The 57,150-nt window shown below is 40.4% G+C and overlaps 4 protein-coding genes across 19 annotated transcripts; 2 read left to right on the forward strand and 2 right to left on the reverse strand.

Annotated features, from left to right (window-relative positions):
- Positions 1 to 5,757: 5,757 nt before the first annotated feature.
- Positions 5,758 to 35,550, reverse strand: LOC116444759 (glycerol-3-phosphate acyltransferase 3-like). Of its 15 annotated transcripts, XM_032110436.1 has the most exons (16): positions 35,467 to 35,550; positions 35,012 to 35,072; positions 34,631 to 34,690; positions 26,382 to 26,557; positions 20,016 to 20,245; positions 13,012 to 13,084; positions 11,170 to 11,458; positions 10,715 to 10,789; positions 10,312 to 10,401; positions 9,924 to 10,017; positions 9,521 to 9,636; positions 8,777 to 8,832; positions 8,349 to 8,434; positions 7,571 to 7,699; positions 7,072 to 7,151; positions 5,758 to 6,623 (listed from the first exon to the last, which is right to left on the reverse strand). In XM_032110436.1, exons 5-16 carry the CDS (start codon positions 20,169 to 20,171, stop codon positions 6,509 to 6,511), a joined length of 1,359 nt encoding a protein of 452 aa, XP_031966327.1. In that variant the 5' UTR covers positions 20,172 to 20,245; positions 26,382 to 26,557; positions 34,631 to 34,690; positions 35,012 to 35,072; positions 35,467 to 35,550; the 3' UTR covers positions 5,758 to 6,508. The 15 variants fall into 15 exon arrangements, with proteins under 15 accessions (XP_031966327.1, XP_031966342.1, XP_031966329.1 ...); XM_032110451.1 differs by lacking the exon at positions 20,016 to 20,245 and having other exon boundaries at positions 11,170 to 11,440; XM_032110438.1 differs by lacking the exons at positions 26,382 to 26,557; positions 34,631 to 34,690; positions 35,012 to 35,072; positions 35,467 to 35,550 and adding exons at positions 14,357 to 16,871; positions 17,193 to 17,288 and having other exon boundaries at positions 19,662 to 22,503.
- Positions 27,826 to 34,651, forward strand: ABRAXAS1 (abraxas 1, BRCA1 A complex subunit). Its single transcript, XM_032110452.1, has 9 exons — positions 27,826 to 27,946; positions 29,058 to 29,148; positions 30,026 to 30,062; positions 30,596 to 30,662; positions 31,309 to 31,502; positions 32,095 to 32,214; positions 32,529 to 32,613; positions 33,098 to 33,206; positions 33,349 to 34,651. The coding sequence occupies exons 1-9, from the start codon at positions 27,860 to 27,862 to the stop codon at positions 33,774 to 33,776; spliced, it is 1,218 nt and encodes a 405-aa protein (XP_031966343.1). The 5' UTR covers positions 27,826 to 27,859; the 3' UTR covers positions 33,777 to 34,651.
- Positions 34,429 to 36,837, reverse strand: MRPS18C (mitochondrial ribosomal protein S18C). The gene is made up of 6 exons (XM_032110453.1): positions 36,730 to 36,837; positions 36,555 to 36,616; positions 35,467 to 35,550; positions 35,012 to 35,069; positions 34,631 to 34,690; positions 34,429 to 34,546 (listed from the first exon to the last, which is right to left on the reverse strand). The coding sequence occupies exons 1-6, from the start codon at positions 36,779 to 36,781 to the stop codon at positions 34,470 to 34,472; spliced, it is 393 nt and encodes a 130-aa protein (XP_031966344.1). The 5' UTR covers positions 36,782 to 36,837; the 3' UTR covers positions 34,429 to 34,469.
- A 97-nt stretch (positions 36,838 to 36,934) lies between these two features.
- Positions 36,935 to 51,024, forward strand: HELQ (helicase, POLQ like). Of its 2 annotated transcripts, XM_032110434.1 has the most exons (18): positions 36,935 to 37,191; positions 37,563 to 38,301; positions 38,655 to 38,833; positions 39,341 to 39,541; positions 40,605 to 40,677; positions 41,166 to 41,263; positions 41,825 to 41,923; positions 42,607 to 42,752; positions 43,646 to 43,885; positions 44,560 to 44,701; positions 44,988 to 45,092; positions 45,605 to 45,824; positions 46,550 to 46,707; positions 47,080 to 47,178; positions 47,471 to 47,644; positions 48,152 to 48,265; positions 49,217 to 49,351; positions 50,825 to 51,024. In XM_032110434.1, exons 1-18 carry the CDS (start codon positions 37,039 to 37,041, stop codon positions 50,909 to 50,911), a joined length of 3,162 nt encoding a protein of 1,053 aa, XP_031966325.1. In that variant the 5' UTR covers positions 36,935 to 37,038; the 3' UTR covers positions 50,912 to 51,024. The 2 variants fall into 2 exon arrangements, with proteins under 2 accessions (XP_031966325.1, XP_031966326.1); XM_032110435.1 differs by lacking the exons at positions 36,935 to 37,191; positions 38,655 to 38,833 and having other exon boundaries at positions 38,141 to 38,301.
- Positions 51,025 to 57,150: the final 6,126 nt, after the last annotated feature.

A 57,150-nucleotide genomic window follows, 5' to 3' on the forward strand; every position in this document is an offset into this window, starting at 1 on the left:
TTTTAAACCAACCTGGGAAGAGAGCCTGGACCTCATGTGGCAATCCCAGTCTCCCTTTGCTAAGTTATTGCATGTGTTATTGGCTTCTGGTAGGTCAGATCTAATAAAAAGTAGCATTTCATTTGTCTCCTGTCACTGGAGCTGGGCAGCTTCAGAATATCAAACGGTTTCATCTCATGTAAATATCTGTGCTTTATTGGAAGTAAATAGGGCCAGGGTGGCTATCCTAGTGCTCCCTTTTATCTTGTGCTGTTGAGGAATGGCAGGTAGCCAGCAAACCACTCGGGGGAATTCTGCACTCTCTCATCTGCCCTCTGGTTGCAGGCAGGTCATGCTTTCTCTCTACCACTGTATTTGCCATAACTCACTGTAAAAATTGATATCTTTTATACAAGGAGTCAGATGTTTTCAGCTTCACTTTGTATCCTGAGTGGAATTTTACTGTCTGCTGTCATGACTTCCAATTCTTATTGCACTGAAAATAAATAGAAGTAGTTTGACTTCCACTCAGCCTTCGAGCCTGGCAGTGTGCACTGAGAGAGCTGCAGCCTTGTGTGTTGTCTCTAGCAAGAACAAGGGCTTATAAGCTCCATGCACTTCATGAACACAGCACCCAGGCATGCCCCACCTCAAACAATTTAATTTCCATCATTTAGAAATTTAGGTTTCTAGGAATTCATCAATCCAGCTGCAATTAAAACCAACCAGCCCAGCAGATGTGCTGGAATTTGTGGCGCCAATACAAGGAGCAGGCCACAAGGATGGCACCTCCTTTGGCTGTCCACCATGACCTGGCAGCCTGGATTTCTACTGCATTTGGAGAGAGAAAACAGTGAAGGAAAAAATATGTAAGTATTATTCCAGAACTCCATGATCACATTAATGACTGAAACTTCCAGGGTAACTAAATTAACCACTTAAGAAGAAACTGTCTTTTTCCTTTCATGCCAGGATTTTAACGAATGACAAAACATGCTGATAGCTCGTAAATTAATTTACCTTTGCATCTTGGGTTTTTTTTTCTTGAGTGATATGAAAGCTTGCACTTCCCAAAAGAGCATTAGTAAGGTTCTAGTCCTCATGGCAGCTTAGACACACATACAGGGGTGCCACCTCCTGGTCCTGCCGCGCAGTGTAATCCTTGAGCTCGATGCACCCACCAGATCCCCGTGTCACACGGACTCTGCAACATGTAAAGAATAACTTAAAATATCTTAAGACAGCATCTGGATAGAAATCAGCCTCAGCTCAAACCTAACAAGAATGTAATTTTTATATTGATCTCTCTTCTTCTAATCCCTTTTAGGTGGACTTCAGAAAATTATATTAATAAAACACAAGACAGAGTGGTCATTTGAAGTATAACATACTTCAATTATTATTTCATTGAATGCATGTACATACATCTTATTTAAAGTTATAAATTATATGAGAAAAGGAGACTGCCCATAGCCCATATATGATGAGCATTTTAGAAAAAATAATCTATTATATAATTGATAAATGCAGTACTTAATATATGAACTACATACACTAAATTAAATCACGTGATTTAATGTGTGCTTACAAAATAGGCTGTTTAACAGATGTCTGTATAAACGTAAAACATAGTTATTAATAACTGTCCCTTGTAAAAAGAAATACACCTTTCCAAATTATCTAATAACCTACTTCTTAGAAGTTTGATATGCAAGGATATAGTACTTTTCCCAATATTACTCTGATTAATAACCACAGTTTAGATATTCCACCCCTTTCACCACATGCATCTTTCATACTGTCAAATAGAAATGCCAGGGGATATCAACTGATGTCAATAATCTACAACAGCACACAAATCATGACTACTGATTAGTAAAGCAATTATCATATTAAAAGAGTTCAACAGGGCTCAACATACTGTAAAATTAGAAATCAGTCAATACCACTGCCATTATATAGAATAGCATTGATTGGATGTAGTAAAGGCAAGACTTGATGACAATTGATCATGATGAACTCTGCTCACAGAGGAGTCTGGTACACTAATTGAGGAGCCATCCCTAAATAGAATAATAAATAGATGAGGAGGGGAAAGGGAAAATGTCTACACAACTAAGGTTCTGCGTATCTGTGCAACAAAACAATAAAAAAATAAAGAGCCAGGAAGGCCTCTGTCTGCTGGATGTCCACTAACTTCCAAGCCTCCTTTTCCAACACCAAATGAACCTGTGAACTCCTCACAGGTCATCTCCACAATCTATGCCACAGCTGGGAAACCTGCTCAAAAGAGTCTGAACCACACCTCAGCAGAAACATTTCCAAAAACAAATCCCACAAAGAGGCCAGAAATCCCAGAGGTCTCATCTGTGACCCCTGTGACCACTCTCCATTGGTCTGCCTGAAATCAGGCCTCAGACTGCTCATGTAACTGAAATATGTTCCTTAGAGTGAGGAGCTGCCCAGGCTGCTTTTCTTGGTTTTTTTCAGGGCAAGCTGCACATGGAAGAGTTTGAGTGAAATGCTGGGTTGTTAAATTCAACACTAACAGTTTGTAGTTCTCACTACAGCTCAAGGAAATGCATTATCCTGAAAACTTATTCTAAAAGCATCCCTAGCCCTAGATCAAGATCAAACAGAATCAAGATTCTGAAGACACTCATCCCAGCAAATGTAAATGTTGTATTGCCTCCAGGATCATCCCAGTTTTGTCACCTCTACTGAGTTTTAAAATAAAAAAAAAATAATAAAAAAAAAAGCTCAGGGGCTAGACCCCCTAGACCCCTACCTGATTTTGAATGAGCTAGAAGGACAGAAGTAGTTCTGATTTTGGTTTGTGACAGGGAAGAGATGGTCTGGAGTAACTCCACACAGCACAGGCTGCTCAAACTTCAAGCAAACACAAGTTTTGCCGGTAGTAAACCATGACGGATGTTCAAAAATCCGGTGTTCGGGGTATGCAACGTTATTTTTATGTTTTCGTTGCTTCCTGGCAATGGGAGAGCAGGCTGTGCAAGGCAGTTTGCTACCAATGACTGGTCGCCAGCAGATGGCCCCCTTTGCACATCTCTTCCTAATGCTCAGCGGTACAGGCACAGGAACGCACCCTGAACAGCCAGCCAGCGGGGAAAAATCGTAGATGAGCACTTAAATGTTCCCAAATGTAAGAGACAGCAGTAGAAAAAGACATTTGGAACCAAGGGAATAAAGGATTTTAGCTACATCAATCAGTCTTAACACGCAGGTATGTTACAGGGAAAGATTATTATAAAAATGAACACACTACCTGAGTTTTATTAAGGACATAAAGGAGGAGTTTTAAAAATATATCTGGTTTTCCATCCACAGAGCTCTTCAAACAGTGATGTCTTCAAGAGTTAGAAGCAGCAGATGTTTTGTTCTCTGCCTTACCCACATAGCGAGAAGGAGTGATTTTATTAATTCATTCCAACCTACATTTATTTTCAACTCATGGCTCATTTCCTTAGGCAGCTCAAGTTCGAGATGAATGCACCTGGGACTGCTGTGGTTGTTTCATTTTGCTGATGCATTAGTGCCACAGCAACAGGTAGCATCCCTTACATGCTTCATACATAGGTACCAGCCAGCAGCACCAAATTACAAAGCAAGGCTATGTTTTACAATGTAGGTCTTCCCTGCACTGATTCGCTGTATCATATTTAATTTGGACATGAGGTCATCCAGTCAATTCAAAGAACAAGGCTCCTTGAAGCAGAAGGGCAAATACATTAAATGGTGAACAACAGAGGAAATTTGTGCTCTGGAGGTAGACAGAGCTCACAAGCTTGTCCAAGATGATGATACATCTTGTCTATGTTGTTTGCACAGCTATCAGATAAATAAATTAAAACAAACAAACGAACAAAAAAACCACATTACTTACACTGACAGATTCTTTAATTTTTTTTTATTTGCTTTGTTTTGGGCATTGATTGCCTGATCCACCCAAATACTTCAGCCTATCATTTGGCACAAATGAGCATGAGATCATGCTGCATTTGATCCTGCAAAGTTACATGGTAAAAAGAGGAGCTCTAATACTTTAGAAGCCTGGTTCCTGCAAGACCGGTGAAAGATAAGCAAAGAGGAGGAGCAACATGTGTGCAAGATTCTTGATTGCATAAAATAAGCTGTTTGTCAGCTTCCCACTCAACATGTTGTCATAAGAACATGTTCTTTTTTACTGTTACCAAGGCCTCCTGCTGATATATTCTGTACTTCATTTGCATTTCAAGAGAAAAGACAGGAGGAGGTGGAAGGTGGGTTGAGAAAATAACACCAAAAATCAGAAACACTTCTTTAAAGCAGGGCAATACAAAGTAGTCTCTATTTCAAGTCAGATTGGCATTTCTACCAGCAGCTAACAAAGCACACTTCGCTTGTCATTGACAAGTTCATGGCTTCATCACTTGCTTTACACTTCCCCATTCTGTATGTAAGGACCCACTTCACAGAGTTTGCAGCTTCTTTTGCCAAGACAGACAAAAAATGTCTGAGAGAATACTGACAATCCCACCATCCTCTCACAGATGATATATAATGCTTACACATTCAGAGGTCTGAGCTTTACTTTTACACAACTTGGAGTCATAACCATAATGAGGGTCACACATTCCAAGGCTCCTCTTGATGAGCCAGAGAAGTGTTGCAGGACAGGGAAAAAAGGCACACCATTCTCCTAATTTCTTACAGAAGCAGAAAATTTCTCTTCCAACAGTTGTTCTTTATCTCCCCATATTTTTCCATGTCTGGCCCCTCTTTCTGCCTATTCAGTCTCCCATTTTACCTCTGAGCAGGAAAAAAGCACACAGTAGTGCGGGAAGGATGCTCTCAACAATTGTCTTATTGCAGTCTCTGTTCGCAACTCTCAGAAATCAGCCACACAGAAGGAAAATCTCCCAGTTTTAAAATCTGGCACACTGAAGACATTTGAGAGTTATCAGGTTTTTCAAACATTTCTTAAAATTTTTTATACCTAGAAAATAAATCAACAGCTTAAACAGCCATGGAAGCACATCTTATTACAGTTGGGAGCAAGTAGATCTGTTCCATAGCAGAAGAGCCTGAGGCAATTTTCCTTACTGCTGGCACTCTCCCTGCCTGGGTGGCTAAAAGCTGTGCAAAAGGGCAGATTCTCCTACTGCTTACCCATGACGCCAACACTTTGACTGGTCCACCAAAGGAATTCACATATCTGTAGCAATACCAGGCCTGGCCACAGAAGAGGAGAGCTCAGCTCCGTGCTACCTCTGTGCCACACAGCCTCAGGGCAATTATCACTTCTGTTAGCCCCTCCCCTGGATATTGTTTTTCTAGACTTTCCAGGGCTAGGCAGAGTTGTATCTGTGCATCTGTCCCTCTGCAGGATGTATTTGTGCTCACCAAGACTGATCCTCTGTCTTCTCTGAGACTTCAGCCAGCAGACAGCTCTCATGTAAACATTATTAACTGTTCTTACCACTGTCTGTGTTAAGAGCACCTTGGCCAAAGCAGCACCTATTTGTGTGTGTTTCATTAGGGACATTTAGACTGTTAAAGAAGCCAGATCTTTCCATAGGGGGCTACTTACCAGGAGAGCAAATATTTTATACCAATAAATACTATAAGAGATGGAAATATGCCCATTGCATACTCCTTAAGTATACTTGCTCTGTTCCTGGAGGATGGGCTTGTCAGAGGCTAAATCCTTAGCCTTCCCATCCAGTGGTAACACAAGCAGGGGGCTATCTAGAAATAACAGCAACAGAGGACAGTGGATGTCACATCATAGGTTTTCTTTAATTTGTGTAATGCATACAAACAGACACAGAAAGGGATCTAACAAAACCACAAGATATAATTTAAAAACACAGTATATTTTCTGTTACACCATCCTTGGCTGGTACTAATTTATCTCAGTTTCACACACCCAGGCATCAGGGACATGCTGCCCTGGACACTGTTCTGCTCTTTGTCACAGCAGAAAACTTTCTACAACGCCATCCCTGGTCTTGTGACATGGAGGAGAAAGTCAGCACCTGCTTTTTCCCTCTGACATCCAACACTTACTCTCCAACATGCAATTCAGAAAACATATTTTGGTGAACTGCTTCATGTCTTCTGACATCAGGAGATCTATCTAGAGCAACATGGTTACTGTGGCTCACAGTAACAATGCTAGTCCAAGTCCCTGAGAGAGTCTAGGAGTACAGAGGTGTTTTATTATGAGTAACCATTTAAGTCCTCAAAGTATTGTAAATATTTTTAAATTGTATTTTAATGAACATAACTAACTTTATTGTAGATTCTTTCAGCCTCAGGGAGAATTTAATTAGCATATTTTATGTTTTCCTATTTATAAAATTATAGTATTTTGCTTTAAATAAGGATATCTCTTTATGGTTTCCCTGCTGTGTCACATGCAAAATATCTTACAGGGACAGAAGGAAAACATGTTGGGTTTAATATAAAACCAGTCCATTTTCTGGTAGAGATACGTAATGGAAAAATGAGATAAAATAAATAGCATTTAACAAACATTTCCGTTTCCCACAGATCCATTTTCTATTACTATCTGACAATATTTTTTCTGTTGCTCTTCCTTGAAAGACTCTTTGACCTTTTTCCTTTTCAGTCCCCCGTCCCTGAAAGATACAGAAAAGAAACAGTCTTAAACACACTTCAGGGTCAAGGCAGGAAAACATTACTATATTTAGACTATGTAGTCAAAGCAGTTCCTACTCTTAATGTTGACTTTTGTAAGACAATGCTAAGTGATTTATTACTGCCAACTTACCACACAACAGTGTCCTTCTTTTAACTCAGCATTTGACAGGAAAGTAATTAATTTTCACCTAATACTGCCTGCTGTCTAGATCCACCTGTCAGCTGTTTCTCTCTACCTACTATATTATTCTAATTATTCTAATGGAATTATTCAAGTAATAAAGTAATATTTTCTGAATCAGAGTCAGTAAGGGTGATGGACTACAGTGCAAACAAAGCAAGTTTTAAAGGATTCCATGCTAATGTTTCAGAATACAGAACACCTAAATATGCTTTAAACCCAATTCCAGAGATGTTGCTTCTTACCAAGGAAGCACAGACATTCCTGCCCGAGCAGCGATGACAGCCTTGACTCTGTCAGCAAAGTGAACAGCATCTTCTTCTTCCTGAAAAAAAAATTAATTAATTGCTTTACAACATAGACATTTTCTCTGTGCCTCACCTAAAGAGATAGATTTTGTCAGACAGCAGGCACAGGAGTTTGTACAAGACCCACAGGCCAAATATGACCTGCAGGGCAGTTCCAGCTGATCCTGGTTTGCCACTACTTGGTGGCAAAAAGAACTAAATGGAGGCTCTTTGGTTTCTGGGGCAATCTCAAACAACACACAGCCTGAGGTCCCAGGTCTGGGCAGAGTAGGGGATGCATCCCACATAAATCCATGCTTACTTAAGACTATAGCGTTGCTTCCTGTTCTTTGTCCATTAAGTTATCAACAAAGATTCACAAACACCTTGTGCAGTAACACAGACATCCTTCCAGACACTGCACAAGCACTTTCAAAGCATACAAAAGCGTAAGAACCTCTTTGACCATTGGTGGCAGGTACCACACATTGCAGACGATAGCCCAGCTGGTCAACACATTAAAAGCATAGGTCATCATGGAATGCTTTGTGCTGTTCCAGAAGGCATCTCCAAAGCGGGGGTCATACTGGAAGACAAGAAGAATAAGCTGCCTTGGTTTAAATCACATGAGCTGCTTTTTTTTTTTAGCCACAAAGTCACAGTGCAACTTATTAAATAAGGGGCAAATCTAATCACACCTCCTGAAAGTATCAGTAAATTCAGAGTAAAGTTCCAACATTCATTACAAGTTTCTAACAGTTAACTTTTACAAGCAATGCAGGACCCTAAACTATGAAAGACCTGTTGAAACACAACTATAGCAAAAGATTTATTCAAAAGGTAAAAACTTGTCATCTACAGATACGCTGACCACAAAGGTTTCCTTGAAAATGCTCATACCAGTTTTAACAACTTCGGGCAAAGTTATAGTGCCAGAAAAAGTAACTAATGTTTCCAGATCTGGAGTGACCTGGCTGAAGGTACCAGAAAGACTTGGAAGTGCCAAGAAAACTGCCTTTATCCCCAAAGCACACAAGAGCCAGGAGCCTATGATAGAAATGACGTGTTTCCCATACTGCTTAAAACCACAAAACGTTTCTGTGTCTCAGGGCTTATTCAGTACTTTTTTCACACCGAACATACCCCTTTTCAAAGCTTACACATGAACAGCTTCTCTGACATGAGAAGCTTTTGCAAACAATCCTTCCATGTTTGGAAAACTGCAGTTACAGTACCTTGATTGCTACTGGATGGATGGTTCCTCCTACCTCAAAGCTTCCCTTCTTAAACATCATTACAGATGTGTTGTTAATGCAGGTACCTGGTCAGAATTAAAACAGGTGAAAGGCTTAATCCACTCTGAGAAAAGCATCAGGAAATGAATCCTAAACGGTCTTAAGGAGACTTAGTTGCTAAAGGAGAAAGTAAGCTTTAGTTCTGGAACATAATCCCAGAGTATGTCTTCATTATGTTATACGCTAAAGCAAATAAACTGTCATAAAACTGCTGTAAAATACTAGGACATGTCTTTTAATATCTCACCAGAGCTAATTAATTCTACAAACTAAAAACAAACACCTCACTTGTAAAGGCTGGGTATAATAAACTGCACTCAATGGCAAGAAGTGAGAAGAGCAATAAAATCAATACAGTTGTTTCCTACCTTCTGGGAAAATTAAAATGGGTAACTTGGCCTTATCTGCAATGTGTTCTCTAATTCTGTGGAGAGAAAACAAAATTTCAGTGTATACTTCATATTTATGTTTGTCTAAGAATCTAGACATCCATTACTTCTCACATAGGACAAGTAAAGCCCTTGCCCAATTGCCCTTTGCCAGTCAGTTGCCTCAGCTGGAATATCTGCTGGTTTCAGGCCTTTATCTCAGTATCTCTTGCTAATAGAAAAAGTAGGTTTTCTACAAAGTTGTATGAAGTTTCATTTTACCATTTCAACCAAAGATTACTGGTACTTGAAGCATGTGAAAATAACTTCCCAGATTCCAACTATGAATGCAGTCAAACTTTTCTTTAGACTGAAATACATTCCAAATTTCTAGCTTTCATGCCTTTTAGGTTCACAACATCAGTTTTATGTGCATCTAATGATTCTCCACATTTAATTAAGTGACAGGTCACTATCTTACTACATTTGCTGCATCACTTAAAACCACAAGTATCACCATTAAGCAGATTACTGACACCAAAATCTGTCCTTTTCCAGGACAATTGTCTTTCCTACAACTCAAGAGCATGGAGCTCCTCTCCATCTGCATTAAAGAACAAAATCAAAACACCATATATCACCAAAAAAAAAAAAAAAAATGACAACTGATGACAAAAAATGACAACACTGAGCACAAATTACCAGACCTGAACAGACAATGAAGCAGACACCTCACTACCTTACTTTTTCCTCACCAGGTGACGGTCTTTCATTTCCGAGCGTTCAAACAAGACATGCTGAGAGGTTTGCATGCAGGATTTTTGAATAAGTCCCATAAGCCCTCCATGTACCTGGCCAACCTTGTAAGCCCAAAAGAAACTTGTTACAAAGCAAACACACATACACACTTAAATTATTAAATTCTAAATACAGATGCAACCATTTCTAAGCTTACTGACAAATTATACCAATCCCCTTGGTCATAACTGTGCACACACCTGCCTGCATCTGGTTTTTCGCAGTCCAGAATGAGAGTTTGGATGCTGTCAAATCCCAATCTTTCTAGCAGGAAGTTTATCCTCTTACCCAACACTACATCTATGGGCATCTCAACATTATGGATATTTACCAACTGTCTTGTTCATACCAAGGAATAGCATCCATCACTGGCCAGGATTAGGACATCCAATGGAGACGTGTGGTTGGCTACACAGATGCCTCCTTTCTGTGGTTTGTTTTCCCTGCAATGACAACCATAAAAGTAATTAGTTAATGTTTATCCTCCAGACTTCAGGCCCCATCAGGTGGCAAACACTGAAAAATATCTAAGCGTCTGAAGGCAGTACTACGTCACCTACACACACCCTACCAATGCACAACAGGAAACACAGTAGGCAGACAGAGTCTGGGTGATAATTGTACCACCACCAAGTACCTAGGCTGTAATGGAATAAGAACCCTGCTCCAAAACTTGAGATGTTAAATACTGCAAGATACAAATTCCAGACTAACAAGGGCAGGGTGGCATCACTCACCTGTTATGGAAATGAACAAGGCCACTCAGACATCGGATACCCAAGGTGGCACATACCATCTGGACCTGGTTGCTCAGCCAGCCTTTAACTCTAAAAGAAACGAAGCCATAGAGAGATTCCTAGTTCTATGGAGTCATACACAGGACAATGCAATATAAACTCTCTGAATTATCCCCAACTGCTGTTACTACAAAGACCATAGTAAGGCTCACACTGCATGTCTGCTTTCAGATGCCATTGCCATGAAACTCTCTCACAGCACTCTGTAAGTTTACAGGAGAGAAAAAGTCACTCCATGACAGTCCACATCAGTCCTCTGGACTCCAGCAAAGTGTTCCAACTACTACTTCAAATGCTTAACGAAATACAGAAGAAATTGAAAGAGCCCTCAGCAAACACCTACCTGCCATTTGGAAACTGTCCCACTACTGTAGTGGCCAACACCAGCAACAGGATGCTGAAAACAGACAAGCAGATGCTGCAAAGTAAAATAATCTTAATTAAACTCCAAGAAGCAAAACTGGAGGAGTAAACAAGAAGGTATTTTTATTTGGCCCACTGATCCACTTCATAATGCTTCCTTCCAGCATTAATAGCATCTAACTAGCAACAAACCACTAGCTAAGTAGCACACAAACCACTTAATCCATCTTTGCTGGATTTTAAAAACAAATTAATTACTAATAAAACATATGGAACATGGGAAATCTACATTTTTTAAGGGATATTTGAGTTTAGATGGCTTCTTGGAAAGGTCATGCCAGGTTGTCCTTCCTGCACTAGCCAATAACATATTATTTCACAACTTCTGTAAAAAGTACCATGAAAAATGATCCCAACCAATGCTGTCTGGCTCACCGGAAAGGCAGCAGGAGGCAATACCGAAATAGGATGCCAGTGACCCACACAGCAGCCAGTTTCCAGCTGGTATGGTGCAGGTTAGCATTGGTTCTGCTGAGCAGGTTCCAGGACAGCAGCTCCTCGGAGGAGAACCGTTGAGTGACTTCATCTTCTGCAACTGCCTCACAGCCCTTCTTGGAGAAGTACATGACATCAGCAAGGCTGAAACATCCTCGGCATCGGCCAGCAACCTCCTCTTCCATGGGGGTCTCATCTCTCTGGATGATCCCTGCATGAGGAAATGAGCCTTCCTTCCACACGGTGAAATGAACAATATGGATTCCAAAGAGAGTAAAATACATGTGCTTTTTAGAAGCAGCTCTCCTCCTACTCAAGCATCATAATGGCATTGCTATGCCTCATCTATGTACTGACAGTTCATTCCACAAGTCACTTCTGTAATCCTACACCATACAACCCCCCCTAAATTGCTGAGAAAGGAGAAAAGGATTCAGATCAAGCCACAAATAAAACCTTGAGTACAACACCTACTTCATTGTTGTTTACCAAACAACAGAGGTACTCACACCTAGAAATGTCACCAATACACTGCCAAGATGGCAGATCCCTCCTGGTGCCCTGACTCAAATTCAGGCAGTGTTTGTCTGATTGTTGTTCTGGCTGCTGTTGATTAGTTTTATTGTTTCCCAGCTGTAACAAACACTTTCCTCTGGCATTTTTTTTCTTGAACCTTCTATTTTCCCCCATCCCTTCTTCTTTAAGAGTCACTTCACTACCAAGAGACTTGAAGGTGCCTAGATTTCACCCCCAGACATACACAGCATTACACAGATACATTGTGCAGGAATAATGACAGCACATTCATGCTCTGCTATTTGTAAAGTTATACCCCATAGGACAGCCACACAGCAAGTCTCACATGTTTGTTGAGGTCACTCTCAGACCAGATTCTTATCTGGCTGGTTACAGTGACTAAAGTTGTCTTGATTCATACCAGCTAACACTTGGCTTTTCTGTTTGCCACCCTGCCTTTGTTGTTGTTTTTGGGTTTGGTGTTTTTTTGGGGTTTTTTTTTGAGGGGGTGTATTGGATGACATTAAATATGCATTGTAAAAATACACTTCATTTATCTGGATCAACCTACTTCCCCCCTAATCAGAATCACAAAACTTTCCTCCATCTGCATTTCAGTAAAACCTTCAACACCCAAGAAATCATCAGACCAGAAAATTATTAGCTGACAAACCAAGCAGTCTATGTGACTAATGACTAAAAATGGCACTACAAGTAAAGGATTACTATGAGAACTTAACCCCCTCCCCTTTGGTCAAAGAAGAAAGGAAAAATAGTTGGGGGAAGAATTTATTTGGATTTTATCCTCATGCCTAGAGAAGAGTGCAAATTGTAACTGTGATCCATGGGATGCTGTAACTCTTCTACTTGAGAGACTCTGGCTTTTTTGCATGCTAGGAGTTACAAGAAGCAAAAGATAACCATGCAGAGCCATGTCAAGCACAAAGAACACTCATTCCTCCCAATCCTGTAATGAGACAGCTGATGGAGCCAGAAAGCACAAACTACTTATGCAAACAGGGACAGCTTCCCACAGGCTTATCAGCAATGTCTTTCTATACCCACACTAGTGTCTAACTCCTTTTATTCACAAGACTCAATCATTCAGAGATTCTCTTGTTTATAACATGTTTTTGTAGGTTTGTAACTTCAACAGATATTTGCCCATCAAACTCCTTTCTAAGTAAGTAATCTAAGTAAGATTGTTAAATAGTTGCCTTTTTACAAGATAAATAGTGCTGTGTCCCCTTCATCCAGAGATCTTACCAGTGGAGATTAAATTTTCAAGTGCCAGCGCCTTCTGCTTTTTTACTCCCTCCTCAATCTGCAGGGTGGCCCACTGTTCCCAAAACAAGAAAAGTAGATGTTGATGGTTTTCATTTCGTCATTTCCAGACATTCTGTAATTACCTCAGGTCTGAGCCTCTTTTACCCCCAGGTCTAAGATTTTCATTTTTCAAATTCAGCCCAAAGGCTGTCCCGCACACCTCCCATTTCATTTGTTACATGGACTACCTTTTGCCATTTCCAGGAAAAAATGGTTTGGCTCAAACTGCTTTTCAGGACACAGGCAGCTGGTTTTTTCTGCAGGTCCAACAAGTTACTGAGCTACCTATGAGACTCTAAGAGATCCAATGTGCCCAAAACTCTCTCTTCTCCAGTTAGCTTCAGGCAGTAGGATTATGCAAAATAATATCACTGACATTAGAGACATGCCAGAAAAATAGATCTAAAAAATGGATTTGAAAGAATAAAAGAGATTACCTCATTTTGAGGGCATTCAAGTGATCCCTGCTGACAGAAAACAGAGGTGGCAACATTTTGTATCTATAATATTTCAGAAAGTAGCAGCTTTGATAATGAGCTTTCATCCTTCCCTGTATTCATCTTTTTGAGCTCAACCAAGTTTCTCCTCCTTGTGTAGAGCATCATAAAACTCTCCATTAGCAAAATCAAGTATAACAATATGCCTAATTTTTGAAAATTTTCTAGTTTTGAATGTTTTCATCATACATCCATAGACATACACATAGTAGCTCTCCTAAGTACTAAATCTGCCTGTATTTATGTCAAGGTACCTGCCCCAACAAAGGGCACAGGATGCTTGAGCATAGGCTCTGCTCATTATTAAAGGCTCAGTGACCCACTCAGTTTATGCCTTCACCTACTATTAAGGGTTCCCATATACAACAGATAAGGATAATCCATTTGCTTCATATAAACTCTTGCTAAACAGTGTATTTCCCTCTAACTGACATGTGCAGCCACACAAGTCACCACAAAGCTGATCTCAAATAGTCTTTGTTCATTACAACATGTCTCATGTGCAAACACCAACCAGTTTTTTGCCACCCTTAGTTTTGCATGCTCTCTACCAGCTCTTTCAGTAGCTATTAAAGTTAATTCAGTAACGAAATGGACACTTTGCCGTGACATAATTGGGATATTTTACTTAACCTTAGCTGACCTTTTTTTTAACCAGTCATCATAAAAGAAAAGAAAAAAGTGAAAGCAGAATAAGCTTTTATGTGGTATTTTAAACTCCATGCAAACCATCTTTGAAAACACCATAAAGCAAACAACCCCCCCAAAAAAGAAATTTAAAAACCTACACCACAGACCTTCATCTTGTCTATACTTCCCAATTATTCTCCTGAAAAGGTCAACAGGTACATCATCTCTCTCAACCTTTTGCAACACATGGAGAGTCATTCAGAATTGTGGAGCCAGGGGATGTCATGAAAACAGCAGCCCACACACTGAGAAATGAAAGAACATACAGAACAGGTACAGGAATGTTGCAAAATAGAGTAAAGGCAGACATGGCAAATTTAACCTCTTTACAAAATACTGCTGGTCCTCATGCCTTCCCCAACATCCTTTAGGATAGTTGCATGGTATGAGGGAGGAAAAAACATTAAAATTACTGAGACTGACAAATAAAGCCTTCTGCCTTAGTCTCTGCTTTTCTGTCTCCTGCCTACCACCCTTATCTTGCCTATCGTTGTCCTCCTACATAAAAAAAGCACCTGTCACCTGGCCCGCACTGCCAGAAATGAGCTTGTTCATACTGTTCTGAAGGATTTGGAATAGCTCCAGGAAGCTGGCTTTTGATTCCCACATAGAAAAAGGGTGATAATCACAGACCAAGCTGACTCCAAAAATACACGTTAGCTAATCTAAACGAGCAAGACAAGTCAAAACCAACAAAAATTTATAAAGCTTACTAGTAGATTATAAAATCTTGTCTCCTAGCACAAAAAGAGTGAGGCAAAAGTGGCGGACTGTAACTAAATAGTCAAAGCTACAAAGGCAGTGGCCAAGGAAGATGAGGAAGAGTTTTCAAAGTCTGAAGAGTTACACAAGGCTCATTAGCTTGGAAAAGAACTGGCTGAGATGGGTTAAGAGAGACATCTACAAAGCCTGGACTGGCACAGAGCAGGTGTTTAAGGAACAGTTATCCATTTCCCCTTCTACTACTAGAACTGAGATTTACCATGGGAAAGCTCTGGGCAGAGCAAGGAAAAGGCAATATATTTCCACAAACCAATGTGGGACACAAAATTCTCCTAACTCGTGGCTTGTCATGGGAGGCTGAAGCACAAGCAGTGAGGAGGGAATACAGCTGAACAGTCACCCAGGTCTTAGGCTCTCAGTCAAGCCACTGAATTGACACACCTGTCAAAGCCATCTCTCTGGGTCAAACGCTGGACTAGTTAACTCTGGAGTAGCTACTGTGTTGTTCTGCATTTGGTAGCATCTGTATGTATAATTTGTTTTCAAAAATGAAATAAGGCTTTGTGATCACCTTTGTATTGCACAGTATTGAGACAGAGCTGTCACGCTGGTCTTTGTTGCAAAACAGTAATGAAAGGATGTTTTAAATACCTTACAAAAAAAACACAGATGTTGCAACTAACCCAGAATTTAAGTATTAAATGTAGCAACTTCATTCCTACATTTGCTGACCGAATGAGAACTCAGGTGTTGTGCTTTCCTCACTCCTGTTTCTGAAGTGATGAGGACACAGGAGTCCAAACATCCAACAGTTGATCCCAGCTGGAATACTGAAGACTTGACAGCATAACTCCAACAATCCATTTGTTTGAGCTTCCTGTAATTACATTCTAAACAAAATAAGGGTGCCCAAAACTTCATTATATTAATTATTGTCTTCACAGGACAGGACATGAAATACAATTTGGAATGTTCATTTCTTGCAGTCTCATTTCTTGCAGGATTTTTCCTCCCTTTTCCCCTTTAAGTACAGCTCAGTATTCCATTTTTCCATATTAAGCAGTAATTCAGTTTTGCCTCTCTTCCCATATTTTACTACCTCTTCTCCCATATTCTCACAAAAGGTTTTTCTAATCACTCATTACACGAACTTTTCTCAATCTTTTCCTCAAGTGTGACACAGGCTTTGAGGCAATTCTTCTACGCAAAGTCTTCCACTACAATGGCAAAGAGAAGGCTGGTAGGTTTTCAGTACAAACTAAAATCACCATCTAAGATCAAGCACTTGTGACCTCTTCATCCAACAGTCCTTTCTGCCTGGCCTCATTTCCCCTTGCCCATCACAAACATGAACCCAAATCAAACGCTGTGAGTGTTACACTCAGTGTCACACTCGGTGTCTGAAAGGATGTGACTGTCCACCCTCAGACTGTGAAAAGGACTCAAATCTCCTGGCTCCTCTGTAAGGGCTGATTAAATGGGTTGAGAAAGGCTTTTTTTGGGACAAAAGCACAGGTACACTTTGGGTTTTGATGGAGAGGCCAGCTAAGGATAACCATGTATTTAAAAGCACAGCAGTGCAATTTTTCACCAGCTGAAGTGTCTGCAACATCTGCCATACTCCAGTAGGAGTTTACAGCATATGAGCTACCTCCGCGTACAAGTGAGCTCTCAATTCAAAAGCTACTCACAATTTTTAGCTGGGTAATTTCTTCTTCTCAAGAAGCAACAATGCTCCAATTTCATACAGAAGTTCAGATCTCATAAAACTCCAGAATATTTCTTGGCAAGTAGAGCTGCAGCTATTTAACATGTTTCTTTGACTCTTCACAGGGCTGTGACAGCATGGTGTAGATTTCCTCCTAGCAAATGCATTTTCTTTTGCAACAGCTGGAATAACATCCCATGTACAGCTTTGTTACTATTCTCAACAAACCCCAGTATGGACAAAGCTCAGAGAAAAGACATTATTTACAAAAAAAAGTTCACAAGCATATGTGAAAGAACAACGCTCAAAAAACCCAAACCACATTCCCCTTTACCATTTCCAGAAATATTTGAAGGATCAGTTAAGGGTAATAATAATCATTATGGGCTAACAGATATGCAATTGAGAAATTACTGTATTGGAGATCCTTTGCTATTATATTATCCATATGTCCTCAAACCCTCCCCCCCCCAAAAAAAAAAAAAACCAGCCACAAAAAGTACCTGCAAACAAATACAGTCACTCCATGTTTTCAAACCTTGAATCTTACTTTTATAAAATGATTTCTTTTCTTTCCAAAATAACAAGAACCTAGATTCCTTGACAGAAAAGCAGCAGAGGGTAAAAACTATTTCCATACATGATTACATCTTTCCCATTTGATCCATTCACAGTGCTAAAACACTTCTGTGAAGTCAAGAGAACAAAGTGACTTATCTCATCATATGCCACCATTACTCTTTGCTTAGTAATAGATCTGAAAACTTGAGTTTTAATCTAAAACACCTTTTTTGCTCCCAAAAAATTCAGTAAGGTCTACAGATGGGCTTTCTTTGAAAACACAACTTTAAAAAATAATTTTTGACTTTGAAGTCCTTGATTTTAGTCTCCACTCTTCTATTTTTCTCAAGTTGCCAAACACAGAGGAAAATAAGACATGCTTTCCCTCTGCTCAGCTGTAAGAAACTGATACAAAGTGTTCCCAGGTGAGAAGTTTTCTATTCATTTTGCTGGTCTACATAACAGACTAAATCAAATGCAACACAGCGGAGAGACCAGTCATAGTGCTCAAGGTCGGATTTTTGCTGAAGCATCAGGCAGTTGTTAGGCACTTCTATATAGTCAGTAATGTGTTAATACATGACTAAGCATCTTCAATATTTCCAGCTCAGCTATCCGGGAAGGCATCGTGTTTCACCATTCCAGATGACAGACAACAGGAACCACGGATGGTCTCTATGCATTATCCCATTAGCAATATCACAGGAGGACACCACCACAGCTGGAAACCAGTCAACACTTCTCCAGGCTTTCAATATCAGGTTTTTCATACCTCAAACAAGCCTGCTTTAAAGATGACTTAACCCAAGCTGCAATTTTGGCCATATTCTTGTGGATGAGCCTCAGGACGCCAAGAATAGGCTCAGCAATTCCATGCTCAAGCTTTAACCCAGCATCTCCCAATCCTACCCTTTCTTCCAAAGAGCCCAGTAGGCAGCCACAACACAAGCAAAGGGGACTTAACTTTCCTTCCATCTTTTCTCCCTCCCATTTCCCCCCCAAGACAGCTCTCAGTTACTCTTGTGGCACAATGAGAAGCACTTAACAATACCTCAAAGAAAACTGTTGGAATTAATTGTAAGATGAAAACAGGGGAAACTCCTTTTTTGCCCACAGGACAATTAGGGAACAACTTTGAACAAAAGAACAAAATGAGCCAGCCTAAACATCAGTGCATGGAGCTGTACTGTTCCTGTTATTAGCTGCTGTGGCAACACGGAGCTAGCCACCAAAGGCTGATCACACAACAATTAACTTATCCTCCACATTGTGAGCACAGAATTATCATGCTCATAACCTGTTATGAAAACTGTGGCGAGAAAAACACTTAATGTGCTTTATGAAAGAGAAGTGCCTTCCTACATAAAACACACACTGATCAGGACAAATGTCTCTCGAACTTGGGAAATGCACAGGGAAAAAAATACAGAAATTATTTTGATGCCCACCAACTCCAGCAGCAAAGCTGTCCAAAGACAGGTTTGATATGAGAGTAGCTCTTAATTAGGGTACGAATAAGAATTTAATTAGCATACCACTGGCTGATTAAAATGTTTCTCATATAAAGACCAATACTGCATTCAGCCACCACAGGCAGTCATTACCCACTGACATCAGTATCTGAAAAAAATAAGTAATCCCTAATTTTTGCAGTCATGTGCACTATGGTAAATGATGTTCATACAGCTGAAGACAGATACTGCCCAAGAGCTCTTCATTGGTATTAAAACAAATAAAACAGACAACCTCCCCCAAACCCACAATCAAACAAACAAACAAACACCCCCCAAACAACAGCAACAAAAAAGAATTATAAGAAGAATAAAAGAATTGGCAAGGTAAGATGGTCATGATATTAACTGTATCACACTGTTACATATGTTCTACTGCAAAACAGATAACTCCAACAGCTTAATAATAATAGCAACAATAATAGTAACATGTTTTCTGCCACAAGTAGAAAGTATATTCACAGAAACCAGGTTTATGCCAGAAGCACAAAGTTAATCTACTGGAAAATGGAAATGCTTTACTGTTCAGTATGATGAATTCGCAGCACCTACTTCTGGCTAATGATGGATATCAAAAGTCAAACTTGAAAAACTAAATGGGATTCTGGCTTATTAAAAGCCCCAGAAACCTTTTACTGATAGAAGCAGGATCAGGATCTTAGCTATGATCTGTTTATCTCTAGAAAAGTTACACTTTTAGAAGGTTGCACACAGATTCCTTTAAGTCTTGTACAGCAGAACTTGTAACTGCTGGATCCCCCAGATCAGATTTGTAAGTGGGAGAAGCAAACACACAGACTCAGTGTTCTTACCTGGAATATTAATCTCATGCAATTAAAACAATCCAAATAAAACCACTGGAACTTATGTACATCTAAAATATACGTTTTTATTACTTACCAACTCCCATAAACTACAAGATCTTTTTCTTTATACTTGACTTGTCATGAGTATTCTACTTCCATGAAGCATTCTAACCAGCATGAACTAGAAGAAAATATCATGGAATCTCTACTTTAACCCTGAGAAACCTCAAACCAGTAGCAGATTATAAGCCAGGACATGACTTGGTAGCATTACAGACACCCCTCAAAAGATTTTCACAAAAAGTAAAGCTGTGAACAACACATCTAAGTTAATGGATTTTTTTCTGCTTACTTTTATGGCATTTCTATCAAATATACAGATTTTAATTTTTTTATTAAACATGTCCTGTAGCAAACACATACCTTTTGAACCCACTTCTCAACTTACCTCTAACATTTTAATTACAATTTTCACATAGAAATGAGAAATCCCCAGTGACACTCGAAACATCGAAGGCAACAAAACTAATGCCACAAACAAAATCATCCAGATAGACAAAATCTTGCCTTCTGCAAGGCCATGGCCTTTTCTATTTTCTTCCATGTTTGCTCCTCCAAAATGCCAACCAGCTGCCTTTCTGAGAATATATGCTCATCTGTAGTGCAGAATCCAGCAAGCTTCAAGAGACAAAGGCAAATAAAAATTACACATTCTCAGAGCCAAAGCTGTGTCTAGGAGTAAAGGCTGTTGCTCACTGAAGACTGACACTACTGATACTTTCAATGATAAGGTGATTTCTACCCTTTGTCCCGCCCTAACTCCACCCACTTCCTTGTAATTGATAAGCATTTACTCACCAGGGGAGAAGAAAGAAAAAACATGATAAGTAATAATATATGTTAGATAATTAGATGCTGCCAATAAGGAACCCTGTCAATGTGACAACTAGTTTTCACAAGGTGTCCTGCCAATAAATTACAATACAGAACTAGGTGGGTGTGTTTTTCTGACTGCCTAAAATCTTCTCTTCTAAATCTTATTAATACACATGAAGCATTTATCCAGCTGACGTTTGCACAAATTTGTGACTTATTCAGTCAGATTTTCTATTTCATGGTGAGATAACTGTCTTGATTTGGTATTCGAACAAATGAATGAAACTCAAGCTTGAGTTGCAAGTCAGGGCTTATTTTATTTTATTTTATTTAACACATGTGAAATGAAGATGCAAGTTTCAGCAGGCAAGGATTGACAAGACAATAAACCCGCTCCCTCCACTGCTCTATCAGAAATTAGTCAAAAAGCCTGTATTATAGGGTTACAAAATACACTGCGGTGAAGTAACAAGCCATCTATTTTTGCACCTATTCAACTACAGAATTGAAATGCAATAGGTAATCCCGTTTCTCCTTCTACCCTATCAAATTTCTATAATTTAATCCAGTATTTTTTAGAAGAGACCCAGCTCAGCCCCTTGCAGCCACCTCTCTCCTGCCTTTTTGTGTGCATCACAGAAGATACAAAGGTAAGTGACTCTTATCCCTAGAACCTCAGGGGAGGCCACCAGCTTCTCGTTTACAACCTTCCCACAGAACAAGTTAACCAGCCTTGGTGGAATGAGCATTTAGGGCACAACTTCCAAGACAGTGACATGCCAGTCCACAGAAGATCTTCCCTTTGCCAATAATTACATTGGTGTGTTTGTCTGAAGCCGGGGCTGTCCTTTTGAAATATTCCCATCCCCAAGTACCGCTGCTTGGTTCGTGTTGTGAAGCAGTTGGATTCCTTAGAAATGGAAGCAGCCCCAAAGATCCCCTGTAAAATGTGCACCCAACACTGTCCAGGCAGTAAGAGAAGCAGAGCTGTCAGAGGGGGCTGCACCACCTCTAATTTACACCACGCATCCAGGCAGCAGCATGCAGGCTCCTGACACTCACAAGCCCACGTGAATCCATGGCACGCTTCTTGTGCCACACAGTAAGTCGAATAGCTTCTGTACCTTCAGATTTGCTGCTGCATGACATCCCTCAGGTCTTTCAAATTACATTGCAATCTTTTCTAGCAATATAACTTTTCTTTTGCATCTTTTCATTGCTTATCTTCTTTACTTTCTCTCCCCTTGCTGGCCTCTTTCCAAGCCTTCTGTATCCTCTACAAAACCTCACTGGTTTGTTTTTTAATTGTTTCTGCCTTCCCAATGCTCTTTCTCTCAGCAGCAACCTCAGGCCCCTCATTCTCATCACCCTGCTGCTGTCAGGTACACCATTAACCACTATTTCCCACTGGCCCTTCCAAAATGCTTCTCTAGGAACAATGCTCTGCTGTAAAACAGCTTTGCTCATCCATTTCTCTTTAGCTACCATTCCTTATTCTCATTTCTGATCTCTCCCTCAAATAGCTTGCCCAGCTAACACTCATTCCCTAGCATGGCCTGTGGTGGAGATCTGGAGGAGAGGGCATTGATCCACCTGGCAGCACCTCTGAATAGCTGCCATCAGCCTTGGCACACAGGATCGGTATGCACTTTGTCTGGGTGCTAAAAACCTCGTGGGCGGGAGGGTGGAGGTAATTTCTGGGACCTGATTTGAGGCAGGAAAGGTGGGCAAAATGAAATATTGCAAGGAACGGGAAGATTTGGTGACTTGCTTGGTGGAATGCCTCAGCAGTAAGTTTAGGCACACACAAGACAGATCATTTCTTAAAAGCATAGAGGGAAAGACAGACTTCCCCAGCCTGGATGGGAAGAAGATGGTTCCTCTCCTGGATAAGGGAGAATTGTTGTTCATCCTTGTGAAACCATACAAAGAAAGAATTGAAGAGTTGCTAGTAGCCTCTCTATTGAGGTGGTCAAACTATCCAGCCCAAAGGTACTACAAGATCCATATGGCCAAGGCTCTTCTTACATTTATTCTTTGCTTTATCCACTTTGTACCTCCTGAAATAATGAAAAACATTTCAGTATTTTTACTATACTGTTACCTTTAATGTCACATGGTTTGGAGAGAAAAACAAACAACCAAACATACAAACAACCTGCACCTAAGCCACCCAAATTGGGAATGACACCAAAATCAAGGAGATTCTGCACATCTACCTATTAACAGTATGGAATAAAAATTCTAATTCAATGGAAAATTGTCCTAAAACCCACTAAGGAAGGAACTTGATTACTGGAACTTGTCCAATCATGACCAAGAAGTGCAATCTTGTTAAATTTCTGACAAAAATGGCTGCCAAAGCTTCTAAAGCATCTTTCTGCTCTTGAGATCATGAGCATAAAAACAACTGAGACATGGTGGCCTAAGCATTGTACTTCTTAACTCCAAAGCACTTGAGACTGCTATAGAAGTGAATATGGATTTGAATTTTATCTCTGCCCTGAATGAAGGTAATGAACTTGCTCATGATATGAAGAAGAAAGGAAGTTCTTTATTTCTCCAGGCAAATCATAACACAGCTTCCTATTTTTTGGTCAGAAATTTGGCATAGCTTTTCGCAGCCCCGTAACAATAATTGATTTTTTCTTACTATTATTATTTCAAAAGAGCCATGAAATGTCATGTTTGTCAAATTCCAATGTGAATAGATATGCATCCATCATTAAGCTGAGTAACTAGTTATTGATGACGCTACACAAATTTCCTCAGAACAATAATTTCTTTCAGAATTAGTTCTGCCATACACTGACTAAACAGAGCTTCTGCATGTTATTCTTCTGCCCTTTTTGTCCCTCTTACCAACAGCCAGCCTGCTTCAATCATGTCTCTTTTGAAGCTGTGAGAGAGAGACATCATCTAGAAGTGTGAAGGTATTGCAAATAATTCAAATAAACATCCAGCAACAGAATGTAGCACTCATTTGTAAGGTCCAGTAAATGGTAGCTGATGAATTGATATCAAATAACAACAAGCACTTCTTTATGATGAAGTACCCCATATGTCAGGGGTACTTTGCACAGACAATGTGCAGAACTCTCTGTCCATTTGGAAGAATGGAACCCAACTTAGAAGAAAGGGATGCTGATGACACAGGAGGAATCCAAGAGCAAAGCTTCCTCTAGTATAATGAATCTCAAATTGACACCCACAATCATAAGAAATTCACTTGAAACAATTCCTGGTCTCCTAGGGAAATGAAAAGGAGATGGACTGGGCGTCAGCTGCCTGCTCTAGGCTCTAGATCCCTTGAGGTCATTGTACTAATTTCATATTGCAAAACATTGCCTATTGCCTAACTGCCACTTGTCAGAGGGAACTGGAATTATGACCCATTTATTTTTTCAGAGATAGAAGAAGCAAACACAGCACAGACCTGTGTCTGTCTGTAGTGCCTCACACAGAAGGGTTAAATCAGGTATAAACAGCCCTTTCCTGCACCACAGGGGTTATACAGCAGTCGGCTTTCAAGCAGGTTCATATACACTGTGAACAGATAAAAAACTGCAGTGAGATGTGACGGCTTTCAAGAAGTACCGCTATGGTTTTGCCTTCCCTCTGATACACAGAGGGAACACAGCCTGGAAATAACACTTGTCGTGGTCTTCAAAAAGAAGGAATCCCACAGTCACAGAAATTTTGGGAACCACTCTTTCCAGGTGTGCTTCCTTCCTCTCCAATACCAACCATTCTAGTGACTCTGAAGGGATGTCAGGGGAGAGTTTGCAGTCTACCTTTCTTGTAACACCTTTCTTATCAGAGTGCCCGAACATCATGTCTGCAGCAGGTACTGTGCCAAAGCAGCACTGACACATCAGCTTCAGCCAGGTGGTGCTTCAGATGCTGAAGTAACATACTCCCTGAGGGTTAACAAAGAGGTATTTCTACCTGAGGCAAATGACAATGACCATGACTGTCAATCAAGGTCTTCTACCACTGATCCTTTTTATAGGAAATACACAGGGTACAATTTTTACTTGTTTGGAGCAGCACACTGTCAAAAGCTGCTTGCATTCAGTGTACAGAAACACATCCTAACATTGCCATTAGGCACATGAAGGTGTTACTATTGCTAAAGTTATTCTTCTGATTCCAGTTGTAGGGCTCCCTGGTATTTCTCTGTGAGTTTTGCCATGCTACAAAGCAGACTGATCTATTTAGACAAACCTTGTAAGTCAATGACATAGAGTCAGACAGCAAACCTGGCGTGATTTCCCAGTGTCACTTAACATCCAGGGATACCAGGATTATGTTTTGCAGGATAAGAAAGTCTTCAAACAGGACTGGCCAGAGCATTCTGCACTCCAGTAATTCTGATGCATGTACTCAGAATGAAAACTACTAAGAACACCTCTTTTTCAATTAAACTTTAACCAGCTATAACAACAGCAACAACAACAAGCCTTTTTTAGTTCTGCTTATGTCTTCTCAATGTTTCAAACTCACATTCCTTACCTGATTACTACTCAAGGGTGAAATAATCTCTCATAGTTTTGTTTTGATATTTATCAAGACTGACGGTCATGCTTTACTTGTGGAGAATCCTCCAAAAGGCCAGAATAACCTTAGAGGTCACCTATTGCATGGTAAGCAGTGTCAGGTGCAATATTTATTTATGGAAACCACACTGTCTTCATGCACTGAAGTGCAAGTATCTGCTCCTCTGCATTCTCACTCTAACTGAGCTATGTCTGCTGTTCTTTAGGTCTCCACAGATCCCATCTATGCCACTAAAGGTGTGTGTTTATATCTGACACAGTAAGATTGTGCTAGTTACGCTTAATCTTTGGCCATCAACAGACAAATTATGAAAACACTGAAGAATTATATTTAACAACTTTATCACTCATTAGGATGACTGTAACACATTTAGCTCTGACTACAGAAGCATTATTGTTTCCACACAAGATAAATTCAACAAATACAGAAAGTTATTTATTGTATCCTGTGGCTTACAACAGGCTTGAGTCTTTGTATCTCAAAAGAGGGGAATCCACTATATGTTCTGATTACACTTGTTTGCCTCAGCAATGTATAAATACTCAGAAATGTGCAGGCATTGCACAGCTGTCAATACATATCTCATATATTGTCCATAAAATCTTGTATATGGTTTGTGTATCATTGACACCGAATGCAATAAATTAATTTGTCAATGTCCAACACTTATTGCATTGATTAAATGCATACAATTTTCTCCCAGCTCTGGCTTAGGAGTGACTGCAAGCACAGCACAGGGTCCTTTAGGGCAATTCCTGAAAGATGTCAGCGCTTGTGTCCACTTCCAATGTTTTTTCCATAAACAGCTAGAGACGCTTGTCATATCCATCTGTTCTTATTGCCTTTACAAGAGCAACATGGTCCATATCAGAATCATTTGTTGTAATATATCTGTTTAGATGTGTTGTTCTTGCTACCCATTGGTTTAATACCACATTGCCTGTATTGCAAGGAATGCACGGTAGCTCTTTCTCATCAACCTTGTCCATCATTCCATACCATCCAGAGTCTTGCCATCTCCTTATTCAGAGATCTAGATCATTTATGATTGTGTTGAGAAATAAAAGTCTTACCTGGTCCCTCTCTCCACTGTAACAGTGGAGAATCACAATAATTTTCCCTTCTAAATACTGGCATCATTCACATGCCTTTTACGTAATGCTTAAAGAACTTTATTTAGATGTAAATATGTCAGAACTAACCATTCTCCTTCTACATCTTGCCAACAAATTTTAAGGGAAAAGAAACTGCACTGAAAATATTAATTTTATATGCAACCTAAAAAAAAAGCATGGCAATACCTCTTGAAAGACCCCAGGTCCATACATCCTATTTCAAGGCTCAGGATATTAATGCCTAAGGCTAAGAATGTGCTTACCTATAGTCCTGACAAGGGATTAAATCACACATTTGCTCTCCTGAAGTAAAGGAGTAAAACTCCTGCAGCCTTTAGACCAGATCTCTGATCACATTTCAAAGAATGTTGTCACTTTTAACTCTCTCTTCCTGAAATTGTTTTCTAGGGCTTTCTTCTGCCTAATAGGTCAGGAACATCTGCTAGAACAGGAAAAAAATTATTACTACAAGTATTAAAAAGAAGTAAAATGTGACAACTCAAAAAATACAAAACATGCATTCTGCAAACTCAGTCTATATCTGAGGAAGAAGTAGTATAATTTACTGCTGTCAGATCATTGTTTAGCATTACCATTATCATTTTATTACTTCCTTATCACATTTTATTAGGTTATTAACTCAGAAGGTTCTCCCCACAATCTCAAACAGCGCAGTGCACCTCCAGACATACTCACAGCTGCATGTCCTGTTTTGAAAGGCACAGCCTTGTTATGGACAGGAGCTCAGCCAGTGCCATGCCTTTTGATATTGCAGCCTGGCATGACACAATCCTCCCACTCCGGAGATGGGAGTGCAGCTTGCTCCACCCACACTCCCAGAGGGACAATGTGGGCCAGGCAGCTCGGTTTAAATGCTGATGTTTTGATGAAAGCATCAAACTAAAGCTCACAGTGCAGCTCAGTGATAGTGCAGCACAGATCCTGCCCTTCAGCCCAGAGCCTGCTGGCAGGTGACTGGGAGCAACGGCTGAGGACCGGATAGCTGCATTTGTCCTTGAGACAAACCCTTGAGCTGCCCCTAAATTCTGCATTCTTTGTATCCAGTATCAATGGGAATCCTTCTTCCCAAGATTTGTTAGCCTCCCCCTGGTGAGGCCATTGAAGCATGTCCAGCCCTAAACTTTAGCAGGGCAATTCTATCAACAAGTAATTTGTCTTTCTAGCACCTGGATATCACTCAGAGCTTGCTTGTTAGCTGCTGTCTTATGGTCTTAAGCTGCACTGGGGGAGGTTTATGTTAAACATTAGAAAGAATTTCTTCACAAAAATGGTGATTAGACATTGGAATGAGATGCCCAGGGAGGTACTGTAGTCACTGTCCATGAAGGTGTTTATGGAAAGACTGGACATGGTACTCAGTGCCATAGTACTCAGTGCCACGGTCTGGTTGACATGGTGGTGTTCGGACACGGGTTGGGCTTCATGATCTCAGAGGTCTTTTCCAACCTAATTGATTCTGTGACTGTTTCACGGATTAAATCTTCCTTCTTGTTGATTAGGCTTGAAAGCAGACAAAGATCAAACATCAGAGAACATCCTTTCCTGAGAAAATTTTTCCAAATTCCGCATTTCGCAGCTGAGGAGCGATCCCAGGCCCCGCCGCTGCCGGGCCGCGCTCCGTGTGGGCCGGGATGTGGCTACCCGGGCCCGGGCGCGGCGCTGCCGCCGGCGGCCGCTGGGGGCTCCCGCTCTTCCGCGGCCCATCCCGCCATTGCCGGGCATGGAGGGCGAGAGCACCTCGGCCCTGCTCTCGGGCTTCGTGTTCGGCGCCCTCGCCTTCCAGCACCTCAGCACCGACTCGGACACGGTGGGTGCCGCGGGAGGGCCGGGCCGGGCCGGGGGGAGACGAGGGAGGGAGAGGCCGCCCCCCCCGCGGAACGCTGCCGCCGGGCCTCCCCTGACCGGCCCCGCCGGGAGAGCGCCCGGGCTCGGGGTTGTCCCGCCCCGCCTGGCCCGGGGGTCGCTTTGTGTGCGAGCGGCGGAAAAACGTGGATGTTCCGTGTTCGAACGAGGCGAGCGGCGGCTGCAGCGCCGTGTCCGCCCCGCGCCGAGCACAGCGCTGGCCAGGCCGCCTGGCCCCAGCCTCGGCGGACAGCACCCGCACGGGAGCCAAGGGAAACCGACGAGCACACAGCACTGCGTGACTGGGGATTTTTTCCTAACTGTGGGCTAGTACTGAAAAATGAGCCAGAACCTACTCAGAAAAAAACAAAAACAAAAACAAACGAACAAAAAACCAACCAAACAAAAAAAACCCCCACGTTCATTTTGACAGCATTTTTCCTCTCCTGAAGAAAGAATTTACACTTAATACTAGAGGGGAAATCGTCATAGAATATGCTGAGTTGGAAGGGACCCACAAGGATCATAGAGTCCAACTTTTGGCACCGTACAGGACACTCCAAGAATCCCACCATGTGCCTGTGAGGGTGTTGTCCAAACGCTTCTTGAACTCTGCCAGGCTTTGGTGCTGTGACCACTTCCCTGGGGAGCCTGTTCCAGTGCCCAAATACCCTCTGGGGGAAAAGCCTTTTTCTGATATCCAACCTAAGCCTTCCCCAACTCAGCTTCATGTCGCTCCCTCGGGTCCTGTCATGATCGGTAGAGGAAAGAGATCAGTGTCTGTCACTCCACTTCTTCTCTTGAGGCAGCTGTACACTGCATTGAGGTCTCCCCTCACTCTCCTCCAGGCTGAATTGACCAAGTGACCTCAGCCACTCCTGGTATGGCTCTCCCTCTAGAACCTTCACCATCTTTGCAGCCCTCCTTTGGACACTTTCTAAAAGCTTTGTATTTTTCTTACATTGTGGCACCCTAAACCGCACAAAGGAATGGGGGTGAGGCCACACCAGCACCAAGGAGAGCAGGAGTGTCTGTGCTACTGTTAATGTGATTTTTTTTTCTCTTCCCCTCTAAAGGAAGGTTTTCTCCTCGGAGATGTGAAAGGTGAAGCCAAGAACAGCATTACAGACTCACAAATGGATGATGTTGAAGTTGTTTATACAATCGGTTAGTGTGTCTGCATTTTTCATACTCTGCTTGGTTTCAGGCAGTAAATGACAGCTTTCAGTTTTGAGAGATAGCAGTCAAAACCCTACTGCAAGACCAAAGCTGCAAGAACCTACACGCCACACTGATGTAAAAAAAACTTCCAACCAACCAACGAAAAACACATGGGTTATTTTGTAACATTTTTAACTGCTAAAAAAATTACAATTTTACTGCAGAAAACACAGTAATTTAAAAGAAATAATAGTTTTAGTTCTTTGAATGGCTACTCTTTGAGGATTATCTTGTTACATTAAACATAATTTAGGCTTCAGACTCCTTGTCTTGGCTACATCACAAACTCCTGGACTACAGTTGCCCTGGAAAAGCTTGGTCTATTCAGTGATGTGAACTGTAGTGCATTAGCATGCATTACCGCATTTGGAGCTTATAAAATTCTGGGTGTGAAGGCTGCAAACTCTTTAATAATTTCACTAAGCAGATGCCAGATGTATTTTTATTTATCATCTTGATGTTGATTGGAGTGGATGTGCACTGAGTAACTCAATGAAATCTTTCATACTACAAGCTCCTACACTCAGCAGAAGGGAGAGAAAAATAAAGTACCTAACTTGATTTTTCAGTTGACCGAGTAGAATAATATACAAAAAATACAGTTTACGTAAGTGGTTCCCTTTACCTTTGACAAAATTAATTAGAATATATTTTTAAAATATTTCCTTTCTTCACCTTATTAATTTAGATGTTAATGCATTTGATTTTAAGAAATACAGAATTATTTCTTGATCCTTCTATCAGTTTAATGCTGATCATAGCATGCAGAAGAATATACATCTTGAGCTGATGAACCCAGAGTAATATTAATTTCTCTTTCCAGATATACAGAAGCATATTCCATGCTACCAGTTGTTCAGGTAAGAATCTTAAGTAAACAGATATGAAAAAGTTAAAATTAACCCTAACTTCAACTCTTCAAGAGTTAAACTTATATTGCCTGAGAAAATCACCCAGCTATAACTATAGTAGCCATAACAACCTCTTGGAATTACAGATGAAAAATGCCTTATGTTATTCCTGTTTTGGTTTGGGGTTTGTTTTTTTTTCTTTGGTTTGTTTTGTTGGTGGTTTTGGTTTTTTGGTGTTTTTGTTTGGTTTGGTTATTTTGGGGGGGGGGGCGTTTGTGTGTGTGTGTGTTTGTCTATGCATATAGAAATGGAGATAAGGCATACTGCACTGGTGAGCTATGATATCATATAAACTACAGAACAATGTCAACATACTAAAAACAAAGCATTCTATACATTCTAACCCCTCACTCTTAATAATATCAATTAAAAATAAATAAAAAAAAAACAAACAAAAAACAAAAGTGAAATGATTCCCAGCATGCTAGAGTTATTTTTACAGTACAATTTCTTGCCCTCTAATTGCCCAAATTTTCTTCCAGCTTTTACAATTCTGCAGGAGAACTGAATGAACTTGCCCTGAAGAAAATACTATCAGGCTGTAAGAAGGTATTTTAGTTTCAAATCTAAACCATACTGAGGAGCTCACTCAAATTGTGGAGGCTGTTCTGGATACCTCTTGTATCAAGGTTTTTTCTTTTTAAACCTTTTATAGTCACTCATGCTGCTGGTCAAGGCAGCTACATCTTTTTCCTCCTTAAAAAACAGTTTAGCTTATCTTTGACTAGAGTTTACTTACATATGTGTCACAATTTTATTTTTAATTGTTAATTTCTCAAGTGAACACTTCAAGTATCCCAAAGGAATTCCACCAATTTCCCCCTTAAGATCAGATGAGGTCAGCTCACAAGTGGTTAAGGACCACTTCATCAAAAAAACTTAAGTCTTTTCCACAGAACGAAGTTTGACAAGGGGAAAGTAGAAGCTGAAAAGAAACAAACAACAAAACAGAAGAAAGTTTGCAGTTTCAGCTTGAACACAAGCTCAGAAACAGGCCAATTCAACACATGGTTTTGAAGGAAATAAGATGGGAATTAAGCTTAGCAACTTTAAGGGTTTCAAGTTAACTAACTGCTTGAACATGTACCTATTAGCAAACAATTCAGACATGACTTTGCACTGAATCAAACTTGCTTCAGTGTGATAATCACATACTGTGGTTCAACAGTAATTGTGAATTTTCTTCTGCCTGCAGAGTGTAATAGGATGGTACAAATTCAGACGCAACACAGACCAGACCATGACATTCCGGGAAAGACTTCTTCATAAAAACCTGCAGTCACACCTATCAAATCAGGGGCTTGTATTCCTCCTTTTAACCTCTAGTGTGATGACAGAAAGTTGTTCTACTTACAGACTGGAACATGCCCTACATCGGCCTCAGGAAGGGTAATTGGTTTGTTTTCTATAGCATGTGCTAAAACTCGAAAGTTTCTCTACTTTTTTGCAAGGGAATCAGTAACACTGTTTATTTTACTCTTGAAACTTACACGTTTAATAAGATTACTCCTTATGTTGCCAGAGCCCAACTGAAGGCTTACCCTGGAACTCTGTTCTGGGATTGCCCTTTTATCTGTAGTGCCAGCATCACCAGGCAGACACTGTCAGTTTATTTACACACAAACTGCTCCTGATCAAATTGTTTTGCGTACAGGACTTCAACTATACATGGTGTGCATCAAAATATTTAAATTGGTGTTAACTTGATCTTCAGAGACATCCTGCCCGCAGGCTAGGCTTACCAAGCGCTGCATTTGTGTGTGCTGTACTCAGAAAGCGTGGAAAATTATGGGCATTGCTCAGCTTCTGGTTGCTCTTGGAGTTTGCCTTTAGCTTCATCTGTATGTGATGTAATACATTTAGCAAGGACCAACTGCACTGCAACCCTCCCCATGGATCCTGAATGGTCAAGAACTTTTAACTCTCAAAGAGAGATCTTTGGATGCTAATAGACCACGTTTTCACACTTCTGCATTTTAAGTCTTTTCCAGAAAGTCCCTTTGGTGGTTACCAACTTGGGCATGGCAGAACAGCAAGGTTACAGAACAGTGTCCGGTTCCTGTGTATCCTCTGGTTTTGTGAGAGCTGTGAGACAACACAGGTACAATACATGTCGTATTTACTGATAGCTGTAGCTTCCCATCACCGTAACTACCCTTACCTTTCTATAAATGCATTTAAGTGCTTTTGCAAATGCTACAGCCATAGCTTGCTCACTTGTTGACCAGTTTTCTGCAATTATTTACCATTCCAGCATACTTGGAAATTAATTCAGGCCCATACTTTGCCAGGAGCTGTCTGTCTCAACACAGGCACCTGGCATTGAAGTTCAAAATGCTACTTTACTCATTAAAGCTCCAACTAAGTGCTGGGATAACTAACTTGCAATTATGCAGTTATACTCTTGGTTCACAGGTCAGAATTCTTCCATGAAGATGGGTCCTTACAAGAGGTTCATAAGATAAATGAAATGTATGCCACCTTGCAGGAGGAACTGAAGGTAAGCCAGGCACACCTGCCTCACCTTCAGCAGTTCTACAAAACCAAGGCAACCAAGGGCTACAACACCTCGCACTGCATGAGAAACAAAGCCATGTTTTGGAAGGACAAATTGAAAGATCAGGGAGTTCTGTTTACTGTGCTGCACACTATATTCTCCAAGTTGAAGGCTTAAGTTCCCATTTGATGAAAGTACAATGTTAAATCTTCAAGTCCACTAATAAGTTCTCACAAGAGGATTATTGTGAGGGAGTACTATCTGTAGTTTGCTAGATCTCCTTTGCCTAAATGGGAACAAATAAAATATCTCGCACCTCATTCAACACAAGGTTTAAGTTCTGTCAAATCCACCACTGTATCATTACTTAAGCTTTTTACTACCTTGTGTCCAACTTAACCATGAGCACCTTTAAGGATTTTGCAACAATTCTGAAGTCAGCTGCTGTGAATACTGTTAACCTGATCACACGCTCTTCTTCTTGCAGAAAATATGCTTTACAGTAGAAGTCAGTGAACGATCTGTAGAGAAACTCTTAGCAGAGGTGAGCCAATTAAAAGAAGAAATAAAGAGGAAAAAGCAACAAAATTGTTCAGGTAAGTTAACCAAATGTGAAGCAAGTCTTGCCCTTCCAAAGCTGACTCAAGTGGCAGAAGCAGAAAACATTTCTGAACGTGAGGCAGCCAAAACAGCAGTGGTGCAAGACATTCTGCAACTCTGACTTTTTTCCCCCCCCAGGAGAAGACAGAAACCACCCAGGAGAGCCAAAGGAGAATGTTCTCCTTTGTCAGGCACTGCAAACATTTTTCCCCAATTCTGGACTTCAGACATGCATTGTTTCCTTCAAAGGCCAACAGATATCCAAGAACTGCTGTAACATAGATCATCATATTAACGTCATGGACAAACTGACTCTCATGGTAGAGGAAAGAGACTTCACTGAAGCTGAAACAAGGCATCTAAACAAGCGTAAATTCAGAGGGACCACAACAGTTACAAAATCATTCAAGAAATCCAGATCATTGCAGCTTCACCAAGAATCACTTCAAGACCAAGAGGACAGTGACCAGGAAAGGAAGTTTACACTGAGTAGCACTGAAACAGATGAGGATTTGTTTGAAAAAAACAGAGATTCAAATGAATACCCACATTCTCCTACTTTCTGATCTGTCAGATGACTTCACACCAAAAGCTACTGCCAGTGCATTCCAGTGATGTACCAATCTATAGCACTGCAGGGATGTATATAACCAGGCATTTTTGCAGGTTGGGGCTTTTTTCTCAGTGCACGAATCCTGTTCAGCATAAAGACAAGTCCAAGATGACATTCCCTCACTTTGCCTTCCAGAGTTCCATCTGTATTCTCTCTCTCAGGGTCCAAAGACTATGCCACAGGATGCTATCAGTCAGATAAGCATGTCACATACTGCCTCAAAGTGATACAAGCTGTTGTTGAAGAAGCAATGCTACCCTCCTGATGCAGGGAGCATCAAATGAACACATAACAGAATTAGCTGTCTACATGAACCGCCACAATTTAAATACATTCATTAGTCCTCGGGAAACCAGTACTTGTTTACTTCCCCCCATCTTACAACCCAACAAGGGCAAAAACAGCCACCTGAGCTTTAGTAAGACCTGTGAACAGAGAAAGGGGTCCATAAAGCTGCCAGTTGCTATTATTGCTTTAATCTTTCATACTTCCTTTAGACAATAAATTTTAGAGACTTCCTTAAAAATTTTTTTTAAAAGACTGATATCTACCCTCAATCTACCACACATTATACTAGCAAACCACATTTCCAGCAAACAAATATATAAACATGAAACAGTTTTATTGTTTATTTCTTTACAGCATATCACTCCAGATACTTGATATTACATAGCTTGGGGTCTGTGAGAAATTGTGGATTCTTAAACATAACTGGCATAAATCCTGTTAAAAAAAAAAAAAGATGGAGGTGTTCTTAGTAGAAAAGTAGCCTTGAGTTAGAAAACTCGAAAGCAAAATCATACTTACCAAATACATGAGCTCTTTTAATGGCTTTTGTAATTTCCTTCTGCTTCTTGTTGCACAAGCCTAAAGGGATGAATTATTTTCAAGACTAAGCAAGTCATTAGTCTAAAGGGTGAAAGGGATATTAATGACAATTCCCTCTAGCTTTGATTAAGTCTTTCTAGAAAAATGCATGTGCGCTTTTACTGTTAAATACAAAATGCATAAAATTAAGGGATATTTTAATTCCTTGATGCAGGCTACTAAGTCAGGGGAATACTGTTACAAAATGTATAGAGTTAGGACTGGTTACTTTCAGAAAGACTGCTGATGCACACTTACTTTGACTCACAAAAACGTTATTATTATTAACCCGTAAATGATTTAATTTAATACTTCACATACCTGTGATATGTCTGCCATAAATGGAGCCAGTATATGGAGAAACAAACTGGGAAAGAAGCTACTTAAAATTAAGAAAACCAAAGTCAGTTTAAGAACTTTTTTTTTTAGCTTTATATTACTACTTGCACCCTGTTTTTTATTTTTTCATCTGTTTTTACATAACTCAGTACTACCTGAAGAAAAAAGTACAGCTTGGAACCAGACAGTATTTTCTGTGGAATAGCTGTCATGCTTTGTGGCAGCTGAATTGTAACCAAGGACTCTCATTGTTAAACAACAAAGTTGTCACACTCATACATGAAGAGTAGATTAAACATCTTGTCATGACCACATTATTTGGTCCTTAATCTGCACACATTCTTACTCTTAAGTTCTAAACCCCTACACATATGAATGGATTTTCTTTTTTTTTAAACCAACTACCTTCATCCAAGGACAGCAATTTTCAAACTCACCTGCACATTCTTATAGTCCACATTTATTCCACATAAGACACATCTCTTTGGAGGGTCTTTATAGGGGTTCTCCATTTGTATAGGCTGAAATTAGAGAAATAGTAACATCTGTAAGCTTCACGAGAAAACAGAGAACATTTATTACTTTTAATCCTTTGATCAATATTTTTCTTGAAACCAAAAGAGATATTTAGTGCACCACTGAAGTTTTTCAATATTTATTAACTCACTGCATGGTACCTTGCAACCTAAAAGACTTCTCACAAGTAAACAGTCTTTCATATTTAGTAACAATGACACTAACAACTCTATTCAATCATTCAGCAAGATAGTGCTGACATCTTCTACTTGGAAGTCAAGATCTATGCAAGCTGGTAGAAAGGTAGCTCTGTCTGATAAGCCACAAAAATTTTTTTAAATAATTTCAAAGCAAATGGTCTCAGGAAGCTCCTGTGTGCTCACACACTTTCTGAAGTGAGAGAGTCACAATTATGTCCCAAGGACTGAAAGCTTCCTCAAGCTTCAGAATACACCCAGCACCAAATTCTTACAAGATATGAAAGGCAACGTTTCACTTTTCACAGAGTGACAGAATTGTCAGTGTTGGGAGGGACCTCTGGAGATCCAACCCCCTGCCAAGGCAAGGTCACCTGAAGCAGGTAACACAGGAACACATCCAGGTGGGGTTGGAATGTCTCCAGAGAGGGAGACTCCACCACCTCCCCGGGCAGCTGTTCCAGGAGTCTGCCAGCCTCAGTGTAAAGAGGTTTTTCCTCGTGCTGAGGTGAAACTTCCTGCGGTTTTAGTTTATGGCCATTAGTCCCTTGTCCTGTCGCTGGCTCCCCATCCGAGTTACTGAGACAGCAGGTTTAAGAGGCTCTAGCTAAGATATTGGAATACAGATCGGAGGGGCTTTAACTTCCAGCGTCTGGTGACCTCTCTCTGCGCTGCACTCCTCAGAATGGATTCGGGGTTTTGAGGAGACCGAGCTACACAGCGACCACGGCAAAGCGTTTCCAGCCACCGCTGGTGCCTTGCAGAGGGGGAGCAGCGGGACAGCAGGGCGGGGCAGGTCGGGGAAGCCTCACCTGGTCCGAGCGCTCAGACTGCCCCTCATGCTGCAGACGGCGCGGCCGCGCCCACAGCGCCGCTGCAAGGGAGAGAGCGACAGGGTTAGCGGCGGCGCGGCGCGACAGCCGGGACACGCGAACGTCCCCGCGGCCGCTGGGGACAGAGGCGAACAGGGAAACGGGACGGACGCACCGGGAACCAGGCGCTGCCAAGGCCTCCGCGCCACCACGGCCTGCGCCGCCATGACACCCACACCCCGCACCGCCACTTCCGCCCTCGCGTCACTGCCGCCGGAGACTCGCTGACCAATAGCAGAGCCGTCTTCCCGACTCTGGGCGGGCGATTGGCCGCGATTTGGTCACGTGTTTTCCCCGGCGGGTTGTTGCCGGAAGTTCCCGCTCCCGCCATGGCGGCCGCGCCTCCCTGGGGCGGTCCGGAGGCCTCTCTCCGTGTCCCGCCGCGGCTGTGACGGCTCCGCGCCGCCTCCGCGCAGCCCCGGCCATGGCGGAGCCCAGGCTCGCCGTGAGGAGGAAGAGCCGCTCCAGCTCGGACCGCAAGCGGAGCCGCGCCCCGGTGCAGCCCATCGCCGCCAGCTCGCCGGTGGCTCGCAAGAGACCGAGCTCTGGTCGCGAGGGGCCCCCGGTGGAGGCCCCGGTAGGGGATGTCGGGATCCTGGGCCTGGTGGCGGGGCGGGGAAATCCGTCTGGGAGGGTGGCGTGTGTCGGGAAGGGCCGTGCTTTGTATGAGAGGGTATGATGCCGTTTGGCTTGCCTTTAAAAAAAATCGTCTCTGTCAGCTCTCTGCTTATGTATCCTGCCTACTTGTAGGATACCTGTTTCACTGAGTCAAGGCGTTCCTTCAGAACCCAAACTGAGTTCTCCTCACCGACGACATCAGACAAAATACTTTTGTGTTAAGTTGGGGCAGGCTTAGGTGACTTGCCCCTGATGTTTGTTCTCTGCAAGTTATTCTGCCTTCTGTGGTGTTGCTTCAGGGTGCTAATAACTCCTCTTTTGTTTTTGCAGTGCAGTAACGATAGCGAAGAGGATATGTTTGGTGACTATGACAGCTTCTATGGAAACGATTCATTGCTGGCTCAGGTGGATGATGTTGAGCACAAATACCTGCAGGACAAAAATACGGATGTGAAAGCAGCTAGAGAGATCATACTTGGGAACCTTCAGGCAGGAGCTCACCAGAAAGAGCAAGATAGCTTTTCTGCTTCAGAAAATGTGATTGTCCTTAAAAGTGACAAAGAGCGTGCTTGCCAAATGCGTGACAGTGACCCAGCTGATGGTGATCAAGAACTGACTGAGTCTATTTTAGATGACTTGCCATTATCACAACTTGTGTATTTTGAAAAAATGGATGAACTTTCTTCTGCTTTTAGAACATCTCCAGTCTCAAAAGCGGGGGATGAATGTGTGAATTTTTCCTCAGATAAAATTAGGGGCCCATCGTCTTTTTATGCTGGTGCTGAATGCAGGAACAGACCTACTGACTCTTCCTCACACTCAAAGTGTGTTTTAATTAAAACTGAGAGTCTCAAAGATCACCTGAAAAGTGCTATGACTGGAAATGCCAAAGCCCAGACTCTGCAGGTCTCTAAAACCAAGCAGCTTAAAGAAGCTGTTTTATCTGAAGAGATTTTTGTGGCTAAGAAAACTATTGAATCTTCTTCTGTTGATATAGGCCCTTTTTATGGATTACCTAGGAAAGTTAAAGATTTATTCAGACAACTTCGAGGGATTGAAACACTTTATGGTAGTGTAACTAATGGTCTGTTGGAAAAAAAGAATTGCTAGTGGAGTATTGTTTGTTTCACCCATTATGCTGTAAAAAATATTTAAGCTAATGCTTTGTGTAAACCACACTGGAAAGTAGTCGCTCTGTTTTAGCAGGTGGCTGTTTTGGTGTTTTAGATGGATGGAATTGGTGGATGGTATCCAGCTGGATTATGGAATACCTTGGAAGCCACCATCACTGAACGCTTTAAGTGCTTTATTGGGGAAAAGCTCTCAAACACTGAGCTTAAAGTATTTTATATGAAACACAGGGATTTTGGTATCAACTAACATGCCCCTGGGATTGCTGATAGTCCCTTTTTCATTTTTCAGAGTGGCAGCACGACTGCTTAATGTTAGAATCCCTGCAGCAAAGAAAGAACTTGATATACTCATTGCCAACCGGTGGTGGAAAAACTCTTGTAGCTGAAATAATAATTCTCCAAGAATTACTCTGCAGGCAGAAGGATGTTCTGATGATCCTGCCGTATGTTGCCATTGTGCAAGAAAAGGTCTGCATACAGTATTTCTGATATGCTTTTTTACTTGCTCACTTGCCTGGTTTTCAGCAAGCTCCCATGGCTTTTATGAATATATGGTGGGAAGTGAATGACCTCTCCTAAGTGCTGCTCTGAGGGTCAGTAATTTTGTAATGGAACAGACATAAATGATGAGGTGAAGATGTTGAGTTATGAAGTAAAGGGTGCTGAATTTTGAAATAATGGCTTTTTGTGATGTTTTGTGCTGCCCAGCTTGCTAAGGAAGTGATCTCAAAATAAAAACTAGCATTTTTTGGCATAAAGGGAAAGTTAGTTTCAGAGAACAGATGAAACCCAGTTTGATAATATGTGTAGATGCTTCAGTTTTGTAGCTGGAATAGGTATTCTTAGCTAATATATGTTCACTAATTCAAGCAGCTGATTGTGATGTGGGTTGGTTTTATGTACATTGAGTTCTTGAGGCAGCTCTGAAATCCAAAATGAGCGTGAATTTATTCTCTAATTGATTTTCTCTTATAGGTTAGGGGTTTATCGAGTTTTGGGATAGAATTGGGTTTCCTGGTTGAAGAATATGCAGGAAGTAAAGGAAGATTTCCACCAATCAAAAGGAGAGTAAAAAAATCTCTTTATATTGCTACTATAGAAAAAGGACATGCTCTGGTGAACTCCTTAATCGAAACAGAAAGAATCGATGACCTCGGCCTGGTTGTGGTAGATGAGGTAGGCCACAAGATGTACTCAGATTTATCAGATGCAAGTTCTTTTAGGTTTCTAATAAGCAATTATTTAGGAAGGAGCAGGTTTTTGCTTGATTGGTTTAGCTTAGAGTGTTCATCATGAAATTACTTTTGTTTTTTGTGTTCTGAATTGGTACATGATTCTGTAATTCTGAAAGTTATTTTTCTTTAAATGAAGCATTTATTGCTATTTCAGAGTAATAAATTTTATGTTGAGAGATCTACTGTGGTAGTGGTTGATGGTGAATTCCTGCATAACTTGTCATTTAGAAGTCTCTAATGGGTTACAAAAATGCATGAAGAATTTTAATTGTATGGAATGTATTTTATGAATCCCAGAACTTAATTCTTAGAGATGTAACCATGCAACTTTGTGTCTGGTGTTAATAGTGACGCAGTGAAACATTGACAAAAAAAGAAAAATACCAAGTAACATTTGGCTGTGAGAATTGCCCCTTGCTGTGCTTTTAAGTGGTGGGGCTGACTTGTGCTACCAAGGGTTAGTTGTGGGGTTGAATAACGTGTATAGCATCTAACAGGGATTTTAATTCATGGAATTCTTCAGGGTGACTGACCATACTTTAGCACTGTAGCTTCTAAACAGAGGGCAGCTGAAGCACTAACTTCTAGTTTTTCCGGAAGCTGGCTGCTAGGAATGCTTTTACTCTAAGGGCTGCTTAAAACATGTTTTGTTTAAAATTGCCTTAGGCTGGTGAATACAAAGATCTCCATGCTGACTGTTTACTGTCAGGAGTTAACTTGTCAGTTGTGCTCTAGTTAAATGGAAGGTAAATCTTGTTTATGGAAGGTAAATCTTGTCATCTACATTTGCCCTTGAGTCTGTTTTTCTGTGATTCTTAAATGCTTTTTAAGTGAGGTTATATATCTGAACGTAGCAATCCAAATTTACAGGAGGGATATCATGAGGAAGTCCAACAAACACAGTTCTGTAGTATTTATTTAGGTCTATATATTTTGGAGGTTGTTTTAGAAATACTGGCAACTCAGTAACATTCTTGCCTTTTCTTTTTCCCTTCTGTGCACAGCTGCATATGCTCGGTGAGGGCAGTCGTGGAGCAATTCTGGAAATTACTCTGGCGAAAATTCTTTACACCAATAGTAAGTCATGGCTGCAATTAATGTCATTAACATTTCATAGTTGTGGCCTCTCTAGAGAGAAGTCATACTCTCACTTTCTGGATTTGTGCTGTTTTGGCTGCTTTTGAAAAGCACAGCATGACTCCATGTATTAACAGCATTTACTCATTAAGTGTTAATTGACCCGCTAATGTTTTTGAAGCTCTTACAATAGGTCTCTGGAAAATCTTGAGTATTGTCAAAAGTCTTCCATTTCTTTGTAGGAGCCCTTTAGCCATTCCAATTAAATGCTCTGTTTTTACATTTAAGTCTCTGGTAATATTTTGTAACTTAGTATTATTTCTTAGTTAGTTAGTATTTCTTTAGTAGCTGCCTTTCCCTTCAAACCTGCTACTTTGGCACCATGAATGACTAATGATGAAGAAGGAGTCTTATGACTGAAACACTGAGCAGAAGTGTTAAAAAATGGTAATGTGACAACAAATTTACTTTAACTTCTTGTTTGACAGAAAAGACGCAAGTCATTGGAATGAGCGCGACGTTAAATAATGTTGGAGACCTGCAAAAGTTCCTGCAAGCAGAGTACTACACTAATGATTTCAGACCAGTATGTATACAAGTTGCCAGGAACTAGTAAAGAAGATATTTGCCCTTAAATTATAGTAAATCTCTTTAGGATTGTGTCCCAGCTTTTGTGCTGTGTATAATATAAGGCCTGCTATTGCTCTCAATTGCTAACAGTACAATAAATAGTACTGTGCACTTCTAAATACACAAATGCAATACCCTTTATATTGCTGTGCTAAGGCATTTGTTTCATTTTAACTAAAGCAATTCCTAAATTACAGCTACTGTGATGAATCATTGCAGTCCATTTGATTTAACTAGAATCTATGCTGCTCGGGCTTGTATGCTGTCAGGACAGCATGGTTTATGAATAGTTCATGGGATACAATATTTGGCATTCTCCATTACGATTCCATGCTTTATCAAGGCATATAATTAAAACAATGAACTTCTTTTAAAAATTCTAAACTGTGTGCTTGTGTACAAGTATGTGTATGACCTGTGATGCTTAGAAAAAATCTGTAGCTGTACATCAGCAACAGCTTTAGAGAAAACTGAGTCATTTAACTGAAGTTTCTCTTTGTGGCTTCTATCTTGCTAGGTAGAATTAAAAGAATACATAAAGATACGAGATACCATTTATGCAGTTGACAGCAAAACAGAAAATGGCTTTGCTTTTTCACGTCTCCTTAATTTCAAGGTAAAAACAAAGTGCATATAGCTTCTTTGAACTGTTGTGAAAGATATTATTTTACACTGATTTGCTTACAGACCTTTTACTAGAGAAATTACTTAAACATGATCATTCATTTGTAGTACCCATGAGAAAGAAGTGGTAGGCTTTGGGAAGGAAAAAAGCCCTAAAATACTGAATGCTTAACTTGATTTTCACTTCTTTTTTACTCTTCAAGGTAGAGGTTTCTTCAGTATTTTGACGTGTGGAGAGTAATGTGTTTGAGTATTCCAGATACTCTATGTTTTCTGTTTGGGGGTGGCTTTTCTCAACAGTTGATCACTCTTAGTTCTGAAAGAAGATATCTTTTGGGGAGTTTGCCAGCTTACTACTGCCTTGTAGGGATTCATTTCAACTTTTACAAAGAAAAACGTGTCTTATGGTAGACTGCCAGTATCACAAGTGTTGCTAAAAGAAAATTAAGTATTAAGAGAAAAAGCAAAGAATTTGATTTGTGTATCCATGTATCCCTCAAGTTAGATGTCTTTCAAGTGAGGATGGGGAGAAAACCTTATCCTACAACTTCTTGGAATTGCATCACATTGAATCCAATGGGAGTATTCAAGCGATGGTTGAGAACAAGTATTGAATATTTAGGTTAATGACTTAACTTCTAAATTTAAATATTTGTCAAACTATGTTTGTTACAGTATTCTAGTAATCTGGAGAAAGCAGATCCTGACCACATCATTGCACTGGTTACTGAAGTTATTCCTAAATATTCCTGCCTTATCTTTTGTCCCACTAAAAAGAACTGTGAAAATGTGGCTTCAATGGTGTGCAAGTACCTCAAGAAGTAAGTTTCTGTCTTTTTTTTTTTTTTTTAAATTATAGGTGAGATAATTGCTTACAATTTAGGATTTATTGTCATCTAGTTTGCAAATGTCTTTCCCTGGTGATTAGAAGTAAATACTTTGAACATGGAATCATATAAAGTTGCTAACTGCATAAGTGATAGCAAACTGTGAAAGGCTTATGAAACAAAACCTTTTAAAAAATTCTTACTTTTATACCAAAATAGTTGAAAGAAATTATTGTCAGAGGACAAACACTAAAGAAAATAAGGAAACGCATACTAAATTAATCTAACTTTGGCACTGGTTGCTGGAAGCTTAGAAAACAAACATTTTTCTCTATAGCCTGGTATCTGGTCATGTATTTTAGTAGTCAGTTGAATATCTGTGTTCCATACCCACTTTGGAAATCTAAGCTGTAAAATGTAAAGCAGGCTTCATTAACAAGGAAAATAAAGTAAGACATAAGACTGACTTCATTTAAATATGATTCTGTCAACTCATAATGATCTGGCAAAGTGAAATTTATGTAGTAAGAAACTATATTAAAATGAACGATCCCCTCCCTTGCTATCAAAATTGAAACCATTTTAGCTGTACCTGTAACCTTCACTACTGGCCCTATATCCTTTGTTTGGTGCACTCAATATCTACACCCAGCCAGTATTTGATCCCTTCTGTTCCTGTGCTTCCAAACAAGAAGGGTTCTATTGCAACTAAATCAGCCTCCTGTGTATTGCTGCTTTAAAGTTACTGGAAATAACTATTTCTCCAATCTAGATGTTAGAGGAATGGATGATGAACAGAAGTAGACAGTAAGCGTGTCTCCTGGTTTTTATTTTCTTTTTAGTTAATGATTGGTCAAAGTCTAAAGAAATGTTTTTCCTCCTCCAAGAGAATTTAGAGCTCACAGGGAGAAAGAGAAACAAGATCTCATCAAGAACCTAAAGAGTATTGGAAATGGAACTGTCTGTCCTCTTTTGAGGCAAACAATTCCTTTTGGTATTGCCTATCACCATGGTGGCCTTACAAATGATGAAAGAAAAAGCATAGAGGAAGCTTATTCTTCAGGTGTCCTGTGTCTGCTTGCTTGCACAGCCACTCTAGCTGCTGGAGTCAACCTGCCAGCTAGAAGGTCAGTAACAGAAACATTTAATTTTTGCATAGACTTTTTGCTTTGTAAAAATAATTGTTTTAATAACTTGGAAATCTCAGTGCTATTTAAAGTGTGTTTCTGCTTTTACCAGGAAATTGGAAGTATAAGGGATTTTGTGTTCAACTTGGGACACAAGACTGTGCAGTATTTATGTAGGAGAAGTGAATCAGTAGGAAGTACGTCAGAGTATGTAACTGAAGAGCACTTATCTAAATGGATTAAGGAAATTTTAATAAATTGAAAAATGCTTCAGTGTTTTTAGTAGGGTTATTCAAGACAACAGTGGTTTCTTTAGATACTGCCCTAAGAACAGTGTTTAAATTGTAAAATAAACCTTTTCCAAGGAGTTACAGTTGGAATATGTTTTAACACAAAAATGTATTATCTTTTCACATACAAGTTCTGATTATGGGGCTGCTGTACCTTGTGTGACCAAAGACTGCTAAGAATCCACTTCTGTGTGCACATTTAATACACCTTAAATAATTTAATGCTTTACAATTGATCTACACATCTGTCCAAAGAGGTGCATTTGATTTTTATTAGTTACTAGGTAAGGGGCACATACAAAGAATGATTTTGAATTTGTAACATTTTATTGCTGCTTTAGTAATTCGAATATAAAGCATAACTTATTAAGGGCTTCTTTGTAGGGTGATTCTCAGGGCTCCTTATGTTGCCAATGACTTCCTGAAGAAGAATCAGTATAAACAAATGATTGGAAGAGCTGGTCGAGCTGGTATTGACAGTGCTGGAGAAAGTATTCTCATAGTGCAAGAAAAAGACAAACACTTGGTAAATTTTAAAAAGCTGTTGGTAATTTAAATTGCTGGGTTAAGATGGTGGAAAAAACAGGAGGAGCTGAGCTGCCTAGCTTAATTTTTGGTCACTTCTTAAAAATGTGAGTATTTGACTTATGTAATAGTATCTTTATGTGGTTTGTTTTCAGATATCAACTGTAAACCTCAGATGTTTACACTTATATATACAATTCAGCTTATAAAGAAAATTGGGGGGGGGGTAAGTGTAAAATTAATGTATGAATATTCCTCTGTACTAATATATTCCTTGATCATTTTAGGTTCAGGATTTAGTTCACAGTCCTTTGGAGAATTGCTACAGCAATCTTCTGCTGGAGTTGACCAAGGGAATGCAGAGCCTGTTGTTATCTTTGGTTGGACTGAAGGTATCAATTAAATCTTCTCTGTGAGTAACTTAAGTGCTTGGAAAATGCCAAGAAAATGTCACTTGTTGAGTCTGTAGAAAAAGACAGACTGCTTAAACACTTGGACTTACAAGTTCAGAACAGCTTCTAATCAGATAAGGACAAAAATTTGATTAATCTTTTCATTTAACTCACTTATTAAGTAATCATGTAACACAATTACTTTATGTGTAAAAGCAAAAATTACATCTACTTTATTATACTATACAATATTAATATTTCTATTTTTGATACTTGATTCAGAATACAAATAAAACAGTGGGAACGAGTTAACATGATGCAGTATCTGTAATAATAGAACAGATGGAGAGCAGTCCTATCAGATCCACCACCGAGTATCTATCATTCTATTTGTAGGGATGTATTCTTACAGAAACACAAACTCCTCCTTTATTCGGTATTTTTTTCCTATATCTTATTAAATGTGTGAAATTATAACTTCAAATATGCTAATCATTTCCCAACTGATGCAGATAGCAGTTACCCATGAGGAAGTGGACAATTTTATGTGCTGTACATTGCTGGGTGTTCAGCAGCAGCTGCTGCCCAAAGAGAAGAGCCTCTCAGAGATAATTAAAGATGGTCTGGAAAATCTAAAAGAAAAAGGACTGCTAAAAGGAAGAATATCTGAGAAGGACCACAATTCCAAATGTTCGCTGACAATCACACCCTTGGGTAAAGCTACATATAAGGGTAAGGCTTTTTTTATTCCTCTTATTAAACTGCAATGAAAAATGAGTTGCAGAGAAACAGTTTTACTGCATGATGTACTGGAGTGAAAATGGGAGTGAAGCAGCCCATGACTGAACACAGTGGCAATGACATGTAATAATATTGATCCCAGTGGGAACAAAACCAGAACTATACCCCTTAAAAATGACTTAAAAATTTGATTTAGTTGTTGTAATCATAGTGACTCAGGACCTTGTTTTATAATTCATTGTTATGAACAGGTTATTTTAACCAGAAGGATTTATTGGAAAGCTTAAGAGGGAAAGGGAGTATATGACATGTAGACCAATTGTAATAAAAAAAAAATATATATATAAATCTCTTTTCCTGTATATCGTAAAGATTTTGGGGTATGGAATGCAATTGAAATAGGATTAATCTGAAGGGTTCCTTCAATCTACAGCATTATTGCAGGATTTCATTAAAGCCAAGGCATTTTGCAAAGCACTCCAAAACCACACAGAATGAACATGCATGGAAATAGGTGAGTGCCTCTCCTCAGTTTGGCTTCACTGCTCGTGTTAGGTCAGAACAGTTATTCACATTACAGATACTTCTCTCCAGTTCAGATGGCATAACAAGCTTTTGTGGAAGACAAAGACTGATTCTGTGTTAAAACGTACTTCATTTAACTCTGTGTGCCTGTTTATAATTGTACTTACTCTTACCCTCTGTGCTTATTCTAGGCTCTATAGACTTGGCATACTGCAATCTCCTGTACAGAGAATTGAAGAAGGGTTTGGAGGGGCTGATTCTTGAGAGCAATCTTCATCTCCTATACCTGGCAACTCCCTATGATTTGACTTCGAGCTGTAGCCCAGATTGGATGATATACTTGAGACAGGTGAGAATTTGCTAGCAAACATGCATTGGGGCATTCAGTAATCCTGGGTATTAAATTTGCAGGGGGTTTGTACACACAGGACATGTTGTGGGGTAACAATTTGATGGGAAATATGCTAATTTTTTACTGGGGAAGCACTAAAATCTATTTAATTCTGTTAAAATGCGGCATTCAGAGATGGACAGTTACAGATAATTCAAACAAGTAGGCAAAGAAGCCACAGATCTGCCTGTGACTAGTGACTGTAGTACTACTCTACTGATTTTACAGAGATACTGAAAAGTATTGTTTCACTGTAAATAATACACTTGTGTTTCCTATAATATGAAAAGAACTAAATATCTGAAAATTCTTTATAAAATCTTATTTTAGTTCAATCAGCTAAGTGCAGCAGAGCAAAAAGTAGCAGATATTGTGGGAGTACCTGAAAGCTTTATTACAAAAAAGGCTTCTGGTCAAGCCATCAGAAAGGTAGGTTGGAGATTTCTCATACCTAAGATAAAAGTTTAGTCATTTCATTTGATTATTTACAAATTCTAGATTATTTTTCTGCTAGTGTTGTTTATTACTGTTCTGATTGTTAAAGTTCTTTTAACCTCATTGGTTGGTTTTCTTAATGTTTTAATGTCTTTGTGTGTAATATAGAAATGTTTTAAAGCTGTGAAGGGAGTAGAGGTAAAAAGATTTGCCTTGTAGTACCAAGTACCAAGAGAACACCTGCAGTGTGATACTGGCTCTGCATTCTAGCTTGTTTTATTCCTAGAATGTGGACATGGCTGTGGTGAACAGGCTCTACCTGACGTTTGTCCTTTATACCTTACTGAAAGAGACCAATATATGGAGTGTTTCGGAGAAATTTAACATGTCCCGAGGATATGTGCAAAATCTCCTCAATTCTGCTGCCTCCTTTGCATCCTGTCTTCTACATTTCTGTGAGGTACTGTGTTAAAAGAATGGAAATAAATTCTTTGTGGTTTGGTTTTGCAAAATCTGGAGTTTGGCTCTCTTACTTTAGAACTGAATACAGGTGTGGTATTTCACCTTTCCTGTGCAAAAATGTTTCTTCACCTTTCCTGTTCAAAGTTATTTTTCCTACTGAGCAGAGCATGCTCATACAATGACATTTCTGATAGTAAAAGTAAGCTTTATGCACTGAGAATGTGAAAATATACAAATTGTACAGGGCATTGATTACTGTCAGTGCTGTTGGGGAGATAATTGAAATAATGCATTGCTTATCCTTTAGAATTGCCCCAGCTTTGGGATGTTCAGCTGAAGAGTGCTGAATACATTTCTGCAACTGTCTGAAAGGATGACTAGAAATAATTGTGCTTCCCCCATCTGAAAGCCAAATATATGCTTGTTGCCATAGGAGAGTTTTGTCAGTCATATTCCCCAAATACAGAACTTTGGATCTGATTTTTAGCCATCTTTATCTCTGCAGGAATTGGAAGAATTCTGGGTTTATAAAGCCTTGCTGACAGAACTTACCAAGCAGTTGACATACTGTGTTAAGACAGAACTCATCCCTCTGATGGAGGTAGCAGGGGTTCTAGAGGTCAGTAAACGTGGCTTGATGAAACTTTTCGATGTAAACTTGTGTGCTAAATGTTGCTGTGCCTTTCAAGTGTATCTGAAAGACCAAACTAATTTGTTACTGGGACTCCATCATAATGTGGATATTCTACAACAGCCTGGAGGTTGGAGGAAAAGTGAGCTGTTGAGGAAATGGGAGCTGGAGCCAATGTTTTTCTTCTGGCTGCTGCCACAGCAGCTGTGAAAATACTGTGTTTGGACAATAATTTAGCTGTATACTTAGTTGGAAAACAGAGTCCAGGTTTCTTTTGTGGTAAGGATTCTTCAGTTCATGGGAGTAAAGAGGAATAAGAATTTACATATTTAAGTTAGAAGATCCTTACAGAAATATGCAAAGTCCTATTGGGAACTTTGGCAATCATTTGCAGTGCTGCATGCACTTTAAATAAGAAATTTAACCAGTCTCTGAATCAAAGACTCCTATTAGAATAAAAGCTCTTTTGGGGCTTCAGTCCAAGGTTATGCTCTTCGCAAAATGATTTAACTTGCCTATCCAGCCTATTGTAGAATCAGTTTGTCAGAAAACCATTGAATTTAGTGGTAGTAAGGCTTTAATCTGAGAACAAGACAGACACCTCCAAAGAATGTGGGACTGTCGTTCCTGTCAGTGACAGTGAATGCAGGAAACATGGCAATAAGAGAAGACAGCAGAGTTGGTATCATCTAGGCTCAGAGAAAATAAAGGCAAATGGATTCCTGAGAGCCCAGTTAAGATTGCTGGGGTGGTAAATCTTAGTGGTAAAGCTCTGCTTTTGGGCTATAAAGATTCTCAGTGAGTATTCATGTTAGAAAGAGAAAAAAGGGAGTTGGATTGATATGCAGAATGAAATGTTTGAGGTTGGTGTAGAGGTTGCCATTTACCAGTAATTCTTATTTCCTGTTCTGATAATCTAACACAGTTTTGTACTTTCAGGCACGAGCAAAACAGCTTTACAATGCAGGGTACAAAACTTTAGCTCACTTGGCTAATGCAAATCCAGATACTCTGGTCAAGATGATTGAGCACTTGTCACGACGTCAAGCCAAACAAATTGTTTCATCTGCAAAGGTGAGTTAGAAACAAAGGTATAAAAACCTGCTTCAGAACTCCCAGTATGTCAAAAGTGGATGTCTGAATGACATTACAAGGGAAGGATTTGGTTTACTGGTGAAGGCACTAGAGTATGTTTGTGATCCAAATACTGATCTGTACTAAGAACAATCTGTTGTATACAGGATAGTGCCAAGTGGTGCTGCTTTTCAGAGGGGCAGCAAAGGGCAAAAATGCTTGACAGCTTGTCTGATGAAATGTGGGAATTGAATGAGTACAGTGGTCTCTGTGCTGGAAATGCTCAGTTCTGCCAATATCTCAGGACTTATCTTACAGAAGTTCTAGTGGTAGTTGTGACACAAGAACTGGACTTCTAGGATTGTAGAAATGGAAACCAGCAAGGTGCACAGTTAACCTCACCTATTTAGGTTGCTTTGTCATGCCCTGTTATTCTTTCCTTTCTTTTCCATTTTGAATATGCCGGTTCTGTAACAAACACTGAGTTGTGTCTAAACAAAAACATGCAGGAAGTACTTTATCAAGTGATGGTATTCTCTATCTCCGTTCATTATCTGCTGTTGCAATGGCATTGGCTTCACATTTGCACATTTGATTCTACTAAAAGAGCAAGCTCTTGGTGAAGTAAGGGAATGTCCAGAATAAAAGGATGCGTGGTTGGTGTAAAAATAAGGCAGTCAATTAGAAAGTTTTGGTTTGTACATTCTCACAAAGTAAACATGCTAACTTTGGGGGTTATGCACTTAAAAGGTCACATTCAGATAATGTTGCTGTAGGCTTCTTGCTGCTTTTTTATTTTGCTGCTGTGGGAGCCAAAAGAAAGTGATATATGCAGATTCCTTATCTACACCAATGCCAAATCTAGCAATCTAGCCTACTCTCACGGTCAGATATTAAATTCATGGAGTTTTCTCTAACTGGGAAGTTAGAAGAGTGCTTGCATGGGGTCCTGTTCTTCTCCAACTGCCAGCAACAAACTGTCAGGGCAGTGGATTAAACAACTGCTGATATGAGGAGTCCTGTATGTCTGGTGTAAAATGCTGTAGTAAGAAATTTCAAATAAAGGAAGAAGTTGGCAACTCAGCAGGCACAACTTTAAAAATGTTTACTCCAACGTGGAAAATAAATATCTAAGGTTAATAATGTTCCTTAATAGTTCCAGACAAAACTGTTTATGTTCTGTAAATTTGGCATATTGTGTGATGGCAGAATCCAGAAAACCAACTGTGTGCTGTATGAATTTTTGCGTGACTGCTTTTTATATGGGTGTACTCTAATCAAAAAAAAAATGTTGGTGCAAATGTTAGTCCTTTGAGGCAAAGCTGCTGCAGTCCTGGGAGCAGCAGCAGAAGTCTTTTACAGACCCAGGTGCAAGTTTGGAAAGAAACACTGGTGTTTTAATCTGTCTAAGAGTTATAGCCACTGCTTGTATTTGTTTTCTAATTTTTGTTTCTTTGTTTTTTCTTATTGTAGATGCTGCTGAGTGAAAAAGCTGAGGCTTTACAGGAAGAAGTCGAAGAACTCTTAAAGGTGCCAACAGATATCCCAGGGACCCACTGACTCTCATGAAGAGAAATCATGAATCCAAAATCTGGATATTTTAAAGTTTTTTACCTCTCCTGTTTAAAGATGCTGTAATTTAATAAATATTTAATGCCTTTTGTATACCACAATTTTGAGTGAGTTCTGAGTTCAGAATGTTTCCTGGAAAGTGGACTTCATTTGAAGGTTTGGATTATGAACTTCTTGAGCAATAGGACAGAATCATAATTCATTCCTGGTTTTAGACATAGCCCTGGGAGTGCTTTGGGGGTTGGACTGACTGCCTGGTGTGTACTTCTGCTGGGAGCTTATGTTCACAGCTCACTTATATAATATCTTTGGATATTCCCTTTAGTACACTTGCACTTGAGTGAGCTGCTCCAAAGTTCCTGCTTGCAGGATTCTCTGTACTCTAAGTGTAGCTAATGGAAGGAGAGAAATAGAGCTGCAATTCATAACAAAGAAGTTGTCCCAGAGTTGTGCAAGAGGTCATAGGTGATGCCTAGTTTAAGCCTTTTTTAAAAATGCAAATATCAAATTTGTACCCAGCCTCTGGCAATTCCCTGAGATAATTCTTTCAAGATGCTTCTGAAGCAGTCTTCCAAACAGAAAGTTTACTTTTTTTTAAGGTTTTTTAATTTCTTGCTTAAATGTGAAGACTAAATAAAGATGAAGTCTTAAAGAACTGACCTTTGAGAAGCCCTGTCAAGTTCTGAGACCCCATGGGCATGTGTCGGTTGCACTAGTCAGGATTTTTAAAGGTATCTGAACCAGATTTTCTCCAGCAAAAGGTTAAGCTTCATGAAAGTAGTTTTGAGGATGCCTGAACCTTCCTCAGTTGAGATTCAGTAAACTTCAAAGCTGGTGTGTAGTACTTGACAATGGCCTGCACATTAAGGCAGACTTGAAAGCTGGGGCAGCCTGGTGCATTAAATTACAGATCCATAGGCTGGTTTGGGTTGGAAGAAACCTTAAAGATCACCTAGTTCCAATCCCCCTGCCATAGGCAGGGACATCTTTCACTGGCCCGGGTTTTTTAGAGCCCCACCCAGCCTGGCCTTGAACACCAGGGATGGGGCATCCACAGCTTCCTTGGGTAACCTCTGCCAGTGCTTCATCACCCTAACAGTAAAGAATTTCTTCCTAATATCCAATCTAAATCTCTTCTTTTAGTTTAAATCCATTTCCCTCTTGTCCTATCACTATCTGCTCCTCTAAAAAGTCTGTCTCCCTCATTTTTTATAAGCGCTGGAGCCTTCTCCATGAAGAACAACCCCAGTTCTCTCAGCCTGTGTTCATAGGAGTGGTGCTCCAGCCCTCTGAGCATCTCCATGACCTCTGAATCTGCTCCAACAGGATCCATGGCTTTCTTGTGCTGAGAACCCTAGAGCTGGATGCAGTATTCCAGGTGGGGTCTCATGAGGGTGTGAAATTAGTTTTGAATTATGGTAGCCAGTGTACTGGCACATCTACATATGGCACATCTGTGTAAAATTGGGTGTCTCTTCTCAGTAAAGGAAAAGTAAGATAAACCTTAGTTAAACTGGGGGCTTGTTACTCAGGTTGATTATGTTGGGGTTCTAGAAATAAACAGGAATGTTTTCAAATCCAGTGGGGGTGTTAGATGTTGAATGGTTGACAGAAAGGGGTTATGGTGAAAAACTGATGAAAACGCGAGTATTCTACTGCTTATTTTGTTGTGGCATTAGATAAATCATAGGTAGCAATTGAATAAATTCGTTATAAGCCTTTTTTTAGCAGAAACACGCCTCTAAACCCATACTTGTGATACTTCATAGTGGCTTACACAGTTTGGATAAATGCAATATTTGACTGCATTATGTATTAAACCAGGTCAAGAATTTAAACCCAGCACTTCCCAGAGGCAGCATGTTTCATTTCCACTGGTACACTGAGTGCCCACAGGGGAATCCCGTTACTGATATTTAAGTGCATAAGGCACAATGGGATTTGGAAACATGAAAAAATGTTACGTTGGCTCTAACAATAGTTGGCCCTCAAGGGCAGAAGCAATACTTGCCACGACTTGAGGCTATGCAAGTCTGTCTCTTAATGCCTTGCCCTTTTAATTAAGGTATATTTTTGAAAAACGAATAGATAATATTAAATTCTCTACTGGTTTATTTGTGTTACATTCAAAAGGCAGACAATGCTTATTCCAGCATAGCTGTGCATACATATCTAAGCAGGTGAGGTAGTACCCACACAAGAAAACCCAGTTGCCCTAAAGGTTTATTTGTGCTTAGTGGTGCTTTTCCAAAGTTTGATAGAGTTTTGTGTGGATTTGGGGGGGGAAAGGAACCCCAGGGAGTTACTATAAAATTATTCACTCTAAGTACTGTGTTATTGCAATAACAGATGTTGTGGAAATAATCCATTAATTGCTACATTTATTACAGAATAGTTGATGAGCCTGTAACCTCTGTTGCAATTCTTTGCATGATACTTGTACTTGCATGCTAACTAAAGTGTACATTTTTATATATTTATATAGCAGAGGGGAACAACAGGAAAATACAATTCCTGCCAGGTGCTAAATGTACCCTCACATTGTACGTGATTGTAACACCCAGCACTGCTGCAAGATCAGGTTTTGATGAGATACTCATTTAGGAATAAAGTCAAGCATTGCCTACAAATGCCAGAGCTTCTGTGAAAATGGCAGGAAAAGCTGGTTTGAAACAAGAGAGTGGTTTCAAATCTGCATAAAGCTGGTCTGGAAAGAAAAAGAGGTTGGCATTTCTTGTTTCTGCTGTTCTGTTTACACAGGCTGTGCTCTGCCAGATGGATGAGTGCAACTCCCCCAAGGCTTTCCCTGTGACCTTTGAGAGCATCAGCAGTGAAATGAAGCTGCACTAATTTGCACTGAAACTTTGCTATATGTAGCTTGTCTTATTTTCCTGAAATCAAGCTTTTCAGGCAAGGCAGTACATGTATTTCATATTGCTTTTTCTTTCTGCAGTATTTAGTAATGTGTGATTAAATGCTTTTCACATAAAGCTTTCTTACCTGGGCTTTTCCCCTGGGCGGAGATGGGAGAGGAGGAAAAAACGAATACAAAGGAATACAACAGATGCTGGTCATGGTATTTTTGTGCTGCCAGATGATGCTGAGGTACTTCAGTATCAAGTACAGAACTGGGGTCATAAAATATATATATATATATATATTTATATATATATATAACATGCAAGGTGTTGGAATGGGTATGCATTAGTTTGGTAAATGTCTATTATGGGGGGATGTGCTATGGGAAAGCTTATGCTAAGGATGGGTTCAAGATGTTTTGGAAAAGCAAGTATTTCTCTCTTGCTTCAAACGGATGTTTGTGTCCTAAGGCCTGTGTTAAAGGGAAAGAAGCAACATTGATGAATTTATCTTATTTCTATGTAAAATAATGGTAGATGCTTCAAAGATAAAGTAGGTCATAAAAACATGGATGTTCCTGCCATGTCTTCACAACCCACAGTAAATTGGATCAGAGCTATTGTGTGTGCAAGTCTGTTCAGGTGCAGAGAGATGTTCTGACCTAAAACCTCAGAGCATATTTCTCAGTTTTTATTTCCATTCACTCCACTTTCCAACTTGCCCACAGAGACCAGTTCTTGTGTTTGTGTGATTCCCTTCCTTCCCCTGAGCCATAATTCTGTTCTCTCAAGAACCCCTGTACATAACTTACTGAAAACTGTCTCCCTGGAAGGACTGGTAAGAGAGTCAGGCTTAGGGTATCATTTAGCTGATAATTTTCATTGTGTGAATGAGACCTATTGTGTTCCTGTGTTCTGGAAAGCTGTTTCCATTTGAGTTAGTCCTGCCTAGCTCTCACTTTGTCCTTCCTTTTAAAGCTTCATTTAATCTCTATGTGCATTTCAAAGAGAACTGCTAAAATCTAGACCCAAGGTGTCATTTCCATCTCTGAACAAACAGTGTGTGCCATCTCAGACTCCCATAACCAGCTGGCTTCAGAAATAAAACCAGCTGGAAGTGCTGAGAGCTGTGTGCTGTGTCAGGACAAGGTCTGGCTGCAGGCTTGCAGCAGGGAGGAAGGATACCTTACAAAACCACTTTGACAGGCATTTCTGTTTTTACAGTTTCCATGCTTTCTTGGCGTCAGCTTAGCCTTAGTTTCCTCTTCCTGAGGCTTCTTACATAGAAACAGAGCAGTACTCTGACACAGGTCAGCTCTGTTCACCTGCCCAAACACTGCTCTGCCACAAGAATTGTTTGCCTTTTGTACAGGCAGCTCCTTCCTTCTGAATTCCCTTAGTATGCACAAGGTAAAGCACTGACATACATATAGATATAAATGTATCAGTTCTTGATGCTTGCCCAGGAGCAGCAGTGGTGCGCCTGTTAGCAATAGCATGGTGCTGCTGCTGTCAGACAGTTGAAATTCCTGGAAGGTTTTATTTTTAGTTCTTTCTAGTTATAAAAACCTAGTCATCACAGGGTGTCTAATGGCATCTGTCACGGGAGAAGCAGGACTGCCTGATAGGAGCTGCAAGACCAAAGAATTTGAATGTGACAAGGCAGGGTGTAGGCTTTCTGTGGAGTGAGGAAGTGGGATGGGATGCTTGTTTAGAGCTGATTTCAAGTAACACTCAAGTGGGCTTAAGCCTAGTCCTACTTCTTAAGTGCTCCCCTTGGAGCTCATAGGGCACCACTCAAATTCTGGACTAATTTCCATGAGTCCAAATACATCTGTACTGATCTCCCCTACTCTGCAGTATTTTAAAATGCGTATAAAACCATGTGGAAAATGCCCAGGCAAAAGCTGCCACTTCTCATTTAGTACTTCAAGCTCTTAAGCTAATGCTGGAGGGCATTGTTTTCCTGATAGAAGGTTTTGCAGGCTGCTAAAAACACAACATGTGCTAGAATTTACATACACACATCTGTACACAGCAGCTGAATCCAGACCATAGCCTTGACCATTTGAAATACACCTTGTGCCTTTGCTGTGAGAAATACACCACAGTGGCAAGTGCCTCAAAGTGCCTCTTCTCAAAGAAGAACATGGAAGAAATCAAGGCAGAAGTAGGGTAATTCCAACAGTGTCATAGGTTAGCAAGCATAGTCCCGGAAGGGACGTCCTTGCTAAGGGGTGCTTACAGTTTCCTCTGGGACCTGATAGAACCTATCAGCTGGCCAGTTTGGATATGGACAATTCTCTAAGCCACTTAAAGTTGTGATCACCTCTGTGATCCACATTTAAGAATAGGCAAACTCCCCCTCCAAGCTCTCTCTCGTTTCCGGCGCTGGGACAGGTGACTGCGGGCCCCGTGTGGGGGCCACCGGGCCCGGCCAGGCCCTGCTCGGGCCAGGCCGGGCCGGGCCACGGCCATCCTGAAGCCATGGACCTGTTCCAGCCGTGGAACCCCCCCCCACTGCCTTGCCGTGGGCAGCCGGAGCGGCTCGGCTCTTCCCCCTCTCCACTGCGATAAGAAAAATTCAACATTCCAGCTGCAAAGCTGCAAGGCCGAGGTGAGATTAACCCTTTTTATTGCTGTGAAGAGCTGAAAACCTGAAGGAAGAGAGAGAGGAGATGCTTAAAGCTGAAATTCTCTTGTGAAGCTATGATATATCAGAGTATCCCGTTGTAATTTCATGAAGATACGGGGGGTGGAGTGTTCAACTCGTGAGCAGAAGCACCTGCGCTGAGATAGGCAGATGCTGACGCAGCTGTAATTTCATGAGAAGTTTGGACAGGGAGAGATGAACCTGATGAGGACTTTTGCTCCAAACGGGAAAGGAGAAAACCTCAGTCCGTAGAGATGAACCAGATGAGGACTTTTGCTCCAGATGGGAAAGGAGAAAACCTCAGTTCCTAGAGATGCTCCCAGAGATAGTCCTAAAGAGGAAGATGAGGAAGACCCTTTGCTCCCAGGGAAGGAGAAGGGCCTCTGTTTTTGTTTCTGAACGGCTCAACCTTAAAATTGTACCCCAAAAAACTTCAAGAGTGGACCCTCGAAAGCAGTTGCGGGAAAAGCTGCAAGTCGGGGGGAAAGGACTCACACGCAGGCAGAGAGACTCCTCTTCCTAAATGGACTGAACAATATTTGGAAGTGGGCGGCTGTCTCGTTGTGATAATGTTTTCATAGCATGAGCAAGAAGAGACTTCTCTTTCTAAATGGACTGAACAAGGTTATTATGGAAGTGGTAAACAGACTGAACATCTTAAGGGTTGTCTTTTCACATTGTCAGTGGGAGAAGGGAGGAAGGTGGGGGGAGGAGGA

This window comes from Corvus moneduloides, chromosome 5 (genome assembly GCF_009650955.1).
Source record: "Corvus moneduloides isolate bCorMon1 chromosome 5, bCorMon1.pri, whole genome shotgun sequence".
Classification (NCBI taxonomy): Eukaryota; Metazoa; Chordata; class Aves; order Passeriformes; family Corvidae; genus Corvus; species Corvus moneduloides.

Bases quoted from the DNA above. Each gene is read 5' to 3' on its own strand.
- MRPS18C (XM_032110453.1), bottom strand. From the start codon at position 36,781: ATGGCGGCGCAGGCCGTGGTGGCGCGGAGGCCTTGGCAGCGCCTGGTT. The intron at 36,617-36,729 runs GTGCGTCCGTCC...TCTCCCTTGCAG, and splicing joins TTGGCAGCGCCTGGTTCCCG to CGGCGCTGTGGGCGCGGCCG. The intron at 34,547-34,630 runs GTAAGTATGATT...TTTTTTTAACAG, and splicing joins TAAAAGAGCTCATGTATTTG to GATTTATGCCAGTTATGTTT.
- LOC116444759 (XM_032110436.1), bottom strand. From the start codon at position 20,171: ATGGAAGAAAATAGAAAAGGCCATGGCCTTGCAGAAGGCAAGATTTTG. The intron at 11,459-13,011 runs GTAAGATCTCTG...TGTGGAAGGAAG, and splicing joins TGAAAATTTAATCTCCACTG to GCTCATTTCCTCATGCAGGG. The intron at 10,018-10,311 runs GTGAGTGATGCC...TTGTCATTGCAG, and splicing joins CTTGTTCATTTCCATAACAG to GGAAAACAAACCACAGAAAG.
- HELQ (XM_032110434.1), top strand. From the start codon at position 37,039: ATGGCGGAGCCCAGGCTCGCCGTGAGGAGGAAGAGCCGCTCCAGCTCG. The intron at 38,834-39,340 runs GTCTGCATACAG...TTTCTCTTATAG, and splicing joins TTGCCATTGTGCAAGAAAAG to GTTAGGGGTTTATCGAGTTT. The intron at 40,678-41,165 runs GTAAGTCATGGC...CTTGTTTGACAG, and splicing joins GAAAATTCTTTACACCAATA to AAAAGACGCAAGTCATTGGA.
- ABRAXAS1 (XM_032110452.1), top strand. From the start codon at position 27,860: ATGGAGGGCGAGAGCACCTCGGCCCTGCTCTCGGGCTTCGTGTTCGGC. The intron at 30,063-30,595 runs GTAAGAATCTTA...ATTTTCTTCCAG, and splicing joins CCATGCTACCAGTTGTTCAG to CTTTTACAATTCTGCAGGAG. The intron at 32,215-32,528 runs GTACAATACATG...CTTGGTTCACAG, and splicing joins AGAGCTGTGAGACAACACAG to GTCAGAATTCTTCCATGAAG.